This window comes from Leucoraja erinacea, chromosome 9, assembly GCF_028641065.1.
Source record: "Leucoraja erinacea ecotype New England chromosome 9, Leri_hhj_1, whole genome shotgun sequence".
NCBI lineage: Eukaryota > Metazoa > Chordata > Chondrichthyes > Rajiformes > Rajidae > Leucoraja > Leucoraja erinaceus.
The window spans coordinates 4333182-4405270 of record NC_073385.1 but is presented as its reverse complement, the minus strand read 5'-3'; the positions used below and the strand labels follow the sequence as shown (position 1 = coordinate 4405270).

The 72089-nt window shown below is 43.3% G+C and overlaps 1 long non-coding RNA gene across 1 annotated transcript; it reads right to left on the bottom strand.

The window, feature by feature from the left end:
* Positions 1-36622: 36622 nt before the first annotated feature.
* On the bottom strand, positions 36623-44908 carry LOC129699978 (uncharacterized). The gene is made up of 3 exons (XR_008723972.1): positions 43948-44908; positions 39683-39763; positions 36623-39569 (listed from the first exon to the last, which is right to left on the bottom strand). It is a non-coding gene; the product is annotated as an uncharacterized LOC129699978 (long non-coding RNA).
* Positions 44909-72089: the final 27181 nt, after the last annotated feature.

The window sequence follows — 72089 nt, the reverse complement described above, 5'->3', positions numbered from 1 at the left end:
TTGTAGATTAATTGACGGTGTATGTGACTACTGCCCCTAGTGTGTGTAGGATAGTGTTAATAACCATATAACCATATAACTATATAACAATTACAGCACGGAAACAGGCCATCTCGGCCCTACAAGTCCGTGCTGAACAACTTTTTTCCCTTAGTCCCACCTGCCTGCACTCATACCATAACCCTCCATTCCCTTCTCATCCATATGCCTATCCAATTTATTTTTAAATGATATGAACCTGCCGACACCAATTCCACTGGAAGCTCATTCCACACCGCTACCACTCTCTGAGTAAAGAAGTTCCCCCTCATGTTACCCCTAAACTTCTGTCCCTTAATTCTGAAGTCATGTCCTCTTGTTTGAATCTTCCCTATTCTCAAAGGGAAAAGCTTATCCACATCAACTCTGTCTATCCCTCTCATCATTTTAAAGACCTCTATCAAGTCCCCCCTTAACCTTCTGCGCTCCAGAGAATAAAGACCTAACTTATTCAACCTATCTCTGTAACTTAGTTGTTGTAACCCAGGCAACATTCTAGTAAATCTCCTCTGTACTCTCTCTATTTTGTTGACATCCTTCCTATAATTGGGCGACCAAAATTGTACACCGTACTGCAGATTTGGTCTCAACAATGCCTTGTACAATTTTAACATTACATCCCAACTTCTATACTCAATGCTCAATGTGCGGGGATCACTGGTCGGCTGAAGAACCTGTTTCCACGCTGTATCTCTGAACTAAACTAAACTAAATTAACTCTGTTTTGCTTTCCACAGACGCAATCTCACCCGTGGAGTTTTTCCAAAATGTTCTGTTTTTATTTCAGTTTTCCAGCATCTGCAAATTTGTTTTTTCTTTTCTTTCATGGCTTTGGCATTTCGACAGATCTCTGCGGAACAATACATTTTTTTAGAGATACAGCACGGAAACTGGTCCTTTGGCCCATGGAGTCCACGCCAACCTGTTAACCTGTTAATCGATCACCGGCTTAACACTCCCCTGTGTGTCTGGGTCCTGGACTTTCTCACCGCCAGGCCCCAGGTAGTCTAGATGGGAAGACATACATCGAACACCTTCACCCAGAACACAGGGTTGCATCCTCAGCCCTCTACTTTACTCCCTGTACACACATGACTGTGTGGCCAGGTTCAGCTCCAACTCCATAATCAACTTTGCTGATGACACGGTGGTGGTGGGCCTGATCTCCGATAACAATGAGAAGGCCTACCGGGAGGAGGTGGCTGATCTGGCACTCTGGTGTCAGGACAACAGCCTCCTCTTGAATGTCACAAAAACTAAGGAGCTGTTTGTGGACTTTAGAAGGGCACAACATCCGAGGACGTACACGCCACTGGGGATAAATGGGACTACTGTGGATAGGGTGAGCAGCTTTAAATACCTAGGAGTCCACATCGCAGAGGATCTGACATGGACCCGCTGCCACACTCGTGAGTAAGGCAAGGCAGCGCCTTTATCACCTCAGGCAGCTGAGGAAATTCAGAGTCTCTCTGAGGATCCTTCAGTGCTTCTACTCTGGGGCTGGAGAAAGCATCTTGTCCGGGAACATCACAATCTGGTTTGGGAACAGCTCTGCCCAGGACAGGAAGGCTCTGCAGAGAGTAGTACGTTCGGCCGAATGCACTATGGGAACTACACTCGCCCCCCTGCAGGAACTATACATCAGAAGGTGCAGACCCAGAGCCAGCAGCATTATGGGGGACCCCTTCCACCCCAGCAACAGACTGTTCCAGCTGCTACTGTCAGGCAAACTCCTCCGCTGTCATGCTGTGATAACAGAGAGGATGAGACGGCGTTTCTTCCCACAGGCCATCAGGACTGTAAACTCGTATCTCACCAGGGACTAATTTATTGAGTTGTGTCTATTTAAAATTGTTTTTTCTTTTCTAACATGGAAATACTGATTCTGTTCTATTCTGTTCTGTAGTTTTTGCACAATCCGCAGGCATTGCCACTTTAATTTCACTGCACATCTTGTACGTGTATGTGACAAATAAAGTTGACATTACTTGACTTGACACTAGTTCTTTGTTCTCTGATTTTCTCCTCCAGTCTCTACAGTTTTGCGGAGGCCAATTAACCTACAAACCTACACGTCTTTGGGATATGTGAAGAAAACAAAGTACCTGGGGGAAAGCCACGTGGTCACAGGGAGAACGTGAAAACTCCACACAGACAGTACCCGAGGTCAGGATTGAACCCGGATATCAGGGCGCTGTCAGGCAGCAGCTCTACCTGCTGCACCACAGTGCCGCCCACTCAAGATGAACTATCTTGAATGATTTCAGAATTTTTGCTCCCTCTTCTCCATTTGAAACTTTGCTAGATCAAATCAAACTACATTCAAGCATTGAGTTACATCACCCCACTAAAATTAAACTCAGATGTACGTCTACATAAATATTGATTGAAAAATTCCATGCAAGAATTGCAAAAACCTTTTTTGAGATTCCACAGAAAACTGAACCTCACAAGTCAGGGTTAAACTATTTGAAAATTGAATATTCTGACGACTTTGTTTTGAGTCTGTAGTTTGAATGATAGGGACTAATCGCATAGGAATTCCTTGCTGTCAAATAAATATTGTACTGTTGCCATTCCATGGATATATGTGGAGTAATGATAGGATGATCTATCCATACTGTGTAGTTTAGTTTTTAAATTAGTTTGGAGATATAATTTACTGGTTTTGGATACATGCGTTCACTTAATACATTGTATTACGTCAAAGTCACATTTACACTTTTAAGAAGTTCACGTCCAGCCGATAGAGACCATAATGTTCTCTCTCAACTTGAACCAATTGCATTTTTACAATTGCAGGGCACAATAATTGTCTTCACAGGTAACAATTTAAACTGTACGATCTAACTCCCAGCAGTGACCTTAATTTAAATCCCATACTCATGTAAATGGTGCCTTGTTTATTCTCTGCATGACCATAATAAGTCATAGAGTCATAGAGTCATAGTCATAGAGTAATTACAGTGTGGAAACAGGCACTTTGGCCCAACTTGCCCACACCGGCCAACATGTCCCAGCTACACTAGTCCCACCTACCTGTGGCTTATCCATATCTCTCCAAACCTGTCCTATCCATGTACCTGTTTAACCATTTCTTAAACGTTGGGATCTTAAACGTTTGGATAGTCCCAGACTCAACTACCTGAGAAGCTTGTTCCATACATCCACCACCCTTTGTGTGAAAAAGTTACCCCTCAGATTCCTATTAAATCGTCTCCTTCACCTTGAACCTAGTTCCTCTGTTCCTCGATTCCCCTACTCTGGGCAACAGATGCTGCCCGATCTACCTGATCTATTCCTCTCATGATTTTATACATGTATTTCTTTACATGTTATCAAGAATGTTTTCACCAATTGTCCACTTAGCTTTAATCATTTTCCTCACTTCCTCTTTAGCTTTTTCTCTTTGCTGTTGAAAACTTCATTTTTTTTCTATTAATTGAAATAATTCCTGTTACTTGTTTATCCACCTTGGTTTAGAGTAGAATGGAGTCATGCACTGAAATAACTGATGTTACTCTTTGAAGTACTGTGTCAGCTGCATGACACCTGCATTATTTACTAAGTTGTTTGTCAAGAATAATACGCTCGCATTGGCTGATGATTGCAAAAAGCTTACTTAGTTATCTCCAGAGACAGCAGCTGTGTAATACATTAAAATTGTATGAATAACTTCTATTTGAATATGCCCCTTGCCAAGTGAATTGGAATGCAATTGAACGCAAAATGACTAGGTTGTCCGACTGCTGAAAATGTTTCAACCTTTCTGTGATTCAAGGTTTTATATTAGTTGTTGGCATTGTGCATTTTGTTTCATATGAAATAATATAACCATATAACAATTACAGCACGGAAACAGGCCATCTCGGCCCTACAAGTCCATGCCGAACAAATTTTTTTTTCCCCTTAGTCCCACCTGCCTGCACTCGTACCATAACCCTCCATTCCCTTCTCATCCATATGCCTATCCAATTTATTTTTAAATGATACCAATGAACCTGCCTCCACCACTTCCACTGGGAGCTCATTCCACACCGCCACCACTCTCTGCGTAAAGAAGTTCCCCCTCATATTACCCCTAAACTTCTGTCCCTTAATTCTGAAGTCATGTCCTCTTGTTTGAATCTTCCCTATTCTCAAAGGGAAAAGCTTGTCCACATCATCCCTCTCATCATTTTAAAGACCTCTATCAGGTCCCCCCTTAACCTTCTGCGCTCTAGAGAATAAAGACCTAACTTATTCAACCTATCTCTGTAACTTAGTTGTTGAAACCCAGGCAACATTCTAGTAAATCTCCTCTGTACTCTCTCTATTTTGTTGACTGTATGAAATAATGTTTATCATAAAATTGAAGGAATTTCACCAATGAGGGAATTGGGATACAGAACAGTAAGGGAGGAGAGGAAATCATCTAATGCTCTATTTCACCAAAAGAAAAAATAAATATAGATTTTATCTTTAACACACGTACACACACACATAACACACATGCAGACACACACACACACAGTTTTAATATTATATATATATATATATATATGCGCACACATATTTATATGTGAATATACATATATATATATATGTGTGTGTGTGTGTGTGTGTGTGTGTGTGTGTGTGTGTGTGTTAACGGTAAAATATAGTTATTTTTTTCTCTGAGTGAAATTGACCATTAATATATATACATACATTTATAAATATCAGTTAGCAATAGTATCATTTACGGTCTGCAAACATTGTATTACATTGAATGGCAGTGCTGGCTCAAAGGGCTGAATGACCTACTCCTGCACCTAATGTCTATTTCTATTGCCTATTGCCTATTGTCTATTGTCTATAGAAGGCACATGCCTCTTTTTAAAACGTTCACGACAAGCTGGGAAAGACCTTTATTTTCTCCCAGAACTTAAAAGTCACCTTTGAATCTGAAGAAGAGTCCCAGCCCAAAACATCACCTATCCGTGCTCTCCAGAGGTCCTGCCTGACCCGTTGAGTTACTCCAGCACTTTGTGTTCTTTTTTTTGCTTGATAGGTCTCATAGACATAGCTTCACACAGCATACAGGTAGTCCATATGGAAAAGCTCATCACACCAACATCTTCAGCTGGGTGATGGCCATTAAAACAGTTGAGCATGAATATCTTAATATTCATAAATTCTTGCTATATCAAACATCTTGCAATTCCAAACTTGTCATTGTGGCTCCTCTCTGTAAATCAAAATATTTCACACACGGCACCTTTTTGATGATTACATGTTTATCTAATGTGTGTTTAGTTTGCTAACTATCTATCTCATTGAACCCAATGGTTCCAAGCAAAATGACATTTGCTTTCATTGTTCTTAATCCAACGCCGATAATGAAATGGAAAAGTATTTGAATTAAAACACTGAAAATTACTTGTTGCTTGGTTGTGTCTGGGGAGATGCAAGAAAAACATAATCTTTCTAGTTGAGTCAGCATAATTGAATTGTTTCATTCATCTGATGTGGATTTTCCTGTTAGTGACTGGCCAGTTTTATCATTGCTGCTGTTCTGTGGCATTCCAGATATCACTGGTTAAAAACAAATGCATGTGTATGGTGTAATTGAGGAAAAGGACATTGGGTGAAATGTCAAAGAGTGAGCAGTTGCAGCATTGTTCTCATCGGTTGCCGTACACTCAGATTGGCGGGAAAGTATGATCGCTTTGGGGTTGTGTGGGGGAGGTGTAAGGTTGTGCAGTAGAGGGTTGGGGTTGAGAAGGGAAGGCCTGGGTTTGAGTGGGAGTGGAGCATAGTTGAGTGGGAGATGTGAGGGGGTGGGGGGTGAGTGGGAGAGACATGGGGTGACTAGGAGAAGCGAGCAGTTGAGTGGGAGAGGTATGAGGTGAGTAGGGGTGGCACGTGGTTGAATGGGAGTGACCTGGGGTTGAGCAGGAGAGATGTGTGGTTCAGTGGGAAAGGTGTGGGATTGAGTGAGAGAGACATGGGGTGACGAGGAGAAGTGAACAGTTGAGTGAGAAAGGCATGTGGTTGAGTGGAAAAGGCCTGGGGTTGAGTAGGAGAGGTGTTTTGTTGAGTCAGAGGGGCATGGGATTCAGTTGGAGAGGCAATTTGTGTTTTTGTGATTTTGTGTTTACCCACATGAAAAATTATAGAACCAGGGAAATTAGCTATTTTGTATTTTTTATTTTAAAAGCTTATCATTGGCATTAAGCCATTTTAATGCAGTCATCTCAGTTCTATAATTCATCCAGTATGTCCCAACCATTCCCTGCCCTCAAATTTGGAACAAAATCATGGCTTCTTATTCCAATATTGAGTCATATGGCCAATTTGAAATGCTGGCATCTAACCTCATACCTGGAATTGAATTGAATTACTGGATCTGAGCATTGAGTTTGGCAGAGGCCAGGTTACACAAATGGAGAACTAGCTGGGAAATAATCACAGCAGGAGCTTATTTCAACATGTTTTAACTTTGCTGTGATTTACCCCTTTGGTGTTCCAGTACATGGATCAATCCTCATCACATTACTATTAAGGCTGACATTTAAAAATATATTCTATTCAGCAGTATTTTGAGGGGAAATTTCATCTGTGTGTTTTGTGTTTGCTTTATTCTGTTATGAAGGGGAAACAAATTGAGAATAGCACTGACTGGGGTTGCCTTTTAATGCCGTTGAGTGTATCTTACTGAACGGTATATCAAGATTGAAGTCATTGTTAAAATAGACACATTTTTCTATTTACAAATCTGATTAATGATGTGCACACATTCATTACTGAGAATTGTAATGTAGTTCTTTAAATTTCAATGCTCAGTTCATAATCCCACTTCATCTTACTGTGTGCACAATGGCAGCAACTGTAAAACATACGGATTGAATACGGATTGAATTACATGGTACAATATCATAAAGATATTACAGTCTGAAGAAGAGTCCCGACCTGAAACGTCACCAATCCATGTTCTCCAGGATTTGCTGTTTGATCCACTAAATTACTCAAGCATTTTGTGTTTTCCTTCTCGAAGAGATATATAAATTCAGCAATGTGTATGGAACACAGTTAATAATAATAATAATAATAAATTTTATTTATGGGCGCCTTTCAAGAGTCTCAAGGACACCTTACAAAAATTTAGCAGGTAGAGGAAAAACATGTAAAGGGAATGAAATAAATAGTAGAGACATGACTAGTACACAAAGTAAAGACAGAATTCAATACAAAACACAATATGAGGCAATGAAACAGATGAAAAGGGAGGGGGACGTGGGGCTAAGGATAGGCAGAGATGAAGAGATGGGTTTTGAGTCTGGACTGGAAGATGGTGAGGGACACGGAATTGCGGATCAGTTGGGGGAGGGAGTTCCAGAGCCTGGGAGCTGCCCTGGAGAAGGCTCTCCCCACAGTTAGCCTTCTGCAATTTTTACCGCAGCCTGGTTAAAGTGAAAAGAATGCTTGGATTGCTGTACCTTCATCGAAAATCTTGTGCTGTGTCACATTTCATCCAATGCCCAGGAGCATATTGTCTTGAAGTGTTTTATAGATAAATTGAATCTAATTATGTTTTATCTTAAAAAGGAAATGTTACGCTTGGTTTCACTCAGACTAACAAATCAAAGGGCCTTCGGTCAATTATGTCCCATTGCTGCAGAAAAGTGCAAGTTAATCCTTTATGAATGGGTGTTCATTCATGGGAAAAAGAATGTCGGCAAACCTAAACTTGGTAAAAGGGTCAACATATATCTCTAATGATGCATGCTTTAGATTGTCTTGGCTCAGTTATAGCAATTCACCAATGAAATTTGACATCTTTGGTAACAGGTGTCATTCCTGGTAATTTGATGCAAATTAAAGCTTACAAAAGTGGGAAATGCAGCACGCGGTGACTAAACTATTTAGAGGGTCAATTCACCCAAAATTAAGTGTTCGTTGAATCAAAAAGAGAAACGAAAACAAAAGAAACTTGTCAGCCCGTGAGTGTGAGGAACCACACACTCTCGAAAGATTTATTAGCTGACGATAATTGGAGTTTAACAACATGAGAAACTTTATACAAGGAAATAATTAATATACTGTATAGCAGTCCAGTGTTTCATAGAATGACCTGATAGAACTACAAGTCATGTTGCATTAGCAGAATCATTATGGTGCCTTTGTTCTATCAGAAATCCCGTCACTCTCCCTGTTCATTATTGATTTAATTGTGTCAAGATGGTGCTTCAAAGTTTTCAAAGTATTATTAGTGTCTGGCTAATCAAACGTGGGAGAAACAGCACAGAGCTTTTCACAGCTCAGCCACAACTATCAGACTTATGCAGCTGACTTGACTGCTCCTTCTGAATGATACAATCAAACTCTTGACATTTAAGATTTAGAGGGATATGGACAAAACACAAGCAAAAGGGACATTGAAACATAGAAAATAGGTGCAGGAGGAGGCCATTCGGCCCTTCGAGCCAGCACCGCCATTCATTGTGATCATGGCTGATCGTTCCCTATCAATAACCCGTGCCTGCCTTCTCCCCATATCCCTTGACTCCACTAGCCCCTAGAGCTCTATCTAACTCTCTCTTAAATCCATCCAGTGATTTGGCCTCCACTGCGCTCTGTGGCAGGGAATTCCATAAATTCACAACTCTCTGGGTGAAAAAGTTTGTTCTCACCTCAGTCTTAAATGAGACTGTGGCCCCTGGTTCTGGACACACCCAACATTGGGAACATTTTTCCTGCATCTAGCTTGTCCAGTCCTTTTATAATTTTATATGTTTCTATAAGATCCCCCCCTCATCCTTGTAAACTCCAGTGAATACAAGACTAGTCATTTCAATCTTTCCTCATACGACAGTCCCGCCATCCCAGGGATCAATCTCGTGAACCAACGCTGCACTGTTTCAATCACAAGGATGTCCTTCCTCAAATTAGGAGACCAAAACTGTACACAATACTCCAGATGTGGTCTCACCAGAGCCCTATACAACTGCACAAGATTGGACTACCTTAGATGGCATGAACAAGAGGGCCAATGATCCTGTTTCATGCCATATGACTTTATGACTCTAGCACAGAAAAAAATAACAGAGGAAAAACAAATACAATACAATGTCACAAAATGCAATCTTTATTGTATTTCTCATTGAAAATGTGACTATTCCAATTGCCATTTGCAGACACAATAACAAAGAGTGATAGTAGAAAATGCAAATCAAAAATATACATCCAAGTACAGAAAGAGCGAAGGGAATTGTGCAGATTTAAGGTTTTTATAGTCTCGGGATGTCCCAATATCTTGCCAGCAAAGTACTTTTGTACACATTGTTGAGCCAGTTGTCTTGGTTACCAGTGAAAATGTCATTATTTATCCTCAATAATGTTTCACTTAGATGAAGTAAATAGAGAATAGACTACCTTGCCTTTATCTGTTGAATTAAAGATCAGGAACATAGATCAGGAACAAGAACATGCAAACTTCACACATACAGCTCTCTAAGTTGCAAATGTCATCATCAAATATGGCAATGTCCTCTCATACTTCTCTCAATAACCAGGGATACATCCCATTTATCCCCCCCCCCCCCCCCCCCCCCCCCCCCCCCCCCCCCCCCCCCCCCCCCCCCCCCCCCCATTGATGCTCTTCAAGAGCCCCATCACCACCTCCTTCTTGATCTCAATCTGTCCTGGCATATTTGCATCCCCCCTCATTGATCTCACTGTCCTCCATATCCTTCTTCTTATTGCAAAGTACTCATTCAATATCTCGACTAAACCTTCTGACACCAAGTATAAATTCCCTTCTTTTATCCTTGAGCGGCCCTACCTCTCCCTGGCTAATAATTGCACGAGAGGCTTTGCCCCCGGCAATGTTGCCAGCGGGCAGCATTAGACCGTTTGACTTTGAGAAACCCCAGGGCCATTGGAATTGATTTCCAATCCCAATATATTTACTCCCTGAAGATTCATGGACCTCAGGTGCCTGAGATCAGCCCCATTTCCAACGTACCCCCCAACTCACACACCCTGCTAATGGACATATCATGTATTTATTCTTTGCAGATAGGCCCTCTGCCTTAGAGTGCCATTGAACGATGTGGGTTGAGGTCAAACAAGTAGGCAGCGCCGCAACATTCTCAAGGATAAGTTCATGAGTTCTAGGTGGAATTAGGCCATTCGGCCCATCAAGCCTACTCCACCATTCAATCATGGATGATGTATATTTCCCTCTCAACCTCATTCTCCTGCCTTCCCATAATCCCTGACACCAGTACTAATCAAGAATCTGTCAATCTCCACCTTAAGATCCATTGACACAGCTGTCCGTGACACTGACTAAAGAAATTCCTCCTCATCTCCTTTCTAAAGGTACGTCCTTTTTATTCTGAGATTAGGCCCCTGGTCGTAGATTCTCCCACAAGGATAAAGTGGAAATATATCCTCTTGCTTCCAATTACCATTTTGCGTGGATGAATTATAAAGCATGCGCTGGTCGTATCTTTTGTTTGAAACATAGTCCCTATAATTAGAACAATCCCAAACCAATAAATATCAGTGGAAAGATTCTCACTGCAATAATTGGCAATGGCATTTTGCACTGTAAATCTGCACTGAAGTAGGGCCTTCTCTTAACACGCAGATCACTTTTCTCCTAATCTCCCTCTGATGTAAATTAAAGGAAGATGAGCAATGTTTGAGTAACTAAAACAGCAGTGAGCTATCTGTGCCATACAATGTTGCAACTGAATTTGTCTAAGATGAATATTATAACATGTCCTTCATTTTTGTGCCTTCTTTTCTACAGCCTGTGAACATTGATTACAAGGCCATTATGTTGCAGTTCAGTTCACATCAGCAAATGGGCAAGGGATGTAATTGATTTTGCTTCAACTTTAGCTCCCTTGCACTACAAAAAGATTATGCAAACGATAATTTAATTTAAGAGATACGATTAGCTTTTTATCATATTGCGTTAACTCATTTAGCCCAGCACAGTCGTGGTGATTGATGATGCCGGGTAGGAATACATGGAAATAACCCAACGATATTAGAGTGGATCTGCCATAATATAATCATTCTTTTGTAGAATTTACAATGCCTCATGTATTAACATGCACAGAACTAATATCACAGGCCACGGAGAAAACTGAATTACCGGGAATCACTATAGGCAGAAAATGTTATGATGGTCAGATGGAATATGAGATTAAGCAGCCAAGTAAATCTAATGTAAGAATCCGACTGGGAATATTCCCAGAAATGTTTAGGAGTTTTGTGGGATCATTTTATAGGAGTGTTACAGGGCAGAGTACATACTAGTATGTACACAATACTAGGAGTGCAGGTACATACTTCATTGAAAGTGGCATCACATGAAGATTGTGAAATACAAAGAATTGCATTGAAACCCATCCATACTTGAGGACTTGCCAGCTGGTGAGTTATCGGAGTGGAGGCCAAAGGAGCACTGGGCTATTCCAGCAGGTTGGTTTTGGTCAGTGGTTTGCAATGAAGAGCAAGAACTCTGCCTGATCCACCAGTATCACTGACCATAGCCTGGAGCCACAGACACTATTGCTGTGATTCCAATGCCACGCAAAATTAGCCAGCGCTTAACATCAGTTTATCGGGAGGAGATCAGATGCAAGAATGTCCTTTTTTTAACAGGGGCTTTAGAAGTCAGCATCTGAGTGATCACACACAGTTGTGCATAAACGTTGCTACTCTGAAACCCTGTTTAGACAGGGCAATCAAATTTAGCCTGACTGCCCTCTACAGTGACATTCACTTTCTTTTGAATGGATCATGTTGTATGACAGGTTCATGCATTCTGCAATAGCACAGGAAAGGGAAAGGGTAAAATATAAGTGTTCAGATCAGATTTACCTTTGCGATCGGAGTTCAGATCAACTGATGGTGGCAATGTAAGAATTGCCATCAACAAAAGAGCTGGTACTGTTCAATTTGTTTTATTCATTTTGGGGATTTCGGCATTGGCAAGTCCAGTGTTTGATGCAGGCTCATAAATACCCCTCGGAGGCTGTGAGGAGCTCCCCCCCTTGAAGTCTTGTAGCCTGAGTGTCGAAGGCATCGTCATGTTTCCGTCAGGTGAAGTCTTTCAACATTTTATCTGATAATAAAATTGTCCTGGACAACACAGTGGCACAGGGTTGCTGCCATACAACGCCAGAGACCTGGATTTGATCCTGACTCGGGTGCTGTCTGTATTGAGTTTGTACGTTCTCCCCAGGACCCGCATGTGTTTTCTCCTGGAGTTACGGTTTCCTCCCACAATGCAAAGACGTACAGGTTTGTGGGTTAATCCCTCGTGTGTTTAGGGTAGCGTTGGTGTGCGGGGATTGCTGGTCGGTGAGGGCTCGGTGGGCCGAATGGCCTGTCTCCATGTTGTATCTTGAAACAAAACGAAACAAAACAAAATTAAACTATACTAATCGAAACTAAACTAAACTAAACAATAAGAAAGGAGCAGTGAATTATTTCCGGGTAGCACAAGGTGCAACCTGGAGAGGTCTTGCTGATGGCGAAATTCCCAAGCACTACGCTGTAATATCTTTTGGGGAGATAGCGTTTGTGAGCTTGGGAGGAGCAGTTGAGGAAGGCTCATTAATCAACTCCATTAACAGATCATACACATTGCAGCTACACAAAAAAGCTGGAGAAACTCAGCGGGTGCAGCAGCATCTATGGAGCGAAGGAAATAGGCAACATTTCGTGCCGAAACCCTTCTTCAGACTACACATTGCAGCTGTGGTTTGCTGGATTGAGTTAAAGTTTACGATGAGCAAGATGCCAAACAAATGGGTTTGCTTTATACCAGACAGTACTGAGCACACTGAGACTTGTTGGAGCCACAAACATCCTGGTAAGTAGCTGGTATTCCTTTGCACATTTGTGGATTGTAAATATTGGAAATATTTCGGGAAGTCGGAAGGTGAACCATTTGCCTGGCTTCTGACCTGCTTTTGTGTTGTACCTTTGATACACCTGCATCCAATTAAGTTTCTTGTCAAAGACAACCCAGAGGATGTTGAATGTGGAGATCTCCTGTCAGTAATGCTGGATAATGGGTAGGAGATTAGACTTTGTATTTTAAATTGGAGATAGCCATTGTCTGACATGTGTTTGTGACAAAGCAGGAGTAAAGACTATAATGAGGTCTGGAGCCCAGGAACCTGATGGAATAACAATATTAATAGTTCTAATGGCAAAAAATACTTGCTGTAAAAACTAAAGTGGATCAACATTTATGGCTATATGATAAATAGAGTTTGTTTGTAGCTCAGCATTAGGTTAGTGAGTATCCTTTGATTGTGGCAACTGTTATATCAATGACAGGGATACGCCAATTGTCTTTTAACATGAATAGCTAAACTAAATTGTGCTCTCTTCAAAATAGCCACCCCAGATATTTGGCCATCGCTCCATGACAACACGAAAGAGAGATCTGAACATTTGGTTCTTTATGGGATTAGTTTCCCTACTATTGTGAGATCCAAGGCATTGCCTAAAGGATCTTTCATTGTCTGTAATGACTTCCAATAGCCCATTACATTGTGAGGCATGACAGACAACCTTAATCAGCCATTCATCCAACATCCATCTGGAAAGGATACTTTTCTGAGACATGCAATATCATTTAGGGGTGAATACTTGGATTAATTTTCCAATCGCTAGCTATAGGAAAGATGAGGCCAGTTCTGATGTCCCTTCTACTGCTGGAAGCTACAAAAGTCTGGTGGTTACGTTACGAGAGTGGTGCCTAAACATCCAAGCTATTATATGTTAGTAAGAGTTCAGCTACTATTTTACCTTCCTTGGGAATTTAACTTCAAGAAATCAAGTGCATTTTGTATAAGATTATAATGGTCATGATAATCGGAAAACAGTTATTTAAAAATACATCTGTCATCTCTGCTAACGGCATCCACATCCAGTGAGTCAATTCTATCATAGAAAGCATTTTAACGGGATGTGAACAAACCACTGCATGGTTTGGGAGCCATCCAAGTTCTATCCAAGATCGCAAAAATTGCAGGGAGTTGTTGATGCAGCCCAGATAATTGCATAAGCCAACCTCCCTTCCATTGAAGGTACACAAAATTGCTGGAGAAACTCAGCGGGCGCAGCAGCATCTATGGAACGAAGGAAATAGGCTGAATCCCTTCCATTGATTCCATTTGCACCTCACCCTGCCTCGGCAAGGTTACCAGCATAATCAAGGATGAGTTGCACCCCGGTCACTCCCTCTTCTCCCCTCTCCCATTGGGCATGAGGTATAGAAGTAAATGCATGTTTCCAGAATCAGGGACAGTTTCTTCCTGACTGCTATCAGGCAACTGATCCATCCTACCACCAACTGGAGCATTTAGGATAGCATTAGGATAAAGATAACTAGGATAGGATAGCAACAACTAGCGAACCTGAGCTGCTATCTACCTCATTGGAGATCCTCGGACTATCTTTAATCGGAGTTTACTGGACATTTCCTCACCAAACATTATTCCCTTTATCATGTATCCGTACATTGTGGACGGCTCGATTGTAATCATGCATCGTCTTTGCGCTGACAGGTTAGCACGCAACAAAAGCTTTACACTGTACTTCGGTAAACGTGACAATAAGCTAAACTAAACGCATTTTTAAAAGCAGGCATATATCTTGGCACTTAAATAGCAGCAAAATAGAGCATGCAGGATGTTTGTCATAACCTTACAATGAGGTCTAGTCATTGTCAGCAATTGGTATTCTGCATGGATGGTGTGGGAATTGGTGGCTTATGTTCTGTCCTGATGATTTCAAATTTGATATAATATCCCCTCACAAAAGAATGGCATAACATTGTAACAAAGCTGAACATGAAAAGAAAATCCCTCTTTTTAAGGGAATGAAGCCTATTCCTGTGCCCACTTCTTCCCACCCTGGTTCCTGTAAGGACTCCATCCCCTACTCCCAATTCCTCCGTCTGCACCGCATCTGCTCCCAGGATGAGATGTTCCACACAAGGGCATCGGGGATGTCCTCATTCTTCAGGGATCGGGGGTTCCCTTCTCCTACCATAGATGAGGCACTGACCAGGGTCTCTTCCATACCCCGTGACACTGCTCTCTCTCCCCATCCCCCCATTTGTAACAAGGGCAGAGTCCCCCTAGTCCTCACCTTCCACCCCACTAGCCGTCACATACAACAAATAATCCTCCGTCATTTTCGCCACTTCCAACGTGACCCCACCACTCGCCACATCTTCCCATCTCCCCCCATGTCTGCCTTCCGCAGACACCGCTCCCTCTATAACTCCCTGGTCAATTCTTCCCTTCCCTCCCATACCACCCCCTCTCATTCCCTTGCAACCGCAGGAAATGCTACACTTGTCGCTTTACCTTCCCCCTCGACTCCATTCAAGGACCCAAGCAGTCGTTCCAGGTGCGACAGAGGTTCACCTGCACCTCCTTCAACCTCATCTGCTGCATCCGCTGCTCTAGATGTCAGCTGATCTACATCGATGAGACCAAGCGTAGGCTTGGCGATCGCTTCGCCGAATACCTCAGTTCGGTTCGCAATTACCAACCTGATCTCCCGGTGGCTCAGCACTTCAACTCCCCCTCCCATTCCGTATCTGACCTTTCTGTCCTGGGCCTCCTCCATGGCCAGAGTGAGCAACACCGGAAATTGGAGGAGGAGCACCTTATATTTCACTTGGGCAGTTTATACCCCAGCGGTATGAACATTGACTTCTCCAATTTCAGGTGGACCCAACTGTCCTCCCCTTCTCAGCTCTCCCTCAGCCCTCTGGCTCCTCCTCTTCCTTTCTTCTCCCCCCCACCCTCACATCAGTCTGATGAAGGGTTTCTGCCGGAAACGTTGCCTATTTCCTTTGCTCCATAGATGCTGCTGCACCCGTTGAGTTTCTCCACCATTTTTGTCTACCTTCAGTTGTGTGATTAGTTTTAGTTTAGAGATACATCACGATACAGGCCCTTCAGCCAACTGAGTCCACGCCGACTGCCAATCCCTGCACACTAACACTATCGTACACACTTTACAATTTTGCCAAGCCAATTAGCCTACAAACCTGGACGCCTTTGGAGTGTGGGAGGAAACCGGAGATGCCGAAAAAACCCACGCAGGTCCACGGGGAGAACGTACAAACTCCGTACAGACTGCACCCGTAGTCAGGATCAAACCCGGGTCTCTGGCACTGTAAGGCATCAACTCTACAGCTGTGCTACTGTGCCCAGCTTGTGTTTTGTCAAAAGACTTAAAGCAGATTTTGCATAAAACAGAACAAGGAAGTTGCAAATGTAATCAAGCAGGATATAGGATAAACCTAAATCATTAATTTAAAGTTAGCTCAGTCCGTGACTGAATGTCACAGAACCAATAGTCAGTTAAAAATCCCATCCTAGATCTTGTCCTGAACAGTAGACTAGAGATCCATGATGGTTCAATGTTCGTATCCCAGAGAAAACCCACGCAGGTCACGGGGAGAATGCACAAACTCCGTGTAAGTGCATTACACCCTTTAGAATTAGCACCAGCACTATCTGCTGTTTGAAGGAATAGATGATACAGATGTCCTCTGTGGATGTAATAGTCGACTGTGTACATTCTCCTGGCATTCCAGCAGAAACTGCTGCTGAAATTTTGTCCAGCATGAAACAAACAACAGTGAATTATCTGCCAATCAGTTGTCGTAGACCTGACAAGCTAACAGTACAGTTAGTGACTTACAACGGCAAATGTGGTGGCTGCAACATTTATGTCACCAATCATGAGGTGATGGACCAGGCTTGTCCCATTATACCATTATGATGGGTAATGCCTGCCGGAGTTTGAGCCAGCAGCTCCACATTCCTGCCTACTTTTCCAATAGCTAACATGGATTCACGGAATTTTTTAACAGAAAACAGGTTAATTTTAAGAACTCCCAGATGTCCCCAAAGATCGCTGGAGACCGAGGGCGCATGGCACAACCAACCCTGATTTTGCGAGTGTTAAAAAGAGCAAAGATAAAAGGCTAAACACCCGTTCCACTCTTTATTTTGATATTTCGAGCACTCCACAATGTCAAGTACCAGATGATTGCCAGATTGGCAGCATTTGTTATTCTCATGAAGAGCTTAATAATAAAAAATATATATTTAGGCCTTCAAATACCCATTTCTAATACAATTGCAAATGTACAAGCTGGAGAGAGGAATTCATTTTCTAATATAAATGTATTGTTACACATATCAATGCCATGCCAAGATCAGAGTTTTAAAATTGTGTTATTTCAATTTGATTCTGGCAGTGAACGATGCCATGTCAGCATCAATACTTTAGAGGTGCTTACATTGTACGTTAATATTTGATAATTAATTATGCTGTACAGAGATCATGGGCATCATATTTGTTTGATGTAACCTTCTACAGTTGAATGCAAGTTGAACAGGATGAGAAATTCTCTCAATTGAACATTACGAAGAAACTATACACCCATGCACCCATCATAGATGCTGCTGCACCCGCTGAGTTTACATATAACATATATAGCATATATAGAAAAAGGATTTGAGTATAGGAGCAGGGAGGTTCTACTGCAGTTATACAGGGTCTTGGTGAGACCACACCTGGAGTATTGCGTACAGTTTTGGTCTCCAAATCTGAGGAAGGACATTATTGCCATAGAGGGAGTGCAGAGAAGGTTCACCAGACTGATTCCTGGGATGTCAGGACTGTCTTATGAAGAAAGACTGGATAGACTTGATAGACTGGATAGAGGGTATGGAGAGAAGGCAGGTACGGGATACTGAGTTGGATGATCAGCCATGATCGTATTGAATGGCGGTGCAGCCTCGAAGGGCCGAATGGCCTACTCCTGCACCTATTTTCTATGTTTCTATGTTTCTATATATAACATATAACAATTACAGCACGGAAACAGGCCATCTCGGCCCTACAAGTCCGTGCCGAACAACTTTTTTCCCTTAGTCCCACCTGCCTGCACTCATACCATAACCCTCCATTCCCTTCTCATCCATATGCCTATCCAATTTAGTTTTAAATGATACCAACGAACCTGCCTCCACCACTTCCACTGGGAGCTCATTTCACACCGCTACCACTCTCTGAATATATATTTTTTATTATTAAGCTCTTCATGAGAAGTTTCTCCAGCATTTTTGTGTACCTTCGATTTTCCAGCATCTGCAGTTCTTTCTTGAACAGAAACAAAAGTCGGTGCTTTCTGTTTTCATTTTTAAACTTTAAATGATCAACAGAAGTGCTGGCGTTGGAACGGGGCGGAGAGGTTTACAAGAATGATTGGGGATGATTGGGTAAACATTTGAGGAGCATTTGATGGCTCTGTGCCTGTATTCGCTGGAGTTTAGAAGGATGATGGGGGTATATCTCTTTGAAACCTACAGTACAACGAAAGGCCTAGATAGAGTGGACATGGAAAGGACGTTTTCAGTAATAGGAGTGTCTTTAACCAAAGGACACAGCCTCAGAATACAAGGACATACCTTTAGAATGGAGATGCGGAGGAATTTCGTTAGCCTGGTTGTGGTGAATCTGTGGATTTCAGTGCCATAGATGGCTGTGGATGCCAAGTCATTGGGTATTTCGAAAGCAGAAATAGATATGTTCTTGTGTAGGAAGAGACTGCAGATGCTGGTTTAAACTGAAGATAGACACAAAAAGCTGGAGCAACTCAGTGGGACAGGCATAATCTCTGGAGAGAAGGAATGGGTGAAGTTTCGGGTCGAGACCCTCCTTCAGACTGAAGAAGAGCCTCGACCCAAAATGCTACCCATTCCTTCTCTTCAGAGATGCTGCTTGTCCCGATGAGTTATACCAGCTTTTTGTGTCTATCTTCAATAAATATGTTCTTGATTAGTAAGGGCATCAAAGGTTATAGGGAGAAGGCAGGAGAATGGGGTTGAAAGGGAGGAATAGATCTGCCAGGATCAAATGGCACTGCAGTGAATGGGCCGAATGGCCTAATTCTGCTCCTATGTCTTATGGTCTTATAGAAGAGAGGTACGTCCATTGATTGCATTACTTTCCGCATTGGGTACCTTGTCTCTGCTGATCGATGCAGAGTGGGCAGAACTCCATTAACAGAAGCTTACACTGGGTCCTGCTACATACATTGCCAAAGCCGACATTTAAAACCTGCTGAAGATATCGCAACTGAGGATCTAAACAATGCGGTGGACAGAACATGACCACTCTATGTGGGTTTGAGAAAAAAAAGCTCTTAAATGTTTTTGGAGGATCAAGAGCAGGAGAAATTAGATGATGTGATCCTTATGAATAAAATATGTCCTGTTGAGCAACGATACTGTTGGCTTTGCTTTTGGTTGTTACAAGGCATCCTTGATGTAACACCCTTGCAGAAGCCCTGAGGTGGTACTAATACGACTAAAGCAAATTGAGAGTTACAACTTAGGCAATTATTTGACTTCTACTTTTTGTTTGCTATGCTGCTGGTTCCTGTGAAAATCAGTAATAACCAGTAATTATGGTTAATGGTGCCTCATGGGCAGTCAATTGGATGAGCGAAATACAGTATTGAACAGGAGAGAGTTGTTTTGCTATTAGTGCTCCAGATAGTATAGAAGCTGGGATGTAATGTTAAAATTGTACAAGGCATTGGTGAGGCCAATTCTGGAGTATGGTGTACAATTTGGTCGCCTAATTATAGGAAGGATGTCAACAAAATACAGAGAGTACAGAGGAGATTTACTAGAATGTTGCCTGGGTTTCAGCAACTAAGTTACAGAGAGAGGTTGAACAAGTTAGGGCTTTATTCTTTGGAGAGCAGAAGGTTAAGGGGGGACTTGAGAGAGGTTTTTAAAATGATGAGAGGGATAGACAGAGTTGACGTGGAAAAGCTTTTCCCACTGAGAGTAGGGAAGATTCAAACAAGTGGACATGACTTGAGAATTAAGGGACTGAAGTTTAGGGGTAACATGAGGGGGAACTTCTTTACTCAGAGAGTGGTAGCTGTGTGGAATGAGCTTCCAGTGAAGGTGGTGGAGGCAAGTTCGTTTTTATCATTTAAAAATAAATTGGATAGTTATATGGATGGGAAGGGAATGGAGGGTTATGGTCTGAGCGCAGGTATATGGGACTAGGGGAGATTATGTGTTCGGCACGGACTAGAAGGGTCAAGATGGCCTGTTTCCGTGCTGTAATTGTTATATGGTTATATGGTTATAGACAGAATCCCACAGGCCTTTCCCCTCCCCCCCCCCCCCACCCATAAACCAACCCCCACTAAAGTTGGTACACAAAATTGCTGGAGACACTCAGCGGGTGCAGCAGCATCTATGGAGCGAAGGAAATAGGCGATGTTTCGGGCTGAAACCCTTCTTCAGACTCCAGACTCAGACTTCTTCAGAGTCTGAAGAAGGGTTTCGGCCCGAAACGTCGCCTATTTCCTTCGCTGCTGCACCCGCTGAGTTTCTCCAGCAATGTTGTGTACCTTCGATCTTCCAGCATCTGCAGTTCCTTCTTGAACTCTTCCCCACTAAAGTTGAGTGTGTTCATAAGTTGTACGAGCAGTTAGGCTATTCAGCCCATCAAGTCTACTCCGCCATTCAATCAGGGCTGATCGATCTTTCCCTCTCAATCCCATTCTCCTGCTTTCTCCCCTTGACCCCTGACACACTTACTCACCAAGAACCTATCAATCTCCACCGTAAAAATATCCATTGACTATCCATTGAAAATATCCGTTACGCTTGCAGCCTTGTAACTACCTGACATCAGAATTCACTGCCTGCTCTTTCAGAATGGTCTGTGGTGGCACCATTGCCGTATCAGGGAATGGTGGGCATCAGAACATGGCACATTTAGATGGATGGCTCGGTGCAAATTACGATTCTACCATTCATGGAACAGAGAACAGCACAGCACAGGAACTAGTCCTTCACCCTACAATGTCAGCGGCAAACATAATGCAAAGTTAATCTTCTCTGCCTGCACATGATGTATAGCCTTCCATTCGCTACATATCCATAGGCCTACCTAAAAGCCTACTAAATCCTGCTGCCCGATCTACCACTACCACCATCCTTGGCAGTGTGTGGAAGACACCTACCACACTCTGTGTAAAAAAGGTGCCCCATACATCTCCTTTAAACATTGCCACTTTAAAGCTATGCTTTTTGTTCCATCTTATTCCTTTTTGGATGGCAAGGTACAGGGGGTAATCGGCCTGTCCCACTTAGGAGACTCTTTAGGCGACTGTCAGGGGCTAATTTTAATGGAATGCACCTTCGACACCTGGCAACAACCTCCGACAGCATCCACGACAACCTATGTCAGCAAAAATTGTCGCCACTGTCACCAAAAAATGTTCAACATGTTGAAAATGTTGTGGGAGTCTCCTGTAGTTGCCCAAAAAATCACCTAAGTGGGACAAGCCCATTCGTCTGCTTGAAGATGCATTTATTCGAATGGTGAGATAGTTCAGGGTTCTGGAATTTAGATTTTGGATGGTAGATGGATTGGAGGACAGGCACCTTTGCATGTTTGCATGGGGAACTCCGGAGACTAACTCTGAAATGGATGGTGGGGCGATCAGAAGATCTGAGATCTGATATGAACGTTGAGGCAGTTTGGAGGCCTGGTCTCTGTCAGGGACGGTTGCTGCTTATTAGGAGGCTGACTGGCAGATTTGGATGGGTGGGTTATCCTGAGAGCAGATCTTTGTTATGGAATTGGAGAGAAATGGGATTCTGATAGAAGTTTGGATGCCGGGTGTGCCTGAAAGATGAGAGCAAGTCACGGGTTTAGCTGGCAGGCTTTCAATCCTACACTGTTTCAAGAGATCTTTTTCTCAGCTCAGCCCTATGGCATGTGTTCCCAAGATAACTGCGCCCACATTCCCTTGCAATATTCCAAAATGAGTTTTGCACAGCAAACTCCATCATCGCAAACCCCCTGACACACAATTTGTGCCTTTTCCCTGAAATATCAAGTTAGATTTCCAGCGTGATGCAAGATGACTCAAAATTGCTTGTTATCGCACTTCTCTCTTGGGGAATAAAAAGTCAATTTCCAATTGCATTATGCTGAAAAACCCACCATTGAAAAGCATCCATGCAGTCACACAGAGTATGTACAGACATCACATTGTACAACCTTGAAAGCTGGGACGAAACCTTAGTCCCTGGAGCTGTCCTAACCTAAGGTAAGTAATTTATTGTGAAGTTTTATCCAAAGTTCCATTGTAAATTTCCTTCTCTCCAGAGATGCTGCCTGTCCCGCTGAGTTACTCCAGCACTTTGTGTCTATCTTCGGTGTAAACCAGCGTCTGCAGTTACTTCCTACTCCATTGTGTAATTTTGACCTATTTTTCTTGTTTTATTTTTCTTTCTTTCTTTCTTTTATTCCTTCGTCAAAAATCCGTATGTCAAAGCAACAGTTTTGATACCGTAAAACCGCCCTCAATATTCCACAGCAAATGCAGCCAACCACACATTTAGACATTTGGACAATAGCATTGTCAAAGTCTGAAGAAAGATCCCAACCTGAAACCCGTTCATGTTCTCCAGAGATTCTGCCTGACCCACTGATTTACTCCGGCCAGCAACTTGTCTTGATTTTTTTGTAAGCCGACACCTGCAGTTCCTTGTGGTATCAAAGTTATTGGTTTTAACTGAGGCTTGAAGGCCAAAGGAGGCATGGAAGGGTTTACTGTACAAATTCTAAAGTGTAGATTCTTGGCAAGGTGGTCCCAATAAAGAAGCATGATGAATTCATTAATGTGCAATAAACCAGAATTACAGATGGGCCGTTGATATTTGAAGGCTTATTGGGCTGGGGGAAATCAATTAATTGGGATAAGCAAATTTAATGCACAGAAACAAAGACATTTGTTTTTGTCATAAAGTCATAGAACCATAGCCACATGGAAAAAGGCCCTTCCACCGAACATACACATACCAACCAAAATGACCCTTCCACCCCTGTCCCATCTGCCTGCATTTGGCCCATTTCATCTAAACTTTTCCTATCCATATACTTGTCCAAATGTCTTTTAAATGCTGTTTTTGGTACCTGCCTCAACTACCTCCTCTGGCAGCTCATTCCATTTACCCATCAACCTCTGAGTGAAAACATCGCCCCTCAGGTTCCTGTGAAATCTTTCCCCTGTCATCTTAAAAATATGTCCTCTGCTTCTTCAACCCCTACTCCTGGTAAAATACACTGTGCATTCACCCTATCTATTCCCCACATGATTTATACACTTCTAGAAGATCACCCCTCAGCCTTTTGCACTCAGAGGAATAGAGTCCTAGCCTACTCAACCTTTCCCTATAGCTCAGATCCTCAAGTCCTGCCAACATCCTCTGCGATCTTCTCAAATTAGCAACATCTTTCCAATAGCAATGTTACCAAAAATGAACACAGTACTCCAAGTGCAGTCTGTTCAATGTCTTGGACTAAGACTTGTACAACAGTTAGAAAGTGAGGTATTGCCTAACTGGGAAGTGGTTTAGTCAGCAGATATGGGACTTCTGGTTTAATGGGACATAGTGTGAGATTGGATTCAGCTAACTGAATTTTAGGATGATGTTAGTTTAATTTGCTTGTGAGTGCCCAGGAGTGAACTAAGTACATGGAAGCATGTGGATTTAGAAAAAAAAATGATCAACATTATTATTTTGCTCATGATTATTCATTCACTGGTTTTGCTTTTTATTAATAAGAATGATTCAGAGGCAGAAATAGAGTAAAAGTGCCTCGTTCCTACAAAGATGACACATGTTTGAAAACTAGCTCAAATTCAATCAGTCATTAATAATCACTAATGGATGAAATAGTGTTTCATAATATCTGGCCTTTCAGAAAGCATTTGATAAGGTCCCACACAGGAGATTAGTGGGCAAATTTAGGGCACATGGTGTTGGGTGTAGGGTATTGACATGGATAGAGAAGTGGTTGGCAGACAGGAAACAAAGAGTAGGAATAAACTGTCAGAATAGCCGGCAGTGGCGAGTGGAGTGCCGCAAGTCCCGGTGCTGGGACCGCAATTATTTACAATATATATTAATGATTTAGATGATGGGATTAAAAGTAACACTAGCAAATTTGCAGATGCCACAAGGCTGGGTGGCAGTGTGAACTGCGAAGAGGATGCTAGGAGGTTGCAGGGTGACTTGGACAGGTTGACTGAGTGGGCAGATGCAGTATAATGTAGATAAATGTGAGGTTATCCACTTTGGCGGCAAGAACAAGGAGGCAGATTATTATCCTAATGGTGTGAGATTAGGAAAAAGGGAAGAGCAACGAGACCTGGGTGTCCTTGTACGCCTGTCACTGAAAGTAAACATGCAGGTACAACAGGCAGCAAAGAAAGCTAATTGCATGTTGGCTTTCATAACGAGAGAACTTGAGTATAGGAGTAACGAGGTCCTTCTGCAGTTGTACAGGGCCTTGGTGAGATCACATCTGGAATATTGTGTGCAGTTTTGGTCTCCTAATTTGAGGAAGGGCATCCTTGCTATTGAGGGAGTGTAGTGTAGGTTCATGAGGTTAATCCCCTGGATGGCAGGACTGTCATATGAGGAGAGATTGGAAAAACTGGGCTTGTATTCACTGGAATTTAGAAGGATGAGAGGTTATCTTATAGAAACATATACATTTATTAAAGGATTACAAGCTAGATGCAGGAAAATGTTTCCCAATGTTGGGGTGTCCAGAACCAGGGGCCACAGTCTAAGAATAAAGGGGAGGCCATTTAAAACAGAGGTGAGAAAAAACCTTTTCACCCAGAGAGTTGTGAATTTGTGGAATTCTCTGCCACAGAAGGCAGTGGAGGCCAATTCACTGGATGAATTAAAAAAAAGAGTTAGATAGAGCTCTGGGGGCAAGCGGAATCAAGGGAGATGGGGAGAAGGCAGGCACGGGTTACTGATTGTGGATGATCAGCCATGATCACAATGAATGGCCGTGTTGGCTCGAAGGGCCAAATGGGCTCCCCCTGCACCTATTTTCTATGTTTCTATTAATCAAATAAAAAAGAATATGAACTCAATTTAGTGCAAATAATGCTGGCAGAGCACTGGTGAAGAAATTAACCTCAAATTAAACCCATGTATCTTTCATTATTATTCCAGTAATTCTCTAATGAGTTTCCTTAAATCTAGAATAAGATATTGAACTATTTTATGTCATGCTCCTTTGGTTTAGCTCTCTCTTGCAGCACGAAAGCTATTGAACATCACCAAATGATATTCAGTACTCTCTCTCAATAAACACAGTATTCAAAGATCCTAATCCTTCACTGGTTCGAAGCATTTAATCTCTTTTCACAGCAGTCAGTATAATGTTGTCAGAACAAACATGCACTAAAATGCTTGAAGCCTAAATGACTTGCTTTTATTACCCATCTTTTTCCGACTTACAATTTATGTTGGCGTATTTATTGAATTTCAGTAGGCATATAACATTATTAAACTTCAACCAAACACTATTAAGGTTATGAGCATATTTGAACTGCATCTGCAGGTAGACATCAAAGGGACCTGAATGCAGAAAGAAGGTTAGCTCATCAATGTTGGATTATGTAAGTAAAGATCTTTTATTTCCTCAGTCACACTCCTTTGAATTAGTTTATGGTGATAAAAAATGATGTCAAGCAGTAAAACTGCTAAAAGAGATCTATTTTAAAAAATCAATCACCTCCATGGCCAAAACCAATTTGGACATCAAATGGAAGAATCGGTATTAATGCAGTTTCCATTAAAGCCTCAGAATAAGCCATACCATAGGGTGGGAGATTGCAACCTTCATGTGGTCCACCCTGTTTCAACGAATGCAATCAACCTGGCATGCACAATCAAATAAGATCAAATAGAACAAGTAGTCCTACAACTTTAAGCTACGCAAAGAGAAGCAGAAGGAATACCATATCCTACCCAAGCAATACTTTTTTAGGTTACGGCTTTCTTTATTATCTGGACGTTTCAGCCACTTTGTGCACAGCAAGATTTCACAAATGTCAAATTAGATTAATGATTGAGGACTTGGTCTTTTCCTTTCAGAGGCAATGTTTGCCAAAAGTCCAAGGGACCAAGTGTGTAAAACTTCAGTTCCAGGGTGTAAAACTTCACAGTTATTCCAATTTTAGAGTATAGTTGGAAGTTCTGGTTGCCGCACTACCGGAAACATGTGGTGTCTTTGGAGATGATGCATAGAGTGTTGTCTAGATGGCAGCATATTATTTATATGGTGAGGTTGGACAAACTTGAATTGCTTATTCTGGAGCACTGGAAACATAGAAACATAGAAATTAGGTGCAGGAGTAGGCCATTCGGCCCTTCGAGCCTGCACCGCCATTCAATATGATCATGGCTGATCATCCAACTCAGTATCCCGTACCTGCCTTCTCTCCATACCCCCTGATCCCCTTAGCCACAAGGGCCACATCTAACTCCCTCTTAAATATAGCCAATGAGCTGGCCTCAACTACCCTCTGTGGCTGAGAGTTCCAGAGATTCACCACTCTCTGTGTGAAAAAAGTTCTTCTCATCTCAGTTTTAAAGGATTTCCCCCTTATCTTTAAGCTGTGACCCCTTGTCCTGGACTTCCCCAACATCGGGAGTCCTGACATCCCAGGAATCAGTCTGGTGAACCGTCTCTGCACTCCCTCTATGGCAATAATGTCCTTCCTCAGATTTGGAGACCAAAACTGTACGCAATACTCCAGGTGTGGTCTCACCAAGACCCTGTACAACTGCAGTAGAACCTCCCTGCTCCTAGACTCAAATCCTTTTGCAATGAAAGCTAACACACCATTCGCTTCGGAAGTTAATGGCAAACCTGAATCTGCAAAATACAATGAAATTATTTTTTGAATCACCATGTTTGATGTCATTTCCAAAGTCCAGTCTGGGTACCGCCGTTCCTCTTCACGCTCACCCACCTTTGTGCCCCGGGCACCTCCTCAGTCGACTATGTGGACGCGGAAGGTAAGAGCCCGGTTCACTTTCCTACCAGTCTTGCTCCTCGTGACCATCATCACCAGCTCCCTCCTCTTCTGTTCGCTGGTCTTTGGGGGCCGAGCAAGGGCCAGGCTCAGCGGCTTTGCCTCGACATGCCGCAACCCACGGGGTCTTGCTGGGCGGGTTCCCAGTTCCGCGGTGGGCGAGCTAGGTCTGCTTGGATCTTCCTGCCTTGCGGCTTTGGAGACTTCTCACGACCATAGGTTGTATGGTCATGAGAGGTCTCCTATGGTCTGCACTGCCAGGGGAAGTGGTAGCAGCAGTTATGATAGCATCATTTCAGAGCCATTAGACAGATATATTAACTGACAGGGAGTCGAGAATTATGAACCATGTGCAGGCAGATGGGTAAATTGCTCTCACTGTGGAAGAAATGGGTGACAAAGTGTGAAAAGATAGAACTAGTGTGAACAGGTGGTTGGCATGGACTCGATGAGACAAAGGGTCTGTTTCCGTGCTGTATAGAAACATAGAAACATAGACAATAGGTGCAGGAATAGGCCATTCGGCCCTTCGAGCCTGCACCGCCATTCAATATGATCATGGCTGATCATCCATCTCAGTATCCTGTACCTGCCTTCTCTCCATACCCTCTGATCCCTTTAGCCACAAGGGCCACATCTAACTCCCTCTTCATTATAGCCAATGAACTGGCCTCAACTACCCTCTGTGGCAGAGAGTTCCAGAGATTCACCACTCTCTGTGTGAAAAAAGTTCTTCTCATCTTGGTTTTAAAGGATTTCCCCCTTATCCTTGAGCTGTGACCCCTTGTGCTGGACTTCCCCAACATCGGGAGCAATCATCCTGCATCTAGCCTGTCCAACCCCTTAAGAATTTTGTAAGTTTCTATAAGATCCCCTCTCAATCTCCTAAATTCTAGAGAGTATAAACCAAGTCTATCCAGTCTTTCTTCATAAGACAGTCCTGGCATCGCAGGAATCAGTCTGGTGAACCTTCTCTGCACTCCCTCTATGGCAATAATGTCCTTCCTCAGATTTGGAGACCAAAACTGAACGCAATATTCCAGGTGTGGTCTCACCAAGACCCTGTACAACTGCAGTAGAACCTCCGTGCTCCTATACTCAATCCTTTTGCTATGAAAGCTAACATACCATTCGCTTTCTTCACTGCCTGCTGCACCTGCATCTTTGAACTAAACTAAGAAAGTAGTTTAGTTTCGGCTTTTCTAGATTGGTGGCAGCAGAGATGTAGAAAGGCACTGTTACAGACTGAGGCCCATAGAAAAGGTTAGTGAAAGTTTTGATTAAAAAAAGTTGACTTATGCACAAGAAGCAGAGAGTCAGGATAAATGGTTATTATTCAGACTGGAGACAGTGGTTTGGCCCAGAATCTGCACAAGGACCATGTCTTTTTAATATATATAAATGGTTTTGATACTGGAATACAAAGGAGAGATAGACTCACTTTAACTGGAATTATGAAAGGTTTTGACAAATTCTCGTATTGTTGATCCAGATCCAAGTGAGTCACAAGGGAACTGGGGCATGTTTGCAAATTTAACGTAACATTTTCAAAGATTTTATTTTGTTGATTATTTAGTTTATTTTAGAGATACAGCATGGAAATAAAGGCTATTCAGCTCACTGAGTCCGCAACATACCATCAATCCCGCACATTAACACTACACTACACTAGGGCCATTTTAAACATTAATTCCAAGCCAATCTGCGCATCTTTGGAGTGTAGGAGGAAACCAAAGGTCTCTGAGAAAGCCCAGGCAGGTCACAGGGAGAACGTACACACTCCGCACAGACAGAGCCCGTAGCCAGGATCGATCCTGGGTCTCTGGCACTGTACGTGCTTTACGGCAGCAACTCAACCGCTGTGCCACCGTGCAACCCATTTTGTCATTGAATCTGAGTAGTAAGTTTTCACATAGAAAGTGGCGATTATCTGGAATGAGTTGCCAGAGGAGGCAGTGGAGACAGAAGCAATGGCATTGTTTAAATAGTGTTTGGACAGGTACTTCGATAAGAAGGTAGTACTAGCCAGAAGCAGATAAATGGGAGTCACATAGATAGGCATTTCATTCAGCATGGCGGTCACAGGGGTAGCGTACCATCAGAGATGTAGGGGACCACCAGAGATGTAGGGGACCATCAGAGATGTAGGGGACCATCAGAGATGTAGGGGACCATCAGAGATGTAGGGGACCATCAGAGATGTAGGGGACCATCAGAGATGTAGGGGACCATCGGAGATGTAGGGGACCATCGGAGATGTAGGGGACCACCAGAGATGTAGGGGACCATCAGAGAGCCAGGGGACCAGCAGAGAGCCAGGGGACAGTCAGAGAGGGAAGGGACAATTGGAGAGTCGGAGAGCCGTCGGAGAGCAACAAGGGCCATTGGAGGGGGGCAGAGGGCGAGGAGGGTCGGCGAGAACGCAGGGGGACATGGCAGGGGGGGCCCACCAAGAACAATGGCAGAAGAGGGCCACAGAGAATGACAGGGGATTGGGGGGGGGGGCCTGCTACCACATGAGGCGGCAGGTGGTAGATAACAAAACTTTTGTAACTTTGTAGGCACCAAATATGGTGACACTGGTGCGCTGCCTAGGTGTGGTCTGCTTCATGATTTTACCGGCTTTTACTCGTTCACTCCTGGACTGCACTATCTGGTAGTCTAAGGGTTTACACACTCACTATTATTTTCACTCTCTCTTTCTCTCTTGTTCTACATCTTTCTTGTTAAATTTAAAATAGAAGATGTACATCAAATGTATTTTGTCATATGCTGTGGTTTATACTACTGTGCATTGCTTCTAGTAAAAATACAAATAAAAATAAAAATACATTTATAAAAAATTTTTTTACTGGGCTCATAAGGTCATAAGGGATAGGAGTAGAATTAGGCCATTCTGCCCATCAAGTCTACTGCGCCATTCAATCATGGCTGATCTATCTCTCCCTCCTAGCCCCATTGTCTTGACCTCTCCCCATAACCTTTGACACCTGTACTAATCAAGAATCCATCGATCTCTGCCTTAAATATCAAGAGGTCAAAGGGTTCTTTATTAGTCACATGCACCAATTGGTGTAGTGAAATGCGTATATATCCACTGGCCTGGCCTCCACAGTCTTGTGCGGGTTGCATGCAAAGTAAAGCATTTCATTGCACCTAGGTATATGTGGCAATAAAATATAATTGAATAATTGAATCATTGTTTGACTCCGGGACGCTAACAACATTTAAGAACATCTGAATCATTTGGGCATGGAGGAAAATAGACCAAGTGCTGGGGGAAGCAGTTAATACAGAAGAATTCCCAGCGATGGCTGTAAATATGTTCGGTCAAATGGTCTGTTTCCATGCGATATGATTCAATGAGCGCCTGGATGATTCTGAGCTGTGAGTGTGTAAACTGGAGAATCTATTTGGACAAATTTATCTTTCCTGACAAAACTGATGAAGAACAATTGCTTTTCAGTCCCGTACAATATCACCCTACAAGATTGCAACAAGGGGGGGGACGGGGGGAGGGGACACGGTAGCGGCACCTCCGCCCACCGAGTGCGCGCTGACCAGTGATCACCCCGTACACTAACACTATCGTACACACTAGGGAACAATTTACAATTTTACTGAAGCCAATTAACCTACAAATCTGTAGGAGTGTGGGAGGAGACCCGAGCACCTGGAGAAAACCCATGCGGTCCCAGGGAGAACGTACAAACTCCATGCAGACAGCACCCGTAGTCCGGATCGAACTCAGATCTCCGGTGTAGTAAGGCAGCAACTCTACCGCTGTGCTATTGTGTTTACTGTGAATACATTTGACTTTGACTTTGTCTTTTTGACTTTGCCTAACTGGTTCCACTGAAAACTATACACCACTGGTTCCCATTTTTGGAGTCAACATCAGCTGGTGGAAAAACAATAATAGTTCTCTAAGTGTTTGCATGCGCTCATTCTGAAACATTTGGCACTGGGTTTTTCACCAGGTGTGGTAACAGGCCACCACATACCCAGACAAAGGCACAGAATTCAGTAAGTCGCAGGTACGCTAGAAATGGAAAGGTGAAGAGGCACATGGATGGAAAAGGTGGGAAGCCTTGTCACAGGTACTATAGGGGAAACCCAGCCACAAAATGTAAGTTACGGCGGAGCTACAGTTGTTACAGGATATGATGCATTGTCCAAGTGTGCAACTACTAAAAGGTGGTGGACGCATACAACAAGATGGTTGTCCCATTCTGATTTGGAACAAAGGAGGCAGGTCTGGCAGGTACTGCATCTGAGGCAAATGGGATATACCTGAAAGTACTTAGCTTCTCTGAGGATAACAATAAAAGTGATATATAAGGAGAAAATGTGTTGGCCGAGGAAGTGTCTATAAATATGTATATAGACACCAGGATGAATCTTTCTGAGAGCGGCATCATTTCTGCGAGGGATATAATTTATCCTGTGGAGGTAGAGTAGTTGCCTTACAACTCCAGATCTCAAGGTTCAATCCTGACTATGGGTGCTGTCTGTGCGGAGACTGTGTGGGTTTTCTCCAGGTGCTCAGGTTTCATCCCACATTCTAAAGGTTTGATGATTAATTGGCTCCTGTGAATTGCCCCATGTGTGTAGAATGCAACACTGGGAAATCATGGAACTATTGTATGGGCGAATGCTGGTTGGCGTGGATTCATTGGGCCTAAGGGCCCGTTTCCACACCATATCTCTAACAAACTAAAACAGGTTTTTAATTGCATTTTCTCCAATATTCCCTCAGCGTACAATTTGGAAACACCACAAAGTTTATTGTAGGTACACAAAAATGCTGGAGGAACTCAGCGGGTGCATCAGCATCTATGGAGCGAAGGAAATAGGTAACGTTTCGGGCCGAAACTCTTCTTCAGACTGATAGGGGGTGGCGGGGAGAAGGAAGGGAAAAGTTTATTGAGTCTGATGGAAATTTTAGCTGAAGAATAATAGTTGATGTGGTTCTTGCTTCAAATTGATGCTTTGGTAACCAATTATGCACTTGTGGTGAAGAAGTATAGTGACGTGATATTCTAACTTTAGTAAACTTGAATGAGGGATAGTTATTGCCTGGGCTACTGGGATAACTCGTCTACTTCTCTTTAAAATCCTGTCATGTATTTTTATTTACATTCACCTGAAAGCAGATGGGATCCTGGTTTCTCAGGCCCAAAGCAACATCTCTGAGATACCACCACTCCCCCCCAGTCTCACACTGAGACATCAGCCTAAGTTTGTACTCAAGAATTGAATCCACAATCTTCTGGCTCAGAGGCTTGAGTTTCGTCAACACACAGTATAAAAAAAAAAGACAATTTGTACAGAGTGAATTGTGCAGCAGTATCTTTAACTTCTTTGCATTGTGAACGGATCAATTTTGGCACAATATGCTGGCCAAAGGTACTTTTTCTTTGTAGCTAGAATCAATAAATAACGTTTTAATCTCTTATCATTGACCAGGACAATAGACCAGACTGCCACCTGTCAGTAACTGTTGCCAATAAAATATTTCTTCATAGCAAGTCATAATTGATAATGTCATATGCCCTTTATCAGAGCACCAATTATTATTTTTTGGCGAAAATCTCCACTGAACACCACAACATTTCAATTAATAATGTTTTGCCTAACTGATGTTTCCAGTTGGGTTTTATTAATAATTGACTAATTCTGAGAGCTCAAGTAAAGCCCTACAGCTATTTGTGCAAAAAAAAAGCTGTAAATGATTCCATCTTGACCCCTCTTCTGCAGATTTGAGCTAGAGAGCGTAACACTGTGATTGGCATTGACAAATCCAATTTGTGCATTTGCACTTGAAACCCGTGCTGATACAGCTTCACCCGTCTGGTGTCATTAACAATTTTGCTGTTTTCTTCCTCTGTCCAAAACCGTTAGACAATTTGTCTCAATAAACATGTTTTGCCCATTTCTCCCTGCCAGACATAGTCCATGAAGCCTAGTAATAAATGTCTTTTTGCTTAAAGCATTGTTTCTCTCTCTGTGAGATGCAGCCAATTTTAATTGCCTGGTCCAAGATTGAGGCTCAGAAATCAGTCCCCAATAGGTGGCATCAGGGGCGGAAAACCCGGGGGGGCAGAGGGGACACGAGTGGGGGAGGGGGGGGGGGGGGGTACTGAGGATAGAGTGCGGTGATTGGAGGAGGAAGACGTGGCACAGATCTGCGCTTCATCCGCAGCCAGGATGATCCCGGCCGGCTCTCAGGCGCTGTCCTGTCCCCTCCCAAGTACCCCCTCCCCCCCCCCCCCCCCCCCCCCCCCCCCCCCCCATTGGGTGGCCAGAGAGGTCGGCAGCAAAGATCCTCCGCTATAGGATCTAGGATCTTTGGTCGGCAGTCAGATGGGCCAGCGCAGAGAAACAGCGCTAAACCCAGCTAACTCTGCCTGTCCCGCCAGGTGAGCTTACAACCCTTCCTGTACTTGCGGGAAATATGGCCAGCACAGAGAAGCAGCAGACCCGGAGCGCGGCCTTGCATCACCCGGCGCGGCGTTAATGGCCGCGGGACAATTGTTATCGCCAGCCGGGGGCTCTGACTTTGACTCTGACATCGGGGGGAGAGGGAAGTGCAGGGGAGAGATACGTTTTTTTTGCCTTCCATCACAGCGAGGTGGAGATGCGCTGTGATGGATGTCTGTGTAAATTGTGTTGTGTCTTGGGTCTGTTTTTTTCTTGTGCGTATGACTGCAGAAACAACATTTCACTTGAGCCTCTATGAGGTTCAAGTGACAAATAAATTGTATTGTATTGTGTGCCGTCAGTACAGACAGGGCTGTAGTTAACCCAGTGAGACAGGCAGAGTTGAGCTGCATTTAGCGCTGGATTGAGCCTCTGAAGCCTCGCACGTGTGAGTGTGCGCATGACAAAAAATTGTGTCCCCCGTCCCCTCCATGTTTTGATAGCGCATTCCGGTCTTGGGTGGCATGTAGTGTTTTGTATTGCAGGGACTTGAAGTCAATAGAACCAAATTTTGGAAGTGGATTACAATATGTAGCAGATGCTATTAAACACATTTTGGGGTGAACTAGATACACATATACATTGTACCAAGATAGGGGGTATTGTGGATAATGAAGAGGATTTCCAAAGTCTACAGAGTGATTTAGGCCATTTGGAAGAATGGGCTGAAAGATGGCAGATGGAGTTTAATGCTGATAAATGTGAGGTGCTACACCATGGCAGGACAAATCAAAATAGGACGTACATGGTAAATGGTAGGGAATTGAAGAATACAGTTGAACAGAGGGATCTGGAAATAACCGTGCATAGTTCCTTGAAGGTGGAATCTCATATAGATAGGGTGGTAAAGAAAGCTTTTGATATGCTAGCCTGTATAAATCAGGGCATTGAGTATAGAAGCTGGGATGTTATGCTAAAATTGTACAAGGCATTGGTGAGACCAAATCTGGAGTATGGTGTACAATTTTGGTCGCCCAATTATAGGACGGATGTCAACAAAATAGAGAGAGTTACAGAGATAGGTTGAATAACTGGATCTGGACTGTCTTATGAAGAAAGACTGGATAGACTTGGTTTATACTCTCTAGAATTTAGAAGATTGAGAGGGGATCTTATAGAAACTTACAAAATTCTTAAGGGGTTGGACAGGCTAGATGCAGGAAGAATGTTCCCGATGTTAGGGAAGTCCAGGACAAGGGGTCACAGCTTAAGGATAAAGGGGAAATCCTTTAAAAATGAGATGAGAAGAACTTTTTTCACACAGAGAGTGGTGAATCTCTGGAACTCTCTGCCACAGAGGGTAGTTGAGGCCAGTTCATTGGCTATATTTGAGGGAGTTAGATGTGGCCCTTGTGGCTAAGGGGATCAGGGGGTATGGAGAGAAGGCAGGTACGGGATACTGAGTTGGATGATCAGCCATGATCATATTGAATGGCGGTGCAGGCTCGAAGGGCCGAATGGCCTACTCCTGCACCTAATTTCTATTTCTACTATTTCTATAAGTTAGGTCTTTATTCTCTGGAGCGCATAAGGTTAAGGGGGGACTTGATAGAGGTCTTTAAAATGATGAGAAGGATAGAGAGTTGATGTGGATCAGCTTTTCCCTTTGAGAATAAGGAAGATTCAAACAAGAGGACATGACTTCAGAATTAAGAGACAGGGGTTTAGGGATAACATGAGGGGGAACTTCTTTACTCAGAGAGTGGTAGCGGTGTGGAATGAGCTTCCAGTGGAAGTGGTGGAGGCAGGTTCGTTGGTATCATTTAAAAATAAATTGGATAGGCATATGGATGAGAAGGGAATGGAGGGTTATGGTATGAGTGCAGGCAGGTGGGACTGAGGGAAAAAAAGTTGTTCGGCACGGACTTCTAGGGCCGAGATGGCCTGTTTCCGTGCTGTAATTGTTATATGGTTGTTTAAGAAGGAACTGCAGATGCTGGAAAATCGAAGGTAGACAAAAGTGCTGGAGAAACTCAGTGGGTGCAGCAGCGAAGGAAATAGGCAACGTTTCGGGCCAAAGCCCTTCTTCAGACTGATGTGGGGGGGGGGGGGGGGGGGGGGAGCGGGAAGTAGAAAAGAAAGAGGAGGAGCCAGAGGGCTGAGGGAGAGCTGAGAAGGGGAGGAGACAGTGAGGGCTACCTGAAATTGGAGAAGTCAATGTTCATGCCGCTGGGGTATAAACTGACCAAGCAAAATATGAGGTGCTGCTCCTCACTCTGGACATTGAGGAGGTCCAGGACAGAAAGGTCGGATTTGGAATGGGAGGGGGAGTTGAAGTGCTGAGCCACCGCGAGATCAAGTTGGTTATTGCGGACCGAGCGGAGGTGTTGGGCGAAACGATCGCCAAGCCTACGCTTGGTCTCACCGATGTAGATCAGCTGACATCTAGAGCAGCGGATGCAATAGATGAGGTTGGAGGAGATGCAGGTGAACCTCTGTTGCACCTGGAACAACTGCTTGGGTCCTTGAATGGAGTCGAGGGGGGAGGTAAAGTGACAAGTGTAGCATCTCTTGCGGTTGCAACGGAAAGTGCCCGGGGAGGGGGTGGTACGGGAGGGAAGGGAAGAATTGACAAGGGAGTTACGGAGGGAGCGGTCTTTGCGGAAGGCAGACATGGGGGGAGATGGGAAGATGTGGCGAGTGGTGGGGTCACGTTGGAGGTGGCGAAAATGACGGAGGATTATTTGTTGTATGTGACGGCTAGTGGGGTGAAAGGTGAGGACTAGGGGGACTCTGCCCTTGTTACGAGTGGGGGGATGGGGAGAGAGAGCAGTATTACGGGGTACGGAAGAGACCCTGGTGAGAGCCTCATCTATAGTAGGGGAGGGGAACCCCCGTTCCCTGAAGAATGAGGACATCCCCGATGCCCTGGTGTGGAACACCTCATCCTGGGAGCAGATGCGGCGTAGACAGAGGAATTGGGAGTAGGGGATGGAGTCCTTACAGGAAGCAGGTTGGGAAGAAGTGTAGTCCAGATAGCCATGGGAGTCAGTGGGTTTATAGTGGATGTCGATCAGAAGTCTATCACCTGCGATGGAGATAGTGAGGTCAAGTATACACATATACTTTGTTGCCTTTGTGGCTGATTAACAACTCTGTTAACTGCGATTCATATTTTGTTTCCATGTTTACATTACATTTAAATCCCTTCATTGCCACATTTTACTCTTAGTGATCTAGCTCACCTGGATTAGCATATTATTCATTCTCTTAAAATAATCTCCTCTGCCTGAACGTGATCCATATCAATGGTTCAATGGTACTTTCTTGTCACACGTACCTAAGTACAGTGAAATTCTAATTTTGCATATCCTTCCAATCCCTGCATATCCATTGCCTATCCAAAATATTTTTCTCATCCACCATCACCCTTGGCAATGCATTACAGGCAACCCCCATTCTCAGATGTAAAAAAAAACTTGCCTTGCATATCTCCTTTAAACATTGTCCCCTCACTTTAAAAATATTCCCTCTTATCCTTGACATTTCCAGCCGGGGGAGAAAGGGTTCTGACTGTCCACCCTATCTACCTATATGCTTCTCATAACTTTATGTGCTGTACTTTTATAAGGTCCATGCCTTGTCCAAACTCTTCTTAATCCAGGCATCATTCTGGTAAACCTCCTCTGCACCTTCTGCAAAGCCACCTCATCCATCCTGTGTTTAAGAAGGAACTGCAGATGCTGGAGAATCGAAGGTACACAAAAAGGTACCAGTCTGAAGAAGGTAACAGTCTGAAGAAGGGCTTTGGCCCGAAACATTGCCTATTTCCTTCGCTCCATAGATGCTGCTGCACCCGCTGAGTTCATCCATCCTGTAATGGGGTGACCAGAACTGCAAGTAATACTCCAAATGCGCCCTAACTAAAGCCCCATAAAGCTGCGACATTCTATAAAACAGACAAAATGTATATCTAGAAATGCTATTTAGTCATCATCTCAGCCTCAGCACAGTAAAGACTAACGGCAAGAAAGCCCATCTATTTCATATTTAATAGCCTCTCCCTGACACTTATTGTCACCTCAGAAACTTGGCATTAGATTTATACTGCACATGAGCCATCCCTCCTTGAACAACATTTCGCTCCTCATGCAGTTTCTCAGTTTTTAGTAACAGTATAACCCTCTGAAGATTCTTCAAATGTCTTTCAACTGCCCATGAAATCTCTTGCTTTCATCTCCATCCACATCCAATTTATTTCACACTGAAAGGTTCCTCATCAACAGCTCGTGCTGTGTCCTGGGTCCTTAATCCTCGTAATTCAAAGACATTCAGTTCAATTTATCTGACTGTTTGGATGTTATCAAGCCATGAATGGTGTATCTCCCGTGGTATTAACATTGCTTCATTTGGATTCATTTGAAAGCAATTTTATGTTTATTAGGCAAGAATTACTAGTTTGGAGCTTCGATTTAAATATCGTTCTCCCACTTGCAATAATTTGGGAACTTGGGAAAACCCACATCCTGAAATTTTTAAGTTGAAACGATAGCAGAAAATGCTCAAAATACTCGGTCGACACCATGATGCAGTGGTATGGTTGCTGCCTTACAGCGCCAGAGACTTAGGTTCGATCCTGACTATGGGTGCTGTCTGTACACAGTTTGTACGTTCTCCCCGTGACCTGCGTGGGTTTTCTCCGGGAACTCCAGTTTCCTCCAACACTCCAAAGATGTACAGGTTTGTAGGTTAATTGGCTTGGTAAAATCGTAAATTGTCCCTCGTGTGTGTATGCTAGTGTTAGTTTGTGGGGATCGCTGGTGAGTCCGGCCTCGGTGGAAAGAAGGGCCTTTTTCCCCCGCTGTATCTCTAAACTAAACTAAACTAAACTAAAAACTCAGCAGGTCAGGCAGCATCTGTGGAACGTGCCCAGGATTTGTTTGTTTTGACTCACTTTTTTCCGTTTTTTTTAATTGGTTTGTAATTCCAAGTTTAAGTCTAACTCCAGAAAGCAGAGCACAAAAATCTAGGAAATAGTTGGGGAATTTGTGAAGGTGGAATTTCTGAAGGTATAATGGCGGGTGTTTCTGGATGAGTGTTTAAATTGGGAATTGTTTGCTTTGTTCAGGGGGCCTGTAGAATATTTGTCCCTATTCTGAGGAAGAGCAGCAAAATTATGTTCTGTGTGTCATAGTGAGTATTTAGTACGCAGTAATTATAACTAAAAATCGGATGATCTGGGTGCATCACTTTACTGATTGAGAAAGCTTGCTCTGTATAAAATTAATTGCTATTTTCCCAATATTACAGCAATGTTTAAACTTCAGAAGTACATCACTGGCTGTAAAATACATTGAGTTACTGAAAAAAATGCTACATAATGCATTTTTTAATCCTGCAGGAGGATTTAGAGACCCAGTCAGACATTGAAAATAAAGATGTCTATTTTAATAAAACACTCTTACTTACAAGTCGGTTGATGTAAAACTATTTCATTTTGCTATAGATCATTTAGTGGGATGTCTAACCACCAGCTGTGTGGACTATATCGTAGGAATCTGGCCTGGGATTTACGTCGCCTGTGAAGTTTCTTCTCCTCGGATCAACTTTCAGCACTCGAAGAATTCATCGTTACACAACTCCTCGACCATGCTTCATAACAAGTTCCTCAAAGGAGGTAACGGTGGGAATACATGTCCAGCACCTCCCCAGGACACAATGCTTGCCCAGTTACGATTGTGTGCATCTGTTGTGCCTGCATTTCTATGGGAAGGTGACAGCTGGTTAACTCTGCTGTGACATCAGGGAGCGGATAAGCAATTAAAGGTCCCATTCACCAATAGCGCAAATTCCCCTTCATCAACCTTCTTCATGTTGGGCGTTGTTTAGTGTAAAGTGTCAGCTGGGGCTCAGTTCACAGAATCAAGGCTTGAGAACAATATTTCACTCCCAAGCTACTCCACTGAAAGAAACAAATGATCTGCTTGGTATCAATTGCAGATTGCGGGAGCTTGGATGTGTACAAACTGGCTTTATTATAACAGTGATTACACTTCAAAACAGGTTCATTAGCCGTTATGTACTTGGAACATCTTGAAAGGAATGTGAAAGATGATATCTGCAAGATAATATGACCCAGCATGGTTTGTAGATAATTAGAATGCTTTGTAAATTAATAAATCAAGAACACCTTTGATTCTTTCTGGTAAATAGATTATGTATATACATTACCTGTTAGTTCATCATGTGGTCAGTTAATTTCTGCAAGCACGTGTCTTGGAAATGGTAAAGTTGGACTAGCAATCCAGAAGCCTTGGAAGGGAAATTAAAAGAAATACATTTCAATCCCATCATTGCACACAGGAATTAAACTTAGTCAATTAAATAAATGTATGTAGAATGAAATGTTAGCATCATTAATGGCAACCACTGATTATTGAAGAAAGAAAATCTAGTTTAAACCATTGCAGCCGAGTTTCATTTTGACTGGAAAAATACAATTTTGATATCTGCTAAACATTCTTTGCTCTGAGCATCTTTATTTCAAATGTCTACTTTGTCTTCAAATGTTCAAGTGTCTACTTTTTGCATGGCAGCACAGCGAGATCTTCGGTTTCCTCCCACACTCCAAAGACGTACAGGTTTGTAGGTTAATTGGCCTAGTATAAATGTAAATTGTCCATAGTGTGTGTAGGATAGTGTTAACGTGTGGGGATCGCTGGTCGGTGTGGACTCGGGTGGCCGAAGGGCCTGTTTCGATGCTGTATCTCTAAACTAAGCTAAGTTAGTAAACTAAACTTTGGTACTTTTGGACGGGGCGGGAAAGGGTAGGATGGAATGCAGGGACATGGGTGGTGTGGAGGAGTGCAGCCTAAATACTCGTGACACGTGTACATTCCGTCTGCCTAATAAAATGTCCCTTGGTTTCAATTCAATAGCTTCACTGCTCAATACACTGGTTCTTCATGACTATGTTTTTGCTGCCAGTTCATATTTCCCTTGAATCACGGAAATTGTAAAACATTACACGACATTATTAATGGAATAAATAGGGTTTCAAGTCAACTTGATTTATTTGCTTCATTGTTGACCTAAATCTATCAGGAAAACAGCTAAATGTTCAAAATATAAGACACCCCCCCATTAATGATAAATCCGGCCATTTTTGGTGGTAGTGGCAGGAAATTGAGGCAACTTTCTGCCTGAGAGGGTGATGGGGCGGAAAGAACTAATTGGATTTAAGAGGTATTTCATATATCACAAGCTACAATGGTCTGTGTCAAGAACCGGGAAATGGGATTAAGCTGGAATGCACTGGTAGAAGGTAGAATTCCAGCGGTTGGGTTGGGGATCGTTGGAAAATAGAGCTTCCAAATTATGATTCTCCGTCTATCCTGAAAAATCAATCCAAATATAAAAGGACTTGGTTTTCTTCTGCTAACATGCTTTGAGTAAATCTGAGGTGCCTTAAGGGGCTGTCCCACTTGGGCAACCTAATCCGCGAGTTCTGGCCCTCGACTCATACTCACAGCATGGTCGACACGAGGTCGTAGGAGGTCTTTGTAACTCTCCTTCATGCTCGAGAGTAATCCCGTGTACTCGAGGCCTCAGCTAGGTCGCGGCGTATTTTTAAACATGTTGAAAAATGCCTGCGGGTAGAAAAAGGTTGCCATGGAAAAAATCAATACTTTTTTTTCTCGTAGGTTTATTCGTAGTAGGTCGGCATGTTAGTCGTAGGTAATCAAGGGTAGTCAACGGTAATCAAAATAAGTCCTAGGTAGTCGTAGGTAGTTGTAGATAGTCTTCATCATAGTCGAAGGGAGATCGAAGAAGAGAAGGAGATCGTCTTCACGCTCCACTATTCGGTGTCCAACTTTCCCGAAGTTAGTCGTAGCTAGTCGAAGCTAGTCTTCAACATATTCAAAGGAGGTCTTCTACATAGTCGAAGAAGGTCTTCAACATGACATTTTTTTCAAACTCTCCTAAACCCTTCTAAACTCGCCAATTAGGTCGCCCAAGGGCCACTGACCTGAATGCAAGCGGGGCAGAAGGACTTGCAAAGATTTAATACCTGAACCCAACAAATATTTTCGGTCCTGGTAGATTCAGGTCAGTTTGCCAGAAACTAAATGGGAGGAGAAGATAGTCTAGTTTTATTTAGTTTAGTTTTATTTAATTTAGTTTAGTTCAATTGATAGTCAAGGTACAGTGAAAAGATTTTTATTACCTGCTATCCAGTCATTGGAAAGACTATACATCATTACAATTGAGCTATGCACAGTGTACAGATGTTGCATAAAGGAAATAATGTTTAGGGCAAAATTAACCTGATCTTAATCTTGCACTAGATTAACTAGAGTTAATAGATAGGTTAACTAAACTAGATTAACCTGACTTGCTACCTGTGCCTGTTGTTGAATAACTCCTACAGGGAAGTATTTCAGCTGAAGATAGGATCAGGCTTGGTTGGGCTGCTACCGTAAAAATGCAAATGGTCAACATGTCTGTTAGCATAGCTATGTAGTCATACACGGCTCATATTTGCTTCCCACATCTTAGAAACCATCTATCAAACAAGACATTGACAATGAAAGTGGCCATCACCTTTAATGTACCAGTATTGTCTTTGGCAATCTGAAGAAAAGAATGGTCAAAGATCGAGGCTTCAAACCGTGCACAAAGCTTAAATACACACACAATGTTGGAGTAACTCAGGCAGCTGGAGAGAAGGAATGGGTGACGTTTTGTGTTGAGACCTTTCTTCAGGGTGCACAATGCTTATTGTCTATGGAGCTGCCATCATCTCTACCCTTCTGCGAGTTTGAGAGACATGAACCAACTGCAGCATGCACCAATGCTGCACCCACCAAACACTCCGAACAGGATAAACCAAGCACCATCCCCATGATTGGAGCTGCAAGCCGACTGTCATGGGCAAGATGCATATCAGACGCTCTAGACGGGGATTCTATTCTAAGATCTTCAACTGGAAGAGATTACTGGGCAAACAATTGAAAAAACAAATTCAACTATCTTCAAAGTTTTCTTGAAAAAATATAAGATCCTTCATGACTTGTGGGAACCTCTTCTGAAGAAGCATTTGGGGAAGTGAAGCGAACAGCCTGTAAACCAATTGTGTTTTCTTGCAATGATGATGCCATTGCAAGAAAACAACTAGGGTTTAGAGTCAGAGCGATGTATAACCATATAACATATAACCATATAACAATTACAGCACGGAAACAGGCCATCTCGACCCTTCTAGTCCGTGCCGAACACATAATCTCCCCTAGTCCCATATACCTGCGCTCAGACCATAACCCTCCATTCCCTTCCCATCCATATAACTATCCAATTTATTTTTAAATTATACCAATGAACCTGCCTCCACCACCTTCACTGGAAGCTCATTCCACACAGCTACCACTCTCTGAGTAAAGAGGTTCCCCCTCATGTTACCCCTAAACTTCAGTCCCTTAATTCTCAAGTCATGTCCCCTTGTTTGAATCTTCCCTACTCTCAGTGGGAAAAGCTTTTCCACATCAACTCTGTCTATCCCTCTCATCATTTTAAAAACCTCTATCAAGTCCCCCCTTAACCTTCTGCGCTCCAAAGAATAAAGCCCTAACTTGTTCAACCTTTCTCTGTAACTTAGTTGCTGAAACCCAGGCAACATTCTAGTATCTTTGACCCATCAAGACCACGCCAACTATCAACCACCAATTCACAATATTAGTCTTGATATTGTTTATGATTTTAACGTGTACCGAGATACATTGGAAAGCTTTTTGCTTGCATGCTATCTGGTCAAATCAAACTATACACAAGTGCAATCAAGTATTACAAAGTGTAACAACAGATAGAGCAAAGAGAAACAATTCTAGAGTACAGAATGTAGTGTTACAGCATTATAGAGTTACAGTTTGTTTTTTTAAAGTGTAATTTTAAAAAAGTGCAAAGTTTGCAGTGAATAGGTTGGAAGGTCAGGCCAACACCCTATCTTATGGGAGAACTGTTCAGTGGTACGAAGAGGTTGCCCTGAATCTGGTGGGTTCTGATCAAAATTTATCCCATTTATTTTATTTTCCCCACATTCTCATCAACCCCCTGCTCCCCACCCCCAGATTCTATACTCGAGGAGCTATTTACAATGGCCAGTTATTCTGCCAACCTGCGCATCTTAGTGGAACCCGAGCACGCAGATGAAGCACATGCAGCCGCAGTCAGAAGGTGCAAACTTCACATGGAGAGAAGCCCATCAGCCTCTGGCGATATGAGGCAGTGGCTTCAATAGTTGTGCACTCTCCAAAAGGACAGGAGCATATCCCGGGCTGGCTATGCCACAGCAAGTGTCCCACTTCCAAGACCATTCCATAATACATACGATACAAGTTAGCAAGACGATCCCCTATCCTGAATTACAGAAACCCACAGAATCATAAAGGGAGCCATTCATCTTTGATCCACAGGGATTGCCTAAGAAGAATAATACTCACTTAATGATATTATCATTGTATCTCATTCCCGACGATCAGTGTTCAAGAGGCAAACATTCCTATGGAAGTTTGCATAGGAACTCCGATGCCTCAATTTATCATGCTGCAGTCCTATTGATGTATGAAATGCCCCTAGGTTACAGAGCACAAAGGGCTTTGTGAACATGCAATATAAACAGTGGGTTTTGCTCCAACTTGCACCAAAGTACAAACACGGTCACACTCCATTTCACCTGTACGTTACAAATTTTTGCATTCTGAAATTCGCATTATGCAAACAATGATGTAGGAGACATTTGATTCCCGTCACCCACATAAGTATGAGGGCAGAATGACATGTCAGTGCCTGTGATCTAATCGGCTTTTGCAATGTTTTTGTGGCCCTCACACAGAAATCTTTTATGCTTTTTACATTGTTTTTGAAACTGTAAAAATTCATACAATAACAAGTAAGTGACAAGTGAAAATTAACCGCAGCTTACTCAGATGAATGAATGGATTATTCATATGCTATTACTATGCCGGCTGTACACCACGCAGCTACAGTTTCAGGAGGCGCTCTTAAAGTGGTTTCTGGGAACATCAAACATCCTCCACTCCCTTCACCTGGACAAATGGATCTAATGAACTGATGAAAAGTTAAAGACAATATGGGAAGTGGGATTAAACTCCTATTTTGTCAGGATTGTATAATTATTTATTTCCCTACTCCATCATATCCTGATCCCTGAGTCCACTTGAAATAACAAATAGGTTCAAGGCCACAAGTCTGAGGCTGAACATTAAACCCAAAACATGTCACATCGTTCCCCAGGCTCGGAGACCAGCTAAGCTCGATTTGTTATTAACACCTGTGAGAGAGAGAAGCAAGTGTCACCAAACTTCTGAATTCTCTGGGGTGGAACCCTCTCCAAGACACACGTGAAGCTCACCGTTTGACCTGTTTTTACAAAATGTTAAATGGTCAGCTCGACGTCGACTACAAAGCCTACACCAACCAAACCCAAACCAATTAGGAGGAGACAAGGGCATTCGATCCAATTTGTGATCCCAGCTACAAAGACAGATGTGTACAGCAATTCGTTCTTCCCCCGCACAATTAAAGCATGGAACAATCTCCAACCTACTATAGTTACCCAACCAGATGCAACTAAATTTAAAGCAGCTCTTTCTTCCCAATAACCTTTTCTGGCTTAAGTCCTCCCTCCACCACCTCCAGTTTAAATTCAATTTGGAATATTTTGGAGGAACAAGAAACCAAGAAACCAAGAACCAAGCATCAAGGTAAAAACAAGGAACTGCAGATGCTGGTTTACAAAAGACGGCACAGAGTGCTGGAGTAGCTCAGTGGGTCAGACAGCATCTCGGGAGAACATGGAGAGGAGTCATTTTGGGTCCAGATGCTTCAGACTCACTATATTCTAAGAATTAACTTAGATGACCACAGATAATGCACATGTTTGAGTTGAGATGCCTCCAACACATTCAAAGGGTTCAAAGGTATTTAATTGTCACGTGTGCCAATTAAGGTACAGTGAAACTCGATTTACTCATTATAAGCTGACCCACCAATTGAACCAAAAAGGAAAACACTATGCCTGGTTTGGCGATCACATCAGTATCAGGGTAAACCTGTTACCCGATTATGAGATGAGACAGGAGGTTCAGCAGGGACAGCACGGTGGCACAGCCGGAGAGTTGCTTCCTTATAGCGTCAGATCTGGGTTTGATCCTAACTACTGGTGCTGTCTGTATGGAGTTTGTACGTTCTCCCTGTGACTGTGGGTTTTCCCCAGATGGTTCAGTTTCCTCTCACACTCCAAAGACGTACAGGTTTGTAGTTTAATCGGCTTGGTAAAGATTGTCTATTGTCCCTAGTGTGTGTGTAGGATAGTGCCAGTGTACGGGGTGGTCACTGGCCGGGGCAGAGTTGGCGGACAGAAGGGCCTGATTCTGTGCTCTCTGTCTAAATGAAACGGAACTAAGGCGGATTAGTGCTTCCAAGATCAGCAAAGTTATCGAAGATAGACACAAAGTGCTGGAGTAACTCTGTGGGACTGGCAGGATCTCTGGATAGAAGGAATGGGTGATGTTTCACCAACCACCCATGGGTGACGAAACATCACCCATGCCTTCTATCCAGAGATGCTGCCAGTCCCGCAGAGTTACTCCAGCATTTTGTGTCAATCTTCAGCAAAGTTATCCACAGTTATGGCATCATGTCAGCCCATTCTCCCCCAAAAGCCCCATCCCATCTCCTCTTTTACCACCAGATGCCTCACTGACTCAGGGCCCTGAGATGTCACACAGAGAGGCATGGCATGAATGGTAACAAGATTATCCTCAAGTATTACATATCCGAGGGAGAGTCAAAGACCAGACCACTGAGCAGCTGATCTTCTTACAACGAGAAAGTTAAGAATGAAAGAACGTGGTCAACGTATTATTAAACCTTGCTCCTCCAGTAATTACTTCCAGACCTTGTTCTCGCTCAAGCAAGTAACCAGAAAGACTATATCAAAATGGGCTGCATGGTGGTGCAGCGGTAGAGCAACCGGCTCACAGCACCAGAGACCTGGGTTCGATCCTGACTACGGGTGCTGTCTGTACGGAGTTTGGACGTTCTCCCCGTGACCTGCATGGGTTTTCTCCGAGATCTTCGGTTTCCTCCCACATTCCAAAGACGTCTGGGCTTGTAGGCTACTTGGCTTGGTATAAATGTAAATTGACACTAGGATAGTGTTAGAATGCGGGAATCACTGGTCCGGCGTGTACGTGTTCGGCAGAAGGGCCTGTTTCCGTGCTGAATCTCTAACCTAAAAAAACGGAACTAAAAACATGCCGTGAAATAGCATGAGATATTAAAGTTACCTTCCACCTTCCTAGGTTGGATTACTGTGCTTGTTTAAGTGAATGTTCTTAAGTTAACGTCATATAATTGTGGAGAGGATCTGGCAAATAACCGTTTTACTGCCGTATTTTATTGTATACATTAGTAAGACAATGCTGATATATTTTATACGCAGATGCTTTTTAAATGTCTCTGAATCTTTGCTGATACGTTTTATTAAAGTGATGGATTGGGCTTGAGTGGTGCTTTGTGAAATTTAATTCTGTCTCTCAAAGACTGTATATGGTTTGATATAGTTGTTTCAATTGCTCCACGTGTATTAAAAATGGATCAGGGTAAGTTATTGGTCCACTATGCACAACCTGGGCTATTCATTCAACCCAACCATGACAGCTGGAGCAATTAAATTTGAGCAATTAAATACAACTCAATCTAAAAACTAGTATCGGTTACAGTGGATGTGAAACTAACAACAACTGAAAAATTCCATATGTTTGACTAAGACCCATCAGGGAAGGAATGTATTCATCGTTATTCAGTCTGGTGCATACTTGACTTCAGATCCATGGCAGTGCGGTTGAATCTTAATTTCCCTCGGTAAAGTGGTAGAAAGCATGGTGGCACAGCGGTAGAGTTGCTGCTTTACGGCGCCAGGGAACAGGTTCAGTCCTGCCTATGGGTGCTTGTCTGTACAGAGTTTGTATGTTCTCCCCGTGACCATCGTGGGTTTTCCCCGGTATCTCCAGTTTCCTCCCACGCTTCAAAGAGGTTTGTAGGTTCATTGGCTTGGTATAATTGTAAACAACCCCTGTAGAATAGTGCAAATGTACGGGGTGGTCGCTGGTCGGCATGGACTCGGTGGGCCAAAGGGTCTGCTTCTATGCTGTCTCTCTAAAGTCTACAGCCTAAGGTTTGGAAGCAATAATCTAGAGAGGCACAGATGCCTCACATCGCCAATGACCCAGGTTCAATCCAGGGTTCTAGTGCTGTTGTACAGCCAACACAAGATCTCTCAGCCCACTATATCCATGCCGACTCTTTTGCCCATCTATCCTAATCCCACTTTAAATCTGTGTCCTTTAATGCCACACCTATTTAAGAGTTTGTCCACTATCAATTCATATTATTTTATACACCTCCATCAACTCACCTTTCAGCATCTTTCACTTCAGGGAAAACTATCCACCATCTTCCTATAACTAAAGTCCTCAAAACAGGCAACATCCTGGTGAGTGTCCTTTGCGTACAGTTTTAGTCTCCTAATCTGAGGCTAGATGCAGGAAGATTGTTCCCGATGTTGGGGAAGTCCAGAACAAGGGTCACAGTTTAAGGATAAACGGGAAATCTTTTAGGACTGAGATGAGAAAAAAATTTTTTACACAGAGAGTGGTGAATCTCTGGAATTCTCTGCCACAGAATGTAGTTGAGGCCAGTTCATTGGCAATATATAAGATGGAGTTAGATGTGGCCCTTGTGGCTAAAGGGATCAGGGGGTATGGAGAGAAAGCAGGTACAGGATACTGAGTTGGATGATCAGCCATAATCTTATTGAATGGCCGTGCAGGCTCGAAGGGCCGAATGGCCTACTCCTGCACCTATTTTCTATGTTTCTACATTTCTATGTTTCTATGTAATGCAATCCCATCCAGTCCGAGAATCAGAATTGCACACAATCATCCACATGTCTAACCTGTGTTTTGTAAAGTTGCCATATATCTTCCAAACATTTATACTGTAGCCCAGAAGATTCTATTCTAGAAGATACATATTCATTGCATTTCATAAGGCCAGAAGCCACAATGAGCAGAATTAGGCTATTTAGCCCATCAAGTCTATTTCACAATTCAATCATGGCTGATCAATTTTTCCCTCTCAACCCCAATTTCTTGCCTTTTCCTTACAATTTGTGACCCCCCACCCCCCCCACCCCCACACCCCCACTTATCAAGAACCTATCAATGCCCACTTTAAAAATGCCCAATGACTTGGCCTCCATTGCCATCTATGGCAATGAATTCTACAGATTTACAACCGTTTAGCTAGAGAAATTCCTACTCATCTCCATTCTAAATAATCATAGACATTTTAATCATAGACTTCTCTTCCATCTATTTCTATTGCTCATATTTGGGACAATTAATCTGCATTAAAGATGATCCACCATCAAAGCATTGCCACTTATTTAAAAAAAAGGCTCAGTACGCTTGGAACCAGAATACTTTTATCATGACCCACAATCGCATCGATGAGAGAATATGGCATGCCATCTCAAAACCTTCATAGATGACACATGGAGGGCAATTATATATATATCAGGAAATGGGAATTGGGCTCAGCTCCATTTAATTTAGAAAAACAGAGGCCCTTTGTTATCTTTTGATCAAGCATATGTTTATCCCGACTCTGCGTGTTGCAACGTATTACCCAGTAATCCAGCAAGAGATTTATCTTTGGAAATTTGTTGGTGATGATACATGTCAGGAGAAATAACCTTTTGACCATAATGTGACAGTTATGATGTGATTGGTTCATTTTACGTAAACCAGCAAACCTTGAAGTATTTCCACTTTATATAGCGGATGTAATGGATTCTTTTTTTAGATATCAATGATAAGTTTATATGGGGTGTATTATCAGAGTAATAGAGTCATACAGCGTGGAAGCAGGCCCTTCGGCCCAACGTGCCTATGCAGGCCAACATGCCCCAGTCCTACAAGTCCAACCTGCTTGCTTTGGGCACATATCCCTCCAAACTTAGCCTATCCATGTGTTAATATGCTCCTAATGCTTACCCCCTTTAGTCTAGTTCAGTAAAAACACTGAGTCAAGCACTGGACCAACTAATCTTTATTTTTGAATGAACAACAAATTCCCCTATACTATACCTAAACCACCGCGGGTTTGATCCTTGTCTCTGCCTGTCCAAGCCTTTCAGCCTTGTGCAAGCAGACACTGCCAAAAGGTCAGGCAATCCCAAGCGCCCTTCCCGAAGATCGACATCGATCCAAATGGGGGCTACCTATTATAGGTCAATGAACCTTGAGAGGGAAAACTACATAGGGGTGGTCCCCTTACAAACCAATCATACATATCAAGCACATTAAATTATTATTGACAGTACCCCAACCCAATTATAAAGTCCCAAACAATGTTTCTACAGAAGCTTCTGGAAGGAAGTCAGCGTAACTGAATTGTGCAGCATTTACCCTGGAAATACAAACAATTCAGCCAGGGCTTCACATTTTGGCCAATCACCAAACAGCAGGGTAACCGTCTTGCAACATTATTTACAATCCCTTTGCAGCAATCCAATCAAACCCATGCATCCACAACACCATAGAGTTTCTCTGCAAGGTCCTCATACATATTATCAATTGCAAAGACATCTGGACCCTCCTTATCTGGGACCTAGACTCCCTGGCACCAGCTAGCAGCTTGTGGCTTCCTACACAGAAATGGGCTAACAGGCCTTGAGGATGCATGAAACCTCTGCTTTATTTTAGCTGTTTTGGCCAGAATTTACACATGTACCTGTCTAAATGTTTCTTAAGTGTTGCGATGGTACCTGCCTCAACTATCTCCTCTGGCAGCTTGTTCCATACAGCCACCAACCCATGTGTAAAAAATCGTTACCCCTCGGTTTCCCATTAAATCTTTCCCCCCTCACCTTAAACCTATGCCCTCAGGTTCTCAACCTATGATCGCTGGTTGTCATTTGGATGGAGTTGCTGAGGGCACTTTGCACATGTCCAGAAGGATTTTTTGATGATTCTTCATCACATTATGAGAATTATAACCCCTGATGTACTTTGAATCCCTCGTAACATTGTATTTTTGGGAATTGGAAAACCAGATTGTATAGATCAGTTCATAAATCTCCACATCGAGAATCCTTCTGTGTTATTTCTGCAAAAGGTTATGTTCCTGCTTAAATGTGTTTACTTGTAATATATTTTATTTGATAAGAATCAAGGCTTATCTACTGTAAAACACAAAATGCTGGAGGAACTCAGTGGGTCAGGCAACATCTTGGGAGGGAATGGAGAGACAACGTTTCGAGTTGGGACCCTTCTTCAGACTGACTCAAAATGTTGTCTATTCATTACTCTCTCCAGATGTTGCCTGACCCATTGAGTTCCTCCAACACTTTGTGTTTTGCTCAAAAAATTCATCACCTGCAGTCTCTTGTGTCTCTTATCTGCTCTACCCATTTCTAAGTTTAGTTTTGTATAATTTATTGTTTAGATGACAGTAAAACAATAATCCATTCACATAAATGACTAGAACTGTGTTGGAAGGAGAAGGTCACTTAACCCCTCAAACGTGTTCTGTCATTTAATGAGTTCAGGGGCAATATTAATCCCAACTCTATTTATTCAGCTGAGCACAGTAAGCCTTGATAACTTTAGCTATAAAACATATCATTCTGAATATAAATGTATTGATTGAACCAGCAGCTCCTGATCTTTATGGATGATAGTTTGGGTTATGTTATTGCTTTTGTGTCGCGGTTTTTCCCAACTTTTCTCTTAAATTTTGTGTTCTGACCCTTATCCTTGACTCCCCCAACAGCTGAAACTGTTTCTCTCATTCTATTCCAATCCAAAATCGAACCTTTCATTAATCTTATCTTTGTATTTTCCAGAAAAATATCCATGCGTTATCCCAACCCATGCAATCCCATCGTAATTTAATCCTTGGTGTCCCGGTGATATTCTAGAGAGGGACAGATATTCAGAGATATGCACGCCAGGATCTTAAAGCTGTTGAATCTCTTCATCACCGTCCCTTCAATGAAGACAGCCATGATCATATTGAATGGCGGTGCAGGCTTGAAGGGCCGAATGGCCTACTCCTGCACCTATTTTCTATGTTTCTATGTATCTATACAGAGAGTGGGTGAATCTCTGGAACTCTCTGCCGCAGAGGGTAGTTGAGGCCAGTTCATTGGCTATATTTAAGAGGGAGTTAGATGTGGCCCTTGTGGCTAAGGGGATCAGGGGGTATGGAGAGAAGGCAGGTACGGGATACTGAGTTGGATGATCAGCCATGATCATATTGAATGGCGGTGCAGGCTCGAAGGGCCGAATGGCCTACTCCTGCACCTAATTTTCTATGTTTCTATGTTTCTATCAGGACAGGTTTGTGGATTTCCCCTGCTAAAGTCAAAAATCATCTCCTTGGTCTTACGAACGTTGAGAGCAAGTTTATTTTTCAGGTATCATTCAATCAGATTGTCAGCCTCCCTCCTATACTTCGACTCATCGTTCCCCGTCATTCGTTCAAGAATGGATGTATCGTTAGTCAATTTATAGATGGCATTAGAACTGCATTCGGCTAAACAGTTAGAGCCCTGGGACGGAGAAAACGGGTCGCAGGTAAATGGCAGGATGAGGGGGATGAAACTGTTGCAAGAGCTGTTCTGTTGCCGGCTCGGTGGCACAGCGGTAGAGTTGTTGCCTTACAGCGCCAGAGACCCGGGTTCGATCCTGACCATGGGTGTTGTCTGTACAGAGCTTGTACGTTCCACCCGTGACTGTGCGAGTTTTCCCCAGGTGCTCCAGTTTCCTCCTACCCCACAAAGACGTACAGTTTGTAGGCTTTGGTAAAAATTATAAAATGTACGAAGCGTGCAAGATAGTGCTGGTGTATAGGGATTGCTGGTCGGTATGGACTAAGTGGGCCGAAGGGCCTGATTTCACACTGTAACTCTAAACAAAACTAAAACTAAATTAAAGGTAGACACAAAAATGCTGGAGTAACTCAGTGGGACAGGCACTAGCTCTGGAGAGAAGGAATGAGTGACTTTTCGGATTGAGTTATAGAAAGTTGTTAGACACAAAAAGCTGGAGTAACTCATAGGGTCAGACAGCATCTCTGGAGAACAGGTATTCTCCAAAGATGCTGTTTGACCCGCTGCGATACTGCAACTTTATGTGTCAATCTTCGTTTTAAACCAGCATCTGCAGTTCCTGCCTACGGATAAAGTTGTTATCTGCTCACAGTTCCTTCCCATTTTCCCTGGCCTCTTTTCTGCTACCCTTTCTCTGCTATTAATAGAGTTTTCTACAGCTTGGTTAATCCTCCTTTAAATTGACATCATCTACTACCACCATCAACTTCCACTCAAAGACTCCAAGGTCACCGCGGTTCAAACTTCTCACATTGCTGAATACGTTACTTAGGTTAAATAAATGGAGGAGGACACAGTGAGGTGACAAGCAGCACATAAATCAATAAAGCAATTGCCAAGCTAAAACCAGGCCTTTCATCCAAAATGGTCCCATCAGAATGCTCCCTGCACACACGTACAAAGTGAGGGCAGGCTGCACTAAAATGCTGAGGTTACCATCGATGGTAAGAGCCAAGATGGCTGAGAGATCAGCTCTGAAAAAATGTCCAGCTTCCGAAAGTGTCCTTATATCTCTTCCAAGTTATTAATTTCACTTGGGAAATATGGGATTTGTTCCGCCTGATTTAATTTTTGATCGAAAAAAAAAGACAGCGCAGAAACACATCATTCGGCCCACCGAGTGTACATCGACGATCGATCACCTGTTCACACTAGTTTCTCACCTTCCCATCTACTCCTTACACACTAGCGGCAACTTAAAGTGGCCAATTAACCCAAGGACCTGCAGCATGTCTTTGGGATGCGAGTGGAAACCGGAGCACCGAGAGGAAACCCCATGGTCACAGGGGGAACATGCAAACACCACATAGACAGCACCCTAGGAGAGGATCGAAACGGGGTCTTTGGCGCCGTGAGGTAGCAGCGCTGCAGCTGCGCCACCGTGCCATTCATCTGAAATTTACTTTAATTAGGTCTTGGAAACAATCCTGTAAAACTGAAGACAGATGAGAGCAAGGAAATGCTTCTCGGCAGACTGCGGCACCCCTTTGATTTCGGGGGGGGGGGGGGGGGGAGGAGGGGGGGGGGGGGGAGGGAGGGGGAGGGGGAGGGCTGCAGCAATTTTCGAATCCATGATACAATTTATGGATCGATCTTCACAAAGTGCTTTCAACTTGATCGAAAGCTCGAGTTCACCCTGTGGGAGTTGAATCGAAATTGCCATTCTTTAAAGACGTTCCACAAATCTTTTTCGAAAAGAAACACACGTCAAGTGCCGGGGACGAAACAGTCGAGGCAAAGAATGTGACCACTCAGGCAGAATTGTCATTGAAAGTGCAATAAGGTAGTTTATCCCGAGAGAGGTGGACGTGTCAGCTCAGATACCTCGGCTGGTGTTTGTCTTTATGAGGACATTTATCAGAGTGATGGATTGCAGAGATCGAGGACGGGACGCTTTCCCATTTTACCTTCTTTCAGCCACCTATAACCAGTCCCAAGCGCTGACAGGTCAAGTACAGGACACCCGGTCAGAAACTGTAAAGCCGTTTTTTTTTTAACTCTTTTCCCATCTCAGTAGATGGTCCAGCAATCTGTCAACATGCTTAGTTTCCCTCCCATTTTTCATGTCCTCCGTCTGCAGGAACTCCATCATTAACAAAAGTGTTCCCTTTTTCCCTCACCTCTCTGAAGTTGAGAGAGGGCAAGGAGATGTTGGCAGCCTGGAGCAAAAATGATGGATATGCTTCCAGTTATTTCCAGTCAGCAAGTGGTAACGCAAAAACTGTAGCAACTCAATGAGACGGACACAAACATATTTTGCTTGGGCAGCTTACAACCCAGCGGTATGAAGACTGATTTATCCGACTTCAAGTAACCCCATGCATCAGTCTCTCTCCGTCATTCCCCAAACCAGTCGTTGTACCCGCTTCAAAGTCATCTCGTTGAGTCTCATTGTCTGCAACTCGTTTTCAACTAGACCATAGCTAACAATGGCCTGTCTCCTTTATCATTGTTACTTTTTTGCATATTTTTCATTCATTTGGTCTATATCTCTCTATATCACCATCTATATCTCTCCTTTCCCTTTCCCCTGGCTCTCAATCTGATGAAGGGTCTCGACCCGAAACATCGCCTACTCCTTTTCTCCAGAGATGCTGTCTGACCCGCTGAGTTACTCCAGCACTTTGTGTCTATCTTTAGTTTAAATCCGGTCTCTGCAGTTCCTTCCGACACATGAGTCAATGACACCTAGGTTCAGTTTTATGAAGTCAGACACAAAAAAGCTGGATAAATTCAGCGGGTCAGGCTGCATCTCTGGAGAAAAGGAATAGGTGAGGTTTCGGGTCGAGAGCCTTCTTCAGACGGAGTCAGGGGAAAGGGAAACAAGTGATATAGATGGTACTTAGGACAAATAAATGGAAGATATGCAAAAACCATTGATAGTCAAGGAAATGTGGAGCCCACAATGGTCCATTGTTGGCTGTGGGAAAGGTGATAACGAGTTATACATACAGTGGAACTCACCAGGATGACAGTAAAACTGGCACCATAACTACGGTGGGGGAGAGACGGAGAGAGAGGAGATGCAAGGATTACTTGAAGTTAGAGGAATCAACACTCATACCAATGCTTCTCACTTCTCCCAATTGTGTTAGCCCTTGCTGTCTCCTCCCCTTCCTCAGCCCTCAGGCTCCTCCTCCTCCTTTCTTCTCCCCGCCACCCCCCATCAGTCTGAAGAAGGGTTTTGGCCCGAAACGTTGCCTATTTCCTTCGCTCCATAGATGCTGCTGCACCCGCTGAGTTACTCCAGCACTTTTGCGTACCTTTGATTTTACAGCATCTGCAGTTCCGTCTTAAACAAATATCTCTGGCTCTCTTTTGGAATCCTGGGGATGGAATGAAGAGGATAGAAACATAGAAAACACCGGAAATTGGAGGAACAGCACCTAACTTGAATGTTGAATTCTCCCAATTTTGCTAGCCCTTGCTGTCTCCTCCCCTTCCTTAACCCTCGAGCTGTCTCCTCCCATCCCCCCGCCCTCGGGCTCCTCCTCCTCCCCTTTTTCCTTCCTTCTCCCCCCCCACCCCCCCCTCAGTCTTAAGAAGGGTTTCGGCCCGAAACGTCGCCTATTTTCTTCGCTCCATAGATGCTGCTGCACCCGCTGAGTTTTCTCCAGCATTTTTGTGTACCTTTGATCTGAAGAACCTTTGGTAAACTACTTTCTCTGTTCTTAGAACTAATTAATTCTGCTGTAGACTATCCATTATTAAGACATTTTCAGTTTTTCTCTCTGCATTTGGCATGGCCTGACCTGTCTCTGCATTTCACAGCTTTTACATGTTCTCTTTTTTTGTAGTCTTTCTATTTAATTGACTTGCATTACCCTATCAACCTGAGAGACTGGTCAACAGTTTATCACCATTGCAACTCTAATCTCAACCTACCTTACCCTTTCTGCGATTGAAAAATATATCTTGGGTTTTTTTTGCTCCTTTATTCAGGCCACAGCTATGGAAATACTTCAAGGTGGATTCCCTTCCTCCAAGCAAATGCTGAGTATTTTCTGTCTGTGTTTTAGATTTCTGCATTTGCAGGGTTTTCCATTTGTTTTTTCTGTATTTGCAGTTTTTTTTCACGCCATTTTTTTCTCTCCTCTCATTACATCAAAATTCACTGTGTTTCTCTATCCATGGATGCCCACTGTCCTGTCGAACTTTCCGACATGTTCCGCTGTGTTGGGTCAAAACGTCACCCGTTCATCCTCTCCAGAGATGCTACTTGTTCCGCCATGTTACTCCAGCATTCTGTTAATAACAATAGACATCTTCGGTTTAAACCAGCAACTGCACTTCCTTCCTACACATGTTCCGCTGTGTTTCAGGCTTCCAGTGCCTGAGGGTTTTTGGATTTTCACTTACCCCTCGTCCCCTCACTTGTTCTCCCATTTGGATTAAACCTTGAAGGGAAACCATTGAAAGGAAGAGGGAACAGGAAGTTATGTATTGATTCAAGAAGCAGGATTTTTAATATAAATATTTGAAGAAAGCTCACCCTGCTTTACTTCCTTTAGATGGTCTCGGGTCTTAGGCTCCTGACGACATTTGAAAATAATTAATCGGATGTGGACATTGCTGCTACTGCTGGAACTGACTGTCCATCTTTTTTTTGTCTCCAGACCTTTTCAAAGGCCTAATGCAGCTCCACGTATTTTGAAGACACAAGGATCAGCAAATGTTGGAATTTTGAGTTGAACACAAAGAGTGAGATTAACTCAGCCAGTCTCTAGATGACATGGATCGGAAGACCATTGAAAGGGAAAAAGACCAGACACAAAATGTCATCTTTCCATGTCTTCCAGACCTGCTGAGTTATTTCTGCACTTTGTGTCTTTATCTGGGTAAGGATGCTAAAATCTCTTTACCTGAGGATATGGGAAAACCAGAAAGATAATTCACTAGTTTCAGTTTAGTTTAGTCTAGTTTATTGCCATGTGTACCGAGGTACAGTGAAAAGCTTTCGTAGTCTTTCATGGTGACCAACTTTCACGGTCACCGTTACGCATACTGGTCTTTTATTTTAGTTTCATTGAATTCCTTGAATTTAAATTCCCAAGAGATGTGGTGGGATGCAATCTCAGGTCAACATGTCTAGGCCTATCAATATCAGTACTACTGAGACAATATATATTGGTCCCTTTCCAAGGGCCCAGTGAAGATAGCGAAGGACTATTTGCTTGGTCTTCAATTTGTGTGGTGGTCACAGGCACTTGGTTGGAGCTCCAGGATATTGTTCCTTGCAGCGATGATGGAAAAGAAAAATGACAGTGATGGATTTGCAAGAGAGGAAACATGGGCTTTGGAAAGCAACCAAGAGGCAATGATGTTCCTGTGGTAAAACAGTTGACATTCTTCCCAGTGGAGAATGTCTCAGAGGAAGGAGATACTCTTCCTGTAACTTTGATGAATTGTTTTAGACTTTGCCTATTTATTCCAATACTCATTGTTGGAATGTCCTGTGTATTTACAGCCAATATATTATTAGACTCATTTCCAATTTAATAAGACATGGTTTAAGCTTTGCTCCAACTAAGCAGCAATCAAGCTGAGTTAAGTGTGAGTGCCTGTGAAATGTATCAGGAAACATTTAGTTTAATTTAGTTTAGTTTTGTTTAGTTTAGAGATACAGCGTGGAAACATGCCCTTCAGCCCACTGAGTATACACCGTCTAGCGATCCCTACACACTTACCCAATCCTATACACACTAGGGACAATTTACAATTACACCAAGCCAATTAGCCTGCAAATCATCTGTATGTCTTTGGAATATGGGAGGAAACCGGAGCACCCGGAGAAAACCCATGCATGTCACGGGGAGAACATACAAACTTTGTACTTGCAAGCACCGGTAGTCAGGATCAAACCCAGGTCTCTGGCGCTGTAAGGCAGCAACTCTACCACTGTGTCACTGTGTTGTACATGCGTCCTTTATCAATGAAATAGGAGCTCCCACTGTGCATGCAGTAAGCAGGCAACAGAACAGGACAGTCGAGTCAAAGCCTCTGCGTTGTTTTTTTACTCTCAGATACTGAGGAAACTTGGGTGAGGGCTCTGTCCACAACATCAATGGGGGGGAAAAAATGCACATTACTGAAGGAAGAGGATGTTTGGAACATAAAACATAGAACAGTACAGCACAGGAACGGAACCTTCAGCCCACAATGTTAGTGCCAAACGTGATGCCAAGTTTTGAGTATAGAAGTTGGGATATAATGTTAAAATTGTACAAGGCATTGGTGAGGCCAATTCTGGAGTATGGTGTACAATTTTGGTCGCCTAATTATAGGAAGGATGTCAACAAAATAGAGAGAGTACAGAGGAGATTTACTAGAATGTTGCCTGGGTTTCAGCAACTAAGTTACAGAGAAAGGTTGAACAAGTTAGGGCTTTATTCTTTGGAGCGCAGAAGGTTAAGGCGCGACTTGATAGAGGTCTTTAAAATGATGAGAGGGATAGACAGAGTTGACGTGGATAAGCTTTTCCCACTGAGAGTAGGGAAGATTCAAACAAGGGGACATGACTTGAGAATTAACGGACTGAACTTTAGGGGTAACATGAGGGGGAACTTCTTTACTCAGAGAGTGGTGGCTGTGTGGAATGAGCTTCCAGTGAAGGTGGTGGAGGCAGGTTCGTTTTTATCATTTAAAAATAAATTGGATAGTTATATGGACGGGAAGGGAATGGAGGGTTATGGCCTGAGCGCAGGTATATGGGACTAGGGGAGATTATGTGTTCGGCACGGACTAGAAGGGTCGAGATGGCCTGTTTCCGTGCTGTAATTGTTATATGGTTATATGGTTATATAAGTTAAACTGATCTCATCTGCCTGTACATGATCCATATCCCTCCATTCCCTGAACTAATATATGTTGACATATAAGCCTCTTACATGGCACTATCATATCTGAGGTGTCCTAGAATGGAAAGCCTCATCTTGGGAGCAGATAGATTGGAGACGGAAAAACTGACAGTAATGTATGCTCTCATACATTGCGAGGATGTGGAGTCAAAATAGTTGTGGAAATCAATAGGTTTAGGTAGACGTCAGTCAATGGTCTGAGAATAGGGGGGGGGGATATCAAATAAATAATACACCCTTCTCACCCTTCCTGCTCCTTGCTCTCCCCACCCCAAAACCCAACATATTTCTCCCACCATCTTCCAATACGCCAGTTACCAATGACGATAGACACAAAATGCTAGAGTAACTCAGCGGGGCAGGCAGCATCTCTGGAGAGAAGGAATGGGTGACATTTCGGGTCGAGACCCTTCTTCGAATCCAGTTATCCTACTGCTTTTCCCTCCTCCATTCGCTCACCTCTCACCCCTGAGCCTAACATTTCCTTTCCGTCCCCCCGCTCTTTCCACTCCCCCTTGTTCCCTTTCTGCCCATATCTCGCCCCCTCAGCTTTATATTTCACTCCTCGTCTTCTTTTCTCAGTTGACACACCTTTTGACTCATTTTCACAACTTGAGAAATGGCTGTCAGTCACTGGCGTTGAATTTCCTCAAAGTTACCATTGAATGGTATCATGATTGCCTGACTATTACCAGGTCTTTAAGGGCGACTGTCATAATCGTAGCAGGTCGCCGTAAAATCGGCGACTGGACTAATGGGCCTGCGCCACTTAGGCGACTGCCGGCGTCTACAACAATGGAATTCGCCAAAGTCAACACCGGCGACAACTTATGAGACCTGGCGACAACTTACGACATCCTGGCGACAACTTGCTCCATCCTGGCGACAACCTACGGCAATCTACGACAGCACCCCGACAGGAGAAGACAAGTTACAACAAACCCACGGTCGCTGACTGTCGCCCAAACGTTTTGAACATTTCAAAATCCAGCGGCGACCAGAAATAGGCTACGAATCTTTGGGCGACTGAGGAGACGACTCACGACCATATAGGTGACACCCCGGCGACCGTGTGGCAACAGCCTAGTCGTGGTTCCTCTGCGCTTGGTGCACTTTGAGTTATCTGTTCCCCCTCCTTCCACACCCCCCTCCCCCCCACACAAATTCCTCCTCCGAAGACTTTGAAAATCCCAGGGTTGAACAAATGAGACAAGGTTTAATGTCATTGAGGCTTCTCATTCACAGTATCCAGGAAATAGGCATCCCTTGGTGAAAGACCATGACAGTAATTCTAATAGTCCAATGATTCTTTATGTCTAGCTGGTTCAATGGTTGATTCAGTGCTTTTAATGCCCAAAGGGGTCCTTATACGTGAACTCTGCCACTTTGGTGGAAAAAACACATGCAAAACTCAAGAGGAAACTCAACCCCAAAGGCTTTGTTATAGTAAAGGGATAGCTTTTTGTTGGTGGTCTGTTGCACAAACCAGATTTCATTCTGTATTTCCACCGTGACTGAGATCAAGGATCCATCTCGACAATCTTTAATACTAACTCAGTTTTGCAAGCCTTTAGCCCCATGAATCTCCTTGCCACTTTCCTCACATCTGTTGACATTTAAGGGACAGACCTGGTTTTATTTGATTTATCACAAGTTCCTCCTTGTACACCTCTGAGTGTTACCCAAGCACCCTGCACCTTCACCTGAATAGCTCAAATGAAAACAAAGACCTCATAATGTTTGGCTCTGTCCAATTAATTAAACCACACTTCCAGCGTTTCCAATTTATTAGTGCAAATAAAGCATTTATATTGTGCAGCTGTGCTTTATTGGGCACAAACCTTTGATCTTTGCAAGTTGAAAAATGCTCCCCCCTGCCCCTTTATATTGAAGTTTAATATGTTGCAGTAAGCTGCACATGTGTGGATGGTCACCTGCTCTCAGTCAATGACTGTTCAATTAATTGTGGTAGCAGTAATGAGAGATTGGTTTTGCCAACTTCAAAAAGCACTGTTACTACAGCTCCATATTAGTCATTTTCTATCTATCCCTGCAAGCCATGCCTTTCCAGGAAAACAACATTTCTGTCAATTTCCAAAATCACCAGGATGCGAACTGGACACTGAATCGCGACTTTACCTGAAACTTTCTTTAGGAATTAGGTGAAGTAAACATGGGCCAAATAGTTATGGCACATTGACTGCCATACGTTTGCCAGCTGACCAGACACAAAGCTTTCCACTGTAGTTCAGTACAGGTGGCAACAAACTAGACTCAAACCTGAGGCAATTGACCTGTAAGGCAGCAGCAATACCCACTGCACCACTGCCAAAATGACACTGAAAAATAATGTCATGTTATTTCAACAGTCCAAAATCCAATAAAGTCTAAATCAAACAACTCTTTTTATACTGGGCTTAAAGCACCATCTAACCATCATATTGCATCAAGTTTCAACACATTCTGGGGCCATATATCATACATCTTCACTATAATAGTCAAGAATTATATCAATATAATTTATTTGCAGCAAAGAACTAATGGTTATTCATACCATTACCAGTGAAAATATTACATTTGTGTAGTTAAAAAAAAGATTAATATTAACCCTTCTGCTTATATTCTATTGATGCTTCTTGGCCCATTTCATGATTTCAGTCATTTTCCTTTAGAAATTTGACACATTTGAGCATAAAATCTTCCCCTGTGTTATAGTTGCTTGGCATGGCTGCAATGAAAACATGTGGTCATTTCTGTTCTTCTTTCCACCAGTCACAAAGAGATTTTGAACTATTGAGCTCTTTTTACAACATAGGTAATGTTTCATAATGTTTGTTAATTCCGAGGTTGAATTTAGTTTATTGACACGTGTTTTTGTTTCGTTTTTTTTTACTTGCTAACCAGTCAGCGGAAAGACTTGTTAAAAAAAAATCAAAAAGCACTCTTTTAAACCAATCCGTGGAAATTCCGAGACCGAAAGACACTTTTCCTCCTGTTTTTAGCCTCTCATTTTCAAAGCTATCTGCTCCAATTCCATTCTTCTACATATTTCCCCACATTTTAATTCTTTTGAATTTGGGAGGTGAAATTATTTTTTTGGCAGCAGTGCCTACAAGGACAATACAGATGGGCTGCCTAGTTTGCACTGTGCTTTGATTTCTTTCCCACTGACATCAATTAGCAATTTAACCCCCTGGTGTTTAATTCCTTCTTAACTACCAGCATTGGCCTGGGTTCAATAGACATTTGTGGTAATGCATTCCGTTTCCAATAATGCTTTACATGAGTACAAGCTCTTGTGATCACCCCCACATTGCTTCCCCCATTAGTGCTAATTTTCTGACCTCCGTTAATAACTCAACAAAAGGCAAAAATGATCTTCTGTTGCTTACCTTGTCAAACGGTGTCAAAATGTTATTCTTGAGGATCCAATTCCCCAATGCCTGCAATGTCAGTGGAAAAGAAATCAAAGCACAGTGCAAACTAGGCTGCCAATCTGTATTGTCATTATCGGCACAGCTGCCAAAAAGATAATTTCACCTTCCCAAATTCAAAAGAATTTAAATGTCGGGAAATACATTGCAGAAGAATGGAATGGGAAGAAACAGCTTTGCTAATGAGAGGTAAAAACAAATGGAAAAGTGTATTTTGGTCCTGGAATTTACATGGATTAAATATTGGTTTTAAAAGAGTGCTTTTTTAAATTTTTGACAAGTCTTTCTGCTGACTGGTTAGAGCGTAACTAAAGCTTTTCACTGTACCTCGGTACACGTGGCAATAAACTAAACTCAAACTTTAAAAAAAAAATCTTTAGGGACATTTTGTTATTGTCAGTTTCAAGGCAGTAATCTTTGTTGCACCTTTAATGGGACTCCACATACCTTGTGCCAACAGGTGCAAGATATACTAAAGAGTCTATTTGATTTATTTATTGTCACCTGCACTGAGAAACAGTGAAATGCTTAGGAAGGAACTGCAGATGCTGGTTTAAACTGATGGTAGACATAACAAGCTGGAGTAACACAGAGGATCAGAGGAAATCTGATGAGGAAAGAAATAGATGATGTTTCAGGTCGAGACCCTTCTTCAAACTCAACGGTGATGATTCGGGTGGAGACCCTTCTTCAGACTGGTCTGAAGAACATTGTGGGGATTGCTGAGACGTGGCTGCAGGAGGATCGGGCCTGGGAATTTAATATTAAGGGTTATTCGTCTAATAGAAAGGACAGGCAGGTGGGCAGAGGAGGGGGGGTAGTTCTACTGGTGAGGGATGGAATTCAGTCCCTTGCAAGGGAAGACATAGGGACTGACGAGGTGGAGTCACTATGGATTGAGTTGAGGAATTGAAAAGGCAAGAATAGACTAATTGTTATCTACAGACCCCCAAATAGTAGCCCGGATGTAGGGTGTAAGTTGCAGCAGGAGTTAAACCTGGCATGTAACAAAGGTAATGCCACTGTGGTGATGGGGGATTTCAATATGCAGGTAGACTGGGAAAATCAGGTTGATTCAGGACCTCAAGAAAGAGAGCTTGTAGAATGCCTCCGAGTTGGATTCTTAGAGCAGCTTGTAATGGAGCCGACCAGAGAAAAGGCAATTCTGGATTTAGTGTTGTCCAACGAACCAGATTTGATAAGAAAACTCGAGGTAAAGGAACCGCTTGGAGGTAGTGATCATAATATGATTAGTTTTAATCTGCAATTTGAGAAGGAGAAGGTTAAATCGGAAGTGGCAGTGATGCAGTTGAACAAAGGGGACTATGAAGGCATGAGAGAGGAGCTGGCCAAGATAGACTGGAAAGGGATCCTAGCAGGAATGATGGTGGAACAGCAATGGCAGGAATTTCTGGGCATAATCCAGAAGACACAGGATCATTTCATTCTAAAAAGGAAGAAAGGTTTTAAGGGGAGTAGGAGGCAACCGTGGCTGACAAGAGAAGTTAGGGATAGAATAAAACTAAAAGAAAAGATGTATAACACAGCAAAGAGTAGCCGGAAGCCAAAGGATTGGGAAACTTTCATAGGACAACAAAAGGAAACAAAACGGGCAATACGGGCTGAAAAGATGAAGTACGAGGGGAAGCTGCCCAGGAATATAAAGAAGGACAGTAAAAGCTTCTTTAGACATGTTAAGGGAAAAAGAATAGCAAAGTCAAATGTGGGTCCCTTGAAGGCCGACACGGGTGAAATTATTATGGGGAACAAGGAAATGGCAGAAGAGTTGAACAGGTACTTTGGGTCTGTCTTCACTAAGGAAGACACAAACAATCTCCCAGATGTACTGGAGGACAGAGGATCTAAGGGGGTAGAGGAACTGAAAGACATTTTCATTCGGCGAGAAATAGTATTGGGTAGGCTAATGGGACTGAAGGATGATAAATCTCCTGGGCCTGACGGTCTGCATCCCAGGCTCTAGAAATAGTGGACACATTGGTGATCATTTTCCGATGTTCAATAGATTCAGGATCAGGTCCTGTGGATTGGAGGATAGCTAATGTTATCCCACTTTTCAAGAAAGGAGCGAGAGAGAAAACGGGGAATTACAGACCAGTTAGCCTGACTTCGGTGGTGGGAAAGATGCTGGAGTCAATTATTAAAGAGGTAATAATGGGGCATTTGGATAGCAGTCAAAGGATTAGTCCAAGTCAACATGGATTTATGAAAGGGAAATCATGCTTGACTAATCCTCTGGAATTTTTTGAGGATGTGACAAGTAAAATGGATGAAGGGGAGCCAGTGGATGTAGTGTATCTAGACTTTCAGAAATCCTTTGATAAGGTCCCGTACGGGAGACTGGTGACTAAAATTAGAGCACATGGTATTGGGGGTAGGGTGTTGACATGGATAGAAAATTGGTTGGCAGACAGGAAGCAAAGAGTAGGAGTGAACGGGTCCTATTCAGAATGGCAGGCAGTGGCGAGTGGAGTGCCGCAAGGCTCGGTGTTGGGGCCGCAACTGTTTACCATATATATTAATGATTTGGAAGAGGGAATTAGGAGCAACACTAGCAAGTTTGCGGATGACACAAAGCTGGGTGGCAGTGTGAACTGGGAAGAGGATGTTAGGAGGTTGCAGGGTGGCCTGGACAGGTTGAGTGAGTGGGCAGATGCGTGGCAGATGCAGTATAATATAGATGAATGTGTTATTATCCACTTTGGTGGCAAAAAGAAGGGGGCAGATTATTATCTCAATGGGTCAGGTAAGGGGGAGGTGCAGCGAGACCTGGGTGTCCTTGTACACTGGTCACTGAAAATTGGCTTGCAGGTACAACAGGCAATGAAGAAAGCTAATGGAATGTTGGCCTTCATAACAAGAGGATTTCAGTATAGAAGTAGAGAGGTTCTTCTGCAGTTGTATAGGGCTCTGGTAAGACCACATCTGGAGTATTGTGTACAGTTTTGGTCTCCTAATTTGAGGAAGGATATCCTTGTGATTGAGGCAGTGCACTGTAGGTTCACGAGATTGATCCCTGGGATGGCGGGACTGTCATATGAGGAAAGATTGAAAAGACTAGGCTTGTATTCACTGGAGTTTAGAAGGATGAGAGGGGATCTTATAAAAACATATAAAATTATAAAAGGACTGGAGAGGCTAGATGCAGGAAAAATATTCCCAATGTTGGGCGAGTCCAGAACCAGGGGCCACGGTCTTGGAATAAAGAGGAGGCCATTTAGGACTGAGGTAAGAAAAAACATTTTCACCCAGAGAGTTATGAATTTGTGGAATTCCCTGCCACAGAGGGCAGTGGAGGCCAAATCACTGGGTGGATTTAAGAGAGAGTTAGATAGAGCTCTAGCGGCTAGTGGAGTCAAGGGATATGGGAAGAAGGCAGGCACGGGTTATTGATTGGGGACGATCAGCCATGATCACAATGAATTACGGTGCTGGCTCGAAGGGCCGAATGGCCTCCTCCTGCACCTATTTTCTATGTTTCTATGTTTCTATGTTTCTAACCCAAAACTTCACATTTTTCTTTACTCCAGAGATGCTGGCTGGCCCGCTGAGTTACTCCAGCTTGTTATGTATATCTACAGAGAAATGTTTGATCTGTATCATATCTTGTTAAATCACACTACATGTGATTACAATGGATCCTCCTTGGGTCAGCATGCACAGAGTCACCATGCTCCAGCACCATCTTGCCATTTCCAAGTCTCTGAAAAGTCCAATCTTGCCCTAAAGAGATATCTAACGTTATTTTCTCACAGGCCCATTGCCACTGGATCGATGAAGTAGGGGTTGGTCTGGTGCAGTGTGATGCTTTGGGTGTCTTCCACCCCAGTACCAATCTTCCAAAGTGTAAAGGCTATTGAGTTTTCCTCTTGCAGCATGCAGTATAAAAGTGGGTTGCAGGTTCTGGCACTCATTGTTCTATAATTAAACAACTTCATTGCTTTTCAATCAGCGTTTCAGATCTCACATACCACGGGCAGTAAGTTGCCACAGCGGTAGAGTTGCTCTCTTACAGCGCCAGAGACCCGGGTTCGATCCTGACTACGGGTGCCGTCTGTATTGAGTTTGTACATTCTCCCCGTGACCTGCCTGGGTTTTCTCCGGGTGCTCCAGTTTCATCCCACATTTCAAAGCCATACAGGTTTGTAGTCCATTTGGCCTTGTAAAATTGTAACTTGTCCTTGGTGCGTGCAGGATAATGTTCGTGTGCGGGGATCGCTGGTCGACATGGACTTGGTGGGCCAAAGGGCGTTTTTACGCGCTGTGTTTCTAAACTAGACAAAACTAAATGTTGTCTTAAGGGACTGTCCCACGAGCATGCGACCTGCATGCGGCAAGCGGGACCAAACCGGAAGCGGTTGCCACGCGGAGGTCGAGTAAGTGACGTGAAGTTCGAGCGAAGTCCGCGGGAAGTTCGCGCGTGACGTGCGGCATCAAGACGCTGCGTACGGCGTCATGACACTGCGCATGCCCATCGAGGTGGTACGCACGGGGTCGAGGCGGCTGCGGGCAGTTTTTCGGAGCCCCGCGCGATGTTGGGACCAGCTCCGCACAACTCCATACGGCTCCGGCAATTGAAGTGGGACCAGCCCCGCTAGTCCGTATGGCTCAAGCGACCATGTTAGGTCGCGCTTGCCGCATGGAGTCGCATGCTGGTGGGACAGGCCCTTTAGGCTACATATTTGCACCACCGTGACTGGCCACTGCTCCAGTTTGCCTCAGATCATCAGCCTCTGTGTCCTCATCGATTCCTTTGCTACTAATCATGTCTGCACTAGTTCAATGACTGTGACAGCTTCTTTTGACCTACTCCCTGCAAGCACGAGGACATTCCAAAACTCTACTACAGTTATCTAGGTTTCAGTTACCAATTTTCCCCATTGATCGCTGCCCTTCTGTGTGCACTCACTATGCAATTTATAAAAATATTAATCTTGGCTTTCAAATCATTCCATGTTCTCACTTTTCCCTGTCCCTTTATTCTCCCGCAGTTTTATACCTCTCTGATAGGTCCGTTTTCCTCTAGTTCTGGCGGCTTGTGCCTCCCAGAAGTTAATTGCCCCGCTGTGGATTTCCTAAATCCTCACGTCATGCCGCTAAGCTCTGAGATTCCTCCGCAAGTCTTTCCCCATCCCCAACTCCCTATCCACCCTTAAAATGCCCTTGCAAACCTACCTTTTTGACTAAATGTGTAGGAAGGAACAGCTGATGCTGGTTTAAACTGAAGTTGACACAAAAGGCTGGCAACCTACAACCCTGCATTTTCCACCTTCAAATAACCTTTGCTTTCCCTCTCGCTCCGTCCCTCCCCGACCCTAGTTCTCTGACTATTTTCACTGTGCTCCTGATGTGTGCCTCATTGTCATCTTCCCCTCAGCTGACATTGAGCCATTGGACATTTTCTTGATCACCATCTGCTTTGATTTGTCCTTTTCATGCCTTACTTGCTCTTTGTGCCTTTCCATATCTACAGTTTCCCTCTCCCCCCGACTCAGTTTGAAGAAGTGGCTCGACGCAAAACATCACCCATTCCTTCTATCCAGAGACACTGCCTGTCCCGCTGAGTTACTCCAGCAAATTGTGTCTGTCTTCGGTGTAAACCAACATCTGCAGGTGCTCCTTCCACACGAGTTCTATGTTGTTCAACGTTTGCATCCCACACACAGAAACCAATTAACGTGTAGACCTGCACGTCTTTGGAATGTGGGAAGAAACCACAGCGCCCGGAGTAAGCCCACATGGTCGCAGTGAGAACGTACAAACTCGGTTAGATAGGACCGGACCCGGGTCTCTGGCGCTGTGAGGCAGCAACTCCACCGCTCTGCCACCGTGTCACCCTTTCTCTTCCTACATATTGTTCCGGTTCAAAATCCTTTGCTCAAGATCTGTGCATGAATCCACCTCAAAGTGCAGAGCATAAGCTGAGCATGTAAGTAAGTAAGTAAGTTTATCGGCCAAGTATTCACATACAAGGAATTTGCCTTGGTGCTCCGCACACAAGTAACAACATGACATACAGTGACAGTTACGAATGACTCAGAAAACACTAAACATTAATAATAATTAAACATTAATGATAAAACACCTTTGATCAAGCATGTGACGGGCAGCCTCAGTGAAAGAAAAATCTCTAGATCAATAACTTTCTCTCAATGCCAATAACCAATGAAAGTGTCCCCATTTCAAACAGTCATTTGAATTGGTGTGAACAAGTGATTCACTGTGTTTAAGGCAACTATGTGCTAGGTCCCTCTGTTCTATAACACTCCTCTGGGTTCATATCGTTCACTGTGAAGGTCCTACTCTGGTTTGGTTCCCAAAAATGCAACACCTTGCACATAGTGTCTGCACTGAAGAAGAGTCCCAACTCGAAACATCACCTATTCCTTCTCTCCAGCGATGCTGCCTGACCTGCAGAGTTACTCCAGCATTTTGTATCTATCTTAGGTGTAAACCAGCATCTGCAATTCCTTCCTACGCACTAACAAAGCACATGGCATTGGGGGTTCAGTATTGATGTGGATAGAGAACTGGCTGGCAAACAGGAAGCAAAGAGTAGGAGTAAACGTGTCCTTTTCACAATGGCAGGCAGTGACTAGTGGGGTACCGCAAGGCTCAGTACTGGGACCCCAGCTATTTACAATATATATTAATGATCTGGATGAGGGAATTGAAGGCAATATCTCCAAGTTTGCGGATGACACTAAGCTGGGGGGCAGTGTTAGGTGTGAGGAGGATGCTAGGAGACTGCAAGGTGACTTGGATAGGCTGGGTGAGTGGGCAAATGTTTGGCAGATGCAGTTTAATGTGGATAAATGTGAGGTTATCCATTTTGGTGGCAAAAACGGGAAAGCAGATTATTATCTAAACGGTGGCCGATTGGGAAAGGGGGAGATGCAGTGAGACCTGGGTGTCATGGTACACCAGTCATTGAAGGTAGGCATGCAGGTGCAGCAGGCAGTAAAGAAAGCGAATGGCATGTTGGCTTTCATAGCAAGAGGATTTGAGTATAGGAGCAGGGAGGTTCTACTGCAGTTGTATAGGGTCTTGGTGAGACCACACCTGGAGTATTGCGTGCAGTTTTGGTCTCCAAATCTGAGGAAGGACATTATTGCCATAGAGGGAGTGCAGAGAAGGTTCACCAGACTGATTCCTGGGATGTCAGGACTGTCTTATGAAGAAAGACTGGATAGACTTGGTTTATACTCTCTAGAGTTTAGGAGATTGAGAGGGGATCTTATAGAAACTTACAAAATTCTTAAGGGGTTGGACAGGCTAGATGCAGGAAGATTGTTTCCGATGTTGGGGAAGTCCAGGACAAGGGGTCACAGCTTAAGGATAAAGGGGAAATCCTTTAAAACCGAGATGAGGAGAACTTTTTTCACACAGAGAGTGGTGAATCTCTGGAACTCTCTGCCACAGAGGGTAGTTGAGGCCAGTTCATTGGCTATATTTAAGAGGGAGTTAGATGTGGCCCTTGTGGCCAAGGGGATCAGAGGGTATGGAGAAAAGGCAGGTACGGGATACTGAGTTGGATGATCAGCCATGATCATATTAAATGGCGGTGCAGGCTCGAAGGGCCGAATGGCCTACTCCTGCACCTAATTTCTATGTTTCTATGTTTCTAACTCTTTGACTATCTGCCCTTTGGTTGCTCAAGGCCTTTTTTTTTTGTAGTAATGATTATGTAAAGTGCTGTGACTATTTTTGCTACAGGCAGCAGCTAGTTCAATAAAAATTGTAGTTGACATTGAAAAAACTGTTCAAATATTCTCATTATCTTTATTGATAATACAAACAAAAAAGCCAGAAATGAAACAAATGTTCGGGGCGGCCCAGCCCGAGGCTGAAGTCGACAGTTACTCACGTGAGGGTGGCTGGGACGGTGTTCTGGCGGTGGTGGCCTGAGTCCGGGATTCGGCCGCGGGCCAGCGGCTGCGTCTGCAGAACTGGTGGGCGGCAGCTTTAACCACCCCGGGCCGCGGTGTTTGAGCCGCGGGACTGTTTTTAACATCGCCCGGGGGGGTATCGCCCCAGCGCAGAGGGAGAAGAGGAGGGAAGAGACTGCAGATCTAAGACTTTTGCCTCCACCACAGTGAGGAGATGCTGGGTGGACTCACTGTGGTGGATGTTAATGTGTGTTTATTGTTGTTTTATTGTATTGTATTATATGTATGACTGCTGCAATTTCGTTCAGACTTCGGTCTGAATGACAATAAAAGGCTATCTATCTATCTATCTATCTATCTATCTATCTATCTATCTATCTATCTAAGCAGGTATTTGAGGTGGACCTAAAATGTTGTTTTATCAAAGACTTTTGTCTACTCTGCAACCAACTAGATAATTTTTTTGATCTCTTCACTTGGATTCAACTATTTTGTGTGTTTTTCTGTCCTACGCTCCAAATGCGTGTGCATTTTGAGTTATTCTTGTGGCTGATCCTAGTCTCCCAAAGGTCTTAATTGCAGTCAGAGTCTTTAGCTTCTGATAGCAGTCAGAGGATAACTAACACATCATTGTTTACAAGAATGATCCCAAGAATGATGAGCATTTGTCGGCACTGGGCCTGTACGCATTGGAGTTTAGAAGAATGAGGGGGGACCTCATTGAAACACACAGAATAGTGAACGGCTTGGATAGAGTGGATGAGGAGAGGATGAGAGGTCACAGCCTCAGAATAAAAGGATGTTCTTTTAGGAAGGAGATGAGGAGAAATTTCTGTTGTCAGAGGGTCGTGAATCTATATAATAACCATATAACAATTACAGCACGGAGACAGACCATCTCGGCCCTACAAGTCCGTGCTGAACAACTTTTTTTTCCTTAGTCCCACCTGCCTGCACTCATACCATAACACTCCATTCCCTTCTCTTCCACATGCCTATCCAATTTATTTTTAATCTGTGGAATTCTTTGCCATAGAAGGCTGTGGAGGCCAAATCAGGCAGTACTTTTAATGCAGAGATAGATAGATTATTGATTAGTACAGGTGTACAGGAAGGCAGGAGAATGGGGTTCGGAGGGGAAGATAGATCAATCATGATTGAATGGCGGAGTAGACTTGATGGGCCGAATGACCTAATTCTACCTCTATCACTTGTGACATTATGACTTAAACAGAAAAGCCTTTCCAGAAATTGTTTGAGATATTGAATGAAAGTGAGGAAGTAATTTCAATATGAGATACACATCATAATAGCAGATCCAGTTTTAGTATTTAAATAGCAATTAATAGATAATTAAATGGAGATATAACCTTATGTTAGAGTAGTGTTTTATGCTGTATCACAAGCCTCAGGTTTATTTCCACCTTCAATTTGCTACATTTGCTAAGTGTTTTTTTTAAATGAAGTAAACAGAATTGAAAGTCTTGTGGGATGTTTACTGACTGATTGAGTCAATATAGTTTATTTGACACTATTCACTAAACTGAAGATTCCCCATCCTGATTGAATTAGCCCTCCACATTTAAAAGGACTTACTTCATTACCGAGAGTACTTTTTTGTAATTAATTTTATTAGGGTAAGTGACAGTATTATTCTTTCATTTAACATGAAATAGTTTG